The sequence below is a fragment of the Giraffa tippelskirchi genome, chromosome 4 (assembly GCF_054371585.1).
Source record: "Giraffa tippelskirchi isolate mGirTip1 chromosome 4, T2T-mGirTip1v1.2.pri, whole genome shotgun sequence".
NCBI classification, from domain to species: domain Eukaryota; kingdom Metazoa; phylum Chordata; class Mammalia; order Artiodactyla; family Giraffidae; genus Giraffa; species Giraffa tippelskirchi.
In genome coordinates, this window is record NC_137278.1 from 87729201 (window position 1) to 87784518 (window position 55318).

At 40.1% G+C, this 55318-nt stretch overlaps 1 long non-coding RNA gene across 1 annotated transcript; it reads right to left on the reverse strand.

The window, feature by feature from the left end:
* Positions 1-8813: 8813 nt before the first annotated feature.
* LOC145544622 (uncharacterized) lies at positions 8814-37312 on the reverse strand. Its single transcript, XR_014081489.1, has 4 exons — positions 37268-37312; positions 31728-31869; positions 10196-11109; positions 8814-9865 (listed from the first exon to the last, which is right to left on the reverse strand). It is a non-coding gene; the product is annotated as an uncharacterized LOC145544622 (long non-coding RNA).
* Positions 37313-55318: the final 18006 nt, after the last annotated feature.

A 55318-nucleotide genomic window follows, 5' to 3' on the forward strand; every position in this document is an offset into this window, starting at 1 on the left:
GCCTATCCCTTCTCCAAGGGATCTTCCAGCCCAGGAATCAAACTGGGCTCTCCTGCATTACAGGAGGATTCTTTACCAGCTGAGCTACCAGGTAAGCCCGAAGCTACAACTACCATCACCCAAAGAAAATACCTAAAAGTTGAGCCCTTGCTTCTCATATCACAATTTTCAAGAGTTCCAGTGGAAACAAACATTTCTCCCTAATACAGATAGATGAGCGATTTCTAGACTCTGAAAAATAATCAGAAAACCAAAGTTAGTAATAACTTATTCGGAGGTCCGTGCTTCAAGTAACAAGAGCAATTTCTGTGGCCCTATTTCCTCTCACCCTCCTTGCTGCCCTTGGTTGCCCCTTACCCTGCCTCCCTTTCCAGCCAACTTTTCCTGTTCTTTCCCTTTTTCTGCCCATCTCTCACTGTCCATTTCTCCTTTTCTTTACTGGCAGTAAAAGAAACTGAGCATTCAAATTATTTTTTAAATTTATTTTATTGAAGTATAGTTGATATATAATGTTGTGCTAATTTTTACTGTATAGAAAAGTGATTCAGTTATACATACTATATATAGTCTTTTTCATATTCTTTTCCATTATGGTTTATCACAGGATATTGAGTATAGTTCCCTCCACTATATAGCAGAACCTTGTTATTCATCCATTCTATATGTAATAGTTTGTATCTGCTAATTCTAAACTCCCATTCCATTCCTCTTCCACCTCGCACTTGGCAACCACAAGTCTGTTCTCTGTGCCTGAGTCTGTGTGTGTTTTGTAGATAAATTCACTTGTGTCGTATATTCAGTTCCACATGTAGGTGATATCATATGGGTATCAAGTGATTTTTTATTTAATTTTAATGAAAGAGAGTATGTTGATCTTTTATCTTTTCTAATTCGAAAAATCCAAGTTTAGTCGGCCTTTATTCAGTGATTCGCATGATTCACTTACTTCTTTTGCCCTTTTAGTCTGAATGTCATTCTAAATTAACAACAGCAACAAAAATCCTTTGCCTTCTATCATGGTCTGAAAGATACTGTCATTTTATTTCTTACCGTCTGGATCTCTGGATCTTACTCTCTGAAACTTTTTATTATTATTTTTTTCCTGTGAGGATTTGTATAAATGTTAGAGCTCATGTTTGCAAATATAGTAAGAAGTAGTTCATCACAGTCTGGTTCCTGCCCACAGCCCAGCCTTTTCTTGTGCCTGAAATGGCACCCCAGCTCTAAAAGCAGACATGCCTGCCCACGGTGTCTCTTGCCCAGTCCTTTACTTACGTATCACTACAGTTCTGGCTTGCCAGCTATCATGGGTCTCCAGATACCAGACAGGGATGTGCCAAGTGACCTGCTTCTCCAGTTGGGCGAGACCTTGGAATTCCCCCAGACAGGACCTCCGGGTGGAGCAGGTTCTATGATGCTGTGGTTGGATCACACTGAATAAGATAACCAGCCATTCCTTCTCATTGGTACCACTTACAAGGTGCTTCTGAATCATTATCTCATTTGATCTTTACATCAACCTTGTGTGATGAAGCTACCAATGAATCCCCATTTTACAGATGTATAAACTGAGACCAGAGAAATTAAGTAATTCGTATAGAGTCAGACACCCAAATTCTTGTTAGAGCAAGAATTTGAACTCTGGCTAGTGAACTTCAAATCCAGGGCCTGGCACAGAGTTGACTCAGTAAACATTCGCCCCTGTCATTATACCCACCACAAGCTAAACAAAGGTCATTGCTTCTCTCTGGCAGGGCCATCTCTCCAGGAAAGAGTGCAAGTCTGCAAATTTAGCAATAAATAGTTCATCATAATCTGGTTCCTGCCCACAGCCTAGCCTGTGCCTGAAATGGCTGGTTATCTTATTCAGTGTGGTCCAACCACAATATCATAAAACCTTACCACCACCAGGACCCTTGGCAAAGGGGCATTGAAGACACCGTCCTGCTATAAGAATAACTATTCAGATCTCAGAGCTCTTTTGGCCCCTTTGGAGTCTCCCTTCAGCTCAGCTGATGACACCACTGTTTTATGCACTAGTTGCATGAAAAAGAAAGGAATTCCCCCATTTCTCTCATAAAAAAAACCGTCAGTAGTCACTGTCATGATATAATAGAAATGTTAACAATCAGATTTACAGAAGGACTAAGAGATCCTGGTGAATCTCCTCTGCCTCTGTCTCACCCACATTCCACTCCGTCCTGTAGTTTGCTGGGTGTTGGTGTGGGTAAGCTACATAGCAGTTTCTGAAAATAACCAAGAAGGCTTTTTCTTTTTGAGTAACAGGAGAATTGGCATAATTGGAAATGAGAATAGAACTTGATCCAAGTCAAAGAAGATGGATTGTATGTCGAGAGCTGTTGAAAATATAAGAACTGGTTGCATTATTTGTGTATATTCAAGCTTGGGAAGGTTAAATTCCATTATTTTTCCATTTGTTCTGCATTTTGATTCTGAAAAGAAATCTGACTTTGCCCCTTTTTTATTTTTTAAAACTTGTGAAAAGAAGAGCGAAAGAATGGTTTTTAAAAATTGTTTGAGAACATTGCAGTCAAAGTAGCTATAAAGCCGCTAGATAGAGAACCCAGTGACTAAGGGGATGAGGAACGATGAGTATGCCTCCCTTTGGGAGGGGTTCTACCTGTGTAGATTTCCACATGCAGAAATCTTAGCACTAAGCGTGTTGTCACCTGTGTGGTGGTGCTGAGTGATTTGAAAGAAATCATAGTCAGAACAAAGGAGATTCTGGAACATGTTTCATGTGTAGATCATTCTACACAACCTAAAATTTGGGAAACATATGCAAATTCCCTGGGAAGTAAAAACCAATACCTGTTGCTCTGGGGTATCTGGGCTAGAGGAGAAGGTTGCTGATTCTGTGAGCCTGACCACATAACACCATCTTCTCTGGAGGGGCAAGACCTCCAGGAGACCATTGTTAAGGTGCTGTGGAATCCAGGCACTGAGTTTGCACACCTGAACCCTTGGTGGAAGCTCTCATTGGTCAAGCTTGGATAGAAAGAATGGATTCTCCAGAAGAATGCATCACTATTGCAGAGCAATGTCAGTCAAAGTGGGAGCCACTGAGACTGAGGAATGGGCCCTGTGCTATTTTCCTGCTTGTTATCAGTCCCACAGTAGCAGGGGTCATCAGGCTGAACTTCATCAACCTGGGCAATCTCTCCAGTAGGATTTAATTTTATTTAGAAGTAAAAGATCTCTTCCTTCATCTAAATTCTTAATAATAAATATTATGCCTATACCACAATTACAACACACAAAGACTTCCAAAATTGTTGGTTTTATGTCTGTCTTTCCCCAGTAGAAGTTTATGTACCTAATTCAGCCTTGAACATAGTTGATTATCAATAAATATTCATTTAATGAATGAGTGAATTAATCTTTGAAAATTTCTTAAGTCTTTCAATAATCCCCAAACCCCTTTTTGGAAAATTTTACCAAAATGAAATTGTAAAACTATCACCACACAATTTGTTTTTGAGATATTTATGTTAGCCCTGCAAGTTTGAAATCACAGTTTTTGAAAAACAAGTTTCTTTTTAAAGATAAGAATAAAAGTAAGAATGGGCTTCCCTGGTGGCTCAGTGATAAAGAACTCGCTTGCCAATGCAGGATGAGTGGGTTCGTAATCCCTGGGATGGGAAGATGCCCTGGATAAGGAAATGGCAACCCATTCTAGTATTCTTGCCTGGAAAATCCCATGGACAGAGGAGCCTGGTGGGCTACAGTTCATGAGGTCACAAAAGAGTCAGACACAACTTAACAACTAAACAGCAACAACAAAAGTAAGAATAACTTTCACCAGGAGTGAGCCTCAAGCTTCTGTGGATGAGGTACAAAACCTTAATTACGTCATCACCTTCTGCTTCTGGTGGGTCCTACCAGACCACCCTTCTCTCTTGCATTTCTCCAGCCTTAATTGCCTGATCAAATGTTTTGAAAGAATAAACCCAGGAAGGAGACTTGAGAAACAAGCAGCCAAGACTGGAGTTTTCACTTTGCAGAGAACTTATTGAGTGGACATTTCAACTGATAGGAAAGACGGTGGCCCAATGGTTAGGAAATGTGACTTGTTGAGAGGGAACCAGGAGAGGAGAGACGGGGAAGAGGGTCTCTTTGTGCTGAAATCAATGCAGTGACATCTAATGTGTGTGCAGAAAAACAGGTCCTGTGTAAACAGCTCACTACAGGCCACAAGATAGCACTTTCTGAGGCCTGGATTCTATTTCTTTACACCATTTATGTCCAACCCAAGCCAGACAGTCCTATTTCAAGGATTGCTGACCCCTCTCCTCTCTCCCTAGAGACAGATCTAGATACATAGCTAAAAAATAAGGTAACCACAAAGAAATAACTTCTGGCTTTAATGCCATTTGGCTAGAAGTGTATGAGCCAGCCTCTCCCAACTTTCCTTATGTTATTTATGAAAACAAAGAAAAAGACAAGAACTTAAAAGAACACTAGAAACTTCAACCCAGTCAATGGCTTGACCGGATTCTGGGAGGCATTTTCACTAATTATAAAGTGGGACACAGTCGAAAGAAAAGGGCGGTCTGATAGGACCCACCAGAGGCAGCAGGTGATGACAGAAAGTAGGACACAGACTTTATGTGTCCTACACAGACTTTACACACACGTAACGTATCCAGGTTACGGCTCATATAATTGAGCTCGATAGGAAGTCAGCTGCCCCTACGTTTTGTTTCAGACCCAGAGATCCAAGGTCTCAACCAACTACAACACAAACCCATATGCCATGGAAGTGCTGCTTTTTGAGGATGCTAACACTACTATCTATTTGCTGCTAGCACCTCCTAGTAAATAACTGGGCAGGAAGTGTATGTATATGTGGGGGAGGGCAGGAGGAAGGAGAACCAGCAATTTTGTACTGTATCCTGGGAGGTGCAATATTTACAAGGTAAACACTAGAGGCAAGGGTGGAGACAGGAAGATCTCTAATAGCAGTACACAGTATCAACTGGAGTGTTGCAGGTGAGCAGTGGGTCAGAAGAACAGAGAAACGGGTGGAGGAATGTGCCATCTCAGTAGAATGAAGCCATGGTAGGCGATGCCTGCTAGAAACAGAAAATTGCTCTGGACATTCTGCATGTCAAATTGTACTCCATGTCTGAAAAAAAGATGCCCATCATGCAATAGATTGGCAGTGTGGCCAAAGGTACCACAGTTACACTCACTGATAACCAACATCTAGTCTGGAAAGACTTCATCTTAGATGGAGGTGAGGAGAACAAAACCAAATCCTGCTGTTTATACCTCAAAACTAGGCTTGTGTGAAAAATCCTACAGAACAAAGAAAAGGGAATATAATTCAGAAGACTGTTCAAAATAATCTATTATAGAACCAGAAGAAAAACTCAGGAAGGTTACAACTTAATAATAAAATGTAAATAATACAATAAAATCATGTAAATAATAAAATGAAAGAAGAGGTAGTATTTCCTAGGGTGATCATTTAATTTAACCTATTCAGAGTGAAAGGAAGCACTATTAATAATTATCCCAGTTATGAGCCAACATTTCTCGTAAAAATAAAAAATTCTAAGTAAAATTTTAGCAAATAGAACCCAGAGAGTGTATTTTAAAAAATAATACATCTTGAACAAATGGGATTTAGTCCAAGGATGTAAGTTTGTTTTTAACATTGCAACGTTGACGTGTTTCATGTACTGTTAACAAAATAGAGACAAAATAAATTTCAATAAATGAAGGAAAATAATTTGATAAAATTGAACATAGATTCATGGTAAATCTCTCAGCAAATTAGAAATAGAAGGGAACTTCATTGATCTAATTAAAGTGTATTTCAGAAAACCTATAGCTTATGTTATAATAACTGATGAAATAATGAATGTTTTCCCTCTGACATTGAGAACAAGGCCATGATGGCCACTGTCACCATTTCTATTCAGCATAGCACTGAAAGTCTTGGGAGGAGGGGTGGCGTATAAAGCTTGGAGTAAAACTTTCGTTATTTGTAGATGACATGACTGTATGTATATAAAACTCAATAGAATATATAAACAACTAGAATTAATAAGTGACTTTAGCAAGGGAAATATAAAAATCAGTTAATTTCTATATACTGGCAATAAACAATTTTAAATGAAGTAAAAAGTGAATCAAAATCATCAAATACATAGACAGAGATAAATATAACAGAAGATATTCAAGATATTGTATTGAAAGCTATAAAATATTGGCCAAAAAATCTGAAGACCAAAATAAATGGAGAAATATACCATATTCATGGATCAAAACACATACTATTGTTTAGATATCAGTTCTCTCCAAATTGGGTGGTGTTCCCAATCCAAATCTCACATGCTCTTCTACAATGTGAGTTTGCCACTTCCCTATCAATACATGGGCTCTAATTTTCTTTTCTTTGAAACTAGATTGGCTGTATGACTTCCTAGGCAGGGGTAAATGACAATGCAACTTCAATATTTGCATTGCATTTCCAGTATTTACTGGAATAATGAATCTTTTAGCCTTTAGTTGCCACAGGAAGTCATGCTGTGAGGAAGCTCAAACTGGCCTATGTGGAGAGATCACATAAACAGAACCCAAAACTATATGAAGATACAACTATATGAATGCCAGGCTAGCCCCAGCTACCTTAATTCTCTGATGTTCCAGCTCCAGCCATCATCCAATTACAATTTCATGAGACCCCAGAAACACTGGGTTAAGCCCTCTCTGCATTTCTGACCCACAGGAACCAAGGGAGATAATGAAATTATTGTTGTTATTCTAAGTCACCACATTGTTTTTATTTTTTTTTTTTTTTTGCCAACAAGAAATAAGTTTGTTTATTCCTGTAGCTTAAAAATCCATGCTTTGGGATTCGATGAACTCTTGGAAAGCATTTTCTGCATCGTGTGGGTTGTGGAAGTGTGTTCCCTGCAAACAGTTGTCGAGGTGATTGAAGAAGTGGTAGTCATTTGGCGAGAGGCCAGGTGAATATGGGAGATGAGGCAAAACTTCGTAGCCAAACTTGTTTAACTTTTGAAGTGCTGATTGTGCGATGTGTGGTCAGGCGTTGTCATGGAGAAGAATAGGGCCCTTTCTGTTATCCAGTGCCAGATGCAGGCATTGCAGTTTTTGGTATATCCTATCGATTTGTTGAGTATACCTCTCAGATTTAATGGTTTTGCAAGATTCAGAAAGCTGTAGTGAATCAGATGGGCAACCAGACCACCAAAAAGTGACCATGAGCTTTTTTTGGTGCAAATTAGGCTTTGGGAAGTGCTTTGGAGCTTCTTCTTGGTCCAGCCACTCAGCTGGTCATCGCTTATTGTTGTATAAAATCCACTTTTCATTGAAGTATTATTGACTTATAGAATGCTATACATATTTAATGTACACAACTCAAGCTTGAGGATTAGTATACACCTGTGAAAGCACCATGCCATCAAGGCCATTGATATGTTCATCACCTCCTAAAGTTTCCTCCCACACCCTTTATTATTATCCTGTGTGTGTGCATGCGGTAAGAACACTTAACATAACATCTATTCTTTTAGCAAATTTTAAGTATACAATACAGTATTGTTAGTAATAGGCACAATGCTATGTAGTAAATCTCCAGAACTTATTTATCTGTTGACTGAAAGAAAATGCTCTTTGTAAAAGTTGAGATTTTTTATTTGTTTGATCGTGCCAATAGCTTATGGGGTTTTAGTTTCCTGATGAGGAATTGAATCCAGGCCCTCAGCAGTGAGAGTGTGGAGTCCTAACCACTGGAGTGTGGGGGAATTTCCAAGGATTATTTTTTGAGGCATTACTGAGGACTTTGGTTCGTGATATAGCCTCTCAAGTAGCTCTGAGGGACTGTTCCAAAGAGATATGGTAGGAGCCAGTATCCTAGAATTTTTGCAAAAAATCAATAAATAAATAATGAAGCAGGTAATCGAACATGAAAATATTGCTGCTAATTAAAGGGGGGAAAAAAAACCCCAGACATCTAAATTTAATAGATTTACTGCTTTTTGTTAGTGTATGGGAAGGTGCAAGATTCTGGGTTTGTTCAAATTATTCCTTTGATATGCACCTTAGCTATCTAGGGCCTAGTATCTAGTTTACCTCCACTCTGAGTTTCCCTCGGGGTACACCATTGTGAGTGGCTGCTGTGGCTGAAAGCTTGATGGCCACAACATCCTTTATTTACTGAAATACAGGTGATGTTCTTTGTCCCTTGTGTTTTCTGTGAGCCAGCTAATGTTGGCAATTTGACCTCTGGTTCCTCTGCCTTTTCTAAATCCAGCTTGTACATCTGGAAGTTCTTAGTTCACACACTATTGAAGCCTAGCTTGAAGGATTTTGAGCATGACCTTGCTAGCATGTGAAATGAGTGCAACTGTGTAGTAGTTTGAACATTCTTTGGCATTGCCCTTCTTTGCTATTGGAATAAAAACCAACCTTTTCCACCCCTGGGCCACTGCTGGGGTTTCCAAATTTGCTGGTATATTGAGTGCAGCACTTTAACAGCATCATCTTTTAGTACAAGTAAAGTTTTGTCCCCCTTGACCCTCACTTCCTCATTTCCTCCACCCCTAGCCTCTGGAAACCACCATCCTACTTTCTTCTTCTATGAGATTGTTCATGCCACATGTAAGTGAAATCATTCAGTATTTGTCTTTCTATGTCTGGTTTATTTCACTTAGCAAAATATCCTCCAGGGCCACTCTTGTTGTCACAAATGCAAGATTTCCTTTTTTTAAAAAAAAAAAAAAAAAGGCTGAATTATACTCCTCTGTATGTGTATTAGTCTGTGTTGGGCTGCTATGACAAAATATCAGAGAGTGGGTATCATTAAAAAACAGAGATTTATTTCTCAGATTATGGAGGCTGGGAAGTCCATGATCAAGATGCTGGCAGATCCAGTGTCTTGTTAAGATCCACTTTTTGTCATAGTTGGCGTATTTTCACTGGGTCCTCACATGGAGGAAGGGGAGAGGGAGATTTCTTGGGTCTCTTATATAAGGACACTAATCTCATCTATGAGGGCTCAAGCCTCATAACCTAATTACCTCCCGAAGACTGCATTTCCTAATACCATCACCTTGGGAGTTACAATTTCAACATATGAGTGGAGGTGGAGCACAAACATTCAATCTATAGCACTATGCATATATCACTTTTCTTTACTGTTCATCTGTCAGTGGACCTTTAGGTTGTTTCCATATCCTGATGATTGTAAATAATACTGCAATGAACATGAGAGTACAGATATCTCTGCAAGATTTTTATTCCAATTCCTTTGGATAAATACTCAGAACTGGGATTGCTGGATCATATGGTAGCTCTACTTTTAATTTTTTCAAGAATCTCCAAATGTTTTCCATAGTGTCTATACCAATTTGCAGTCCTACCCTCAGTGTATAAGGATTCCCTTTCTCCATATCCTGAACAACATTTAGCTTTAAAAAATAAATAATAATTAAAGTCATCATAGCAGAGTGAGGTGATATCTCATTATAGTCTTGATTTGCATTTCTCTGATGATTAGTTATGTTGAGCACCTTTGTATATACTTGTTGGTCATTTGTAGATCTTCTCTAGAAATGTCTATTGAGGTCCCTTGCCCATTTTAAAATCTGTTTTTTTGTTAAGGAGTTACAGAAGTTTGTTATATATTTTGAATGATATATGGTTGGCAAATATTTTCTTCCATTGTGTATGTTGCTTTTTCATTTTGTTGATGGTTTTCTTTGCTCTTCAGCAGCATTTTAGTTTCATGTAATCCCACCTGTTTACTTTTGCTTTTGTTTCTTGTGCTTCTGATGTCGTATCCAAAAAAAAAGTTGTTGCAAATTGTCAACTGAAAAAAAAAAAGTACAACCTAAAAGTTGAGAATTATGTTTTATTTGGGGCATTACTGAGGACTTAAGTCTGGGATATCATCTCTCAGATAGCTCTGAAGGGCTGTTCCAAAGAGGTAAGGGAGGAGCTAGGATATATAGGAGTTTTTGTTAAAAAAAAAAAAAAAAAAGAAGAAGAAGAAAAGAAAGAAATGAACAGGTAGTTGAACATCAAAAGATTATTGCTAATTATAGAAAGAACAGATGTCTCGAGTTAATGAACTTAGTACTGTTCTATGTATGGGAAGATGAAAGTCTGGGCTCATTGAAATCATTCTTTTCACATGTACCTTAACTATCTGGGTCCAGTATTCTGTTTTTCTCCATCTTGAATCCTCTCAGTGTGCATTGTTGGAGGTGGCTGCAGTGCCTGAAGACTTGTTGGTCCCAACATCATTTGTTTACTGATATGGTAGGCAATATTTTGTTGTCCACACAAGACATATGTCAAGGAACTTCTTCTTGAATGTTCCAGTCCAAGATGGTGACACAGGGGGCTTCTGAACTCACTTCCTCCCATGGACACACCAAATCTATATCTGTACATGGATCATTTCCTTCTGAAAAAATCTATAAACCAGCTGAATGATTTCTACATGTTGAGCAAATAAGAAAATACATCAAAACAGGTAGAAGATGCTGAGTCCTCTTGCCATAAACCTTATCTTCATCACAGCAACATACAATCAGGAGGGAAACCCTGAGGAGCAGAACGTTTTGACTCAGAATCTAGCGCCACAACTTTTAAGACTTCCACCTGAATGGTGGGCCCCCCAAACACCTATTTTAAAAGCCACTGGGGCTTGTGTCCACAAAACCCACTTGATGATAGCAAACAAGAAACAGTTCTTAACAGGCTCAAGAGAACTCACTGTGGCTCTCCCCTCTAGGGGTCATCACAGAGGTAGCAAACAGAAGTGCCCATCTCCCAGTCTTTCTCAAAAGAGGCATATTTGTGAAAGCTGATGCAGACATCCAGGATTCTAATTTAGCATACATTTGTGATTCTACGCAGAGACAAGGAGGCTGGCAGGTTTGGTTCCCACATTCTCCCTCTGGCCTGCTCCAGGTCATTGGCGTCTTACTGGAAGAAGAAAGTGCAAATATCTGCCACATTTGCTTTTGTAGCTGCTGCCCAGATGACACCCTTCTTGATTACCCAGTTCCAGTGGCCAATTTGGCTTCATTTGTGGATCCCACAGGACTGTAGCAAACAAAGAAACAGTTTTTAACCAGCTATCACCCCAAGGCTCAGCATAGAAGAACCAGATAATAAAGCCCACCTCCCAACCTTTTCCTGAAAGAGATCTACATGCATACTTTACAGGCTACTGCTTAAGAGTCAGACTTCTAGTTTAGCACACATCTAGAGGCTGATTGCAAACCTCCCTCAAGATCAGGGAAGCCAGCAAAAATCACTTCTGCATTCTCCCTCAATCACATTCCAAACCACTAGTATCTCCCTGGAAAGAGTTTGTGCATACAACTGATGTCCCTGCTTTGTGGCTGCCACCCAGGGAAAGCAACCCTTGATTGTTTAGCTCTGGTGCCATATTCGACCATGTTAGACCAGATGGACTTAACAGGTAGTTACAGAACATTCCATCCCAAAGCAGCTGAACACACATTCTTCTCAAGTGCACATAGAATACTCTCCAGGATAGACCATATGTTAGGCCACAAAATAAGTCTTAATAAACTTAAGAAGATTAGAATCATATCTAGCATCTTTTCCAACCATAATGGTATGAAACCAGAAATCAGTTATAAGAAGGAAAATGGAAAATTCACAAATGTGAGTAGATTAAACAATATGGTCCTGAAAAACAAGTGGATCAAAGAAGAAATAAAAAACAAAATAAAAATGTATCTTGAGACACATAAAAATGGAAATACAACATACCAAAACTTATGGTATCCAGCAAAAGAGGAAAGTTCTAAGTAGGACAGTTCTAACGAAAGGACAGTTCTAAGAGGAAAGTTCACAGTAATACATGCCCACATTAAGAAAAAAGAAAGATATTCAATAAACAACCTAATTTTATAGCAACTAAAAAAAAAGAGAGAGAAAAGAAAACCCCAAGTTAGTAAAAGGAAGGAGATAGTAGGGATCAGAGTAGAAATTAATGAATAGAGACTAGATAGGCAATAGAAAAAAACAATGAAACTGAGATGATTTTAAAAAACAACAACAACAAAATATATGAAGCTTTAGCTAGACTTGGAAAGAAAGAGAGAAGAATATTATTCAGCAATAAGAAAGAAGGAAATTCTGTCATTTGCAACAACATAAATGAACCTGGAGGGCTCATTCACTTTAAGTCAGACAAAGACAAATACTGCATGATGTCACTTAAATATGGAATAAAAAATAATGTCAATCTCGTAGAAACAGAGAGTAGAAAAGTGGTTGTCAGGGGCTAGGGAGTGAAATAGGAAGCTACTATTAGAAAGCTAAACTTTCAGTGATAAGATAAATAAGGTCTGAGGATCTCATGTAAAACATGGTGACTATAGTTGACAATACTGTATTGTATAGTAACTGAAATTTGCTAAGAGTAGAACTTAAATGTCCTTACTAAAGAAGAAGATGGAGAAGAGAAATAAGTGAGATGATGGTTATGTTAATTAATTCAATCTGGAGGGAATCATTTTACTCATACACACATGCACACACACGAAAAACAGGAAAAGACAAGGGTTTCCCAGTGCATTTCTCAAAGCTGGTATAACCCTGACACCAAACCTGACAAAGACTGTGCAAAAGCAAACGAACAAAAATAATATCTCAAATTTGTTCTATCTCTGAATACAGATTTGTTAAAAATCATGAATAAAATACTAACAAATTGAAACCTGCTGTAAGTTGACCAAGTAGATCTTGTTGAAGTAATAGAAGAATGATATAATTATGAAGGATAAAAGCTTGATTTATCATGTTCTTAGGTCAGAGAGAAAAAAGCAGTGATATTAATAGATATTAAAAATAATTTGATAAAAGTCATTTATGTATTCTTGATTAATCCTTTAGTTAATTGGGAATAAGAAATACTTTTTTAATATGATGCAATATGTTTAAATAAAACCAACTGCCAGTATTATTTTTAATGAAGAACACTAGAGGTATTCCATTAAAACCAGAAAAAGGACAACACTCACTCTATTACTTACTTTTACCATTTTTCTGGAAGCTCTAATGAATGAATTTGATTTTTCAAAAAATAAGAAATATGACTTAGAAAGGAAGAGAGAAGATGAGCATTTTTAATATAAAAGCAAGTTTTCTACCTGGAAAAGTATTAGATTGATGGGGTGAGAATTCCTCCCTGTGTGCAGGGAATAAGAGGTATATTGCCCATTTAGAATTTTAAAGCAATAACAAATTGACTTAAAGACTTTCTCTTTTTATTACCACTTTACACTGAAAACTCTAAACAATATCAGTGACAAAATAATCTTCTGTGAAGAAAATACTTTGCTAAGTTCTAGACAGTTGTGGCAGTTATTTTTGAGTGTGTATATATACATATATAATTATGTGTGTGTTTTATGTCATATATAATAAGTATACATATACACATACATATAAATATGCTCCAAACTAGCAGTTCATTACTTAATCTTTAATAAACTTTGTATCCTATGTGTAAATTAATTCAGAGAACTTCCAGTTAAACAGTCAGTCCTACGCACATGGATTTAGTTATAGATTGTTTGGAGAGGAAGTTTATAACCATTTAGAATCATTTGACCTTGCTTTAGGAGAATTATGAGTCTTCCATTCTGTGGTACTACTTAATTGAAAGAGTAGATTCACAACAAACAATAATGGCACAGTTGCTCTAAGAATACAGAAACAGGACTTGACTTCTTCCATTTGGCCATGTAACCATTGCCAGAAGAACTCAAAAGGGAAGATTTGACTGCCTGTATCATTTTCACCAAGACTGGAACATGATTCTAAAGCAATGGCTCAAATCATGGCAATGTTTGCTATCATTCACCTTTTTCTACAAATTTTTTACAGAAAAAGAAAAACTTTGGAAGTTTTTCTAAAATGTAAACAGAAATGTATGATGAATTTCCTGGTGATGATATTTTAGTTACAGTATTGCAGCTTCTGGAATTGTAATTTCTACCAAATCTACCCTTGTCATTTAGACTTCTGCTAGCTATTTGTGTATCTGGTGCTCTACGTGACAGAAACTTTTGAAATTAAAATTAATAAGTTTAATCAACTATAAATCTAGCCATATTGCCCAGTGAACATGAATATGCAAACAGATTAATTTTGATGAGGGCAGTGACAAACTTGTAGAAGTTAAAGCTCAAGAACATAAATTGTAATTAATATATGTTATTTCATCATTCATTCCTATGCCAGACTGATTTGTAGGTATATGTTTTCTTTCCAAAGAATACATTAATATAATTAAGACGTATTAATCTATTACTTTTCTGGTATAATAATATTTTATCTTAGGGCTTCCCAGGTGGCCCAGTGGTCAAGAATCCACCTGCCAACGCAGGAGACACAGGTTCAATCTCTGGATCAGGAAGATCCCCTGGAGAAGGACATGCGACCCACTCCAATAATCTTTTTTTTTTAATGTATTTATTTAATTGGAGGCTAATTACTTTATAATGTTGTAGTGGTTTTTGCCATACACTGACATGAATCGCCATGGGTGTACATGTGTCCCCCATCCTGAACCCCCCTCCTACCTACCTCCCCATCCCATCCCTCAGGGTCATCCCAGTGCACTGGACCTCAGCGCCCGGTCTCATGCATCGAACCTAGACTGGCAATCTGTTTCACATATGGTAATATACATGTTTCAATGCTATTCTCTCAAATCATTGGAAAATCTCATGGACAAAGGAGCCTGGTGGGCCACAGTCAGTCCATGGAGTTGCAAAGAGTCAGACATGACTAAACAAAAGTAATTTTTTTGCTGACATGATCATTTATAAAAGTTTCAAAAAGGAAAATTTTTATTGTGTCCTCTGTCATTATTATAATTTTTTTCATTTCATGATTATTATTCAAAATAACTTCATAGTATACAAGAAAGTGAAAGAAAGTGAAGTTGCTCAGTCGTGTCTGACTCTTTGCGACCACAGGTTCCTCCATCCATGGGATTTTCCAGGCAAGAATACTGGAGTGGATTGCCATTTCCTTCTCCAGGAGATCTTCCACACCCAGGGATTGAACCTGGGTCTCCCACATTGTAGGCAGATGCTTTATCATCTGAGCCACCAGGGAAGCTCAATACAAGGGAGGGAATAAAAATCCCAGCCTGCTCCAAGTATCAAATACTCTAGATACACCATTGCCAATATTTTGAGGGTATTAACACTAATAACTCTTCTCTCTCTGAGAGAGGATCAAACCCATTACATTGATTCTTTCACAGTCTTGATTATCTATACAGAGCTCTAATACTTTAAAGCTGGCATAGGTTTCACAGAATTCAGATCCTTGATTGTTCTTTTTGTATGTAGAAAATAGCTCTTGCTTCCAGGAAATCTTATAACCAACTTTATTGGGAGCAGTCATCATGGGTCTAACACAGCAGATGTTTAAGCCTTAATCCTTTGTGCATCCATCCTCTGCAAGGTGACATAATGTCCAGGTCATTTTCCCAAGTGATAAATGTCTCATATATCAGCCTCTGTCATCATAACTTGACTTTCAACATAGCATAGATGCATTTCTGAATGGATAAATACATGTTTGGAGAAAGAAATGGCAACCCACTCCAGTATTCTTGCCTGGAGAATTCCATGGAAAGAGGAGCCTGGCTACAGGCTCCAGGAGCCAGACTACAGTCCATGGGGTCGCAGAGTTGGACACAACTGAGCAACTAACACACACACAAATACGTGTTAAAGGCAACCTATATCCTTGAACATCCCCCATATGTTTTCTTTTTAGAAACTTTTTTTATTTTATATTGGAATATAGTTGAGTAAAAATGTTGTGTTAGTTTCAGGTTATAGCAAAATGATTCAGTTATACATATACATGTATCCTTTTTCAAATTCTTTTCCCATTTAGGTTATCACAGAATATGGAGTAGAGTTCCCTGGGCTATACAGTAGATCCTTCCTGGTTTTCTATTTTAAATATAGCAATGTGTACATGTCCATGCCAAACTCTCAGTTTATCCCTCCCCTGCCCCACCCCTTCCTTTAGAGAATGAATTTATGGTTACCAGAGGGGAAAGGGGGGATTTCTTAAATGTACGTGTTGCACAAATATAGAGTGACCAGTCGTCCAAATCTGCCTGCATCTGAGGGCACCAGGGATGCAGGGTTTCCAGTGCTGACACTGAGAGAGTCCAGGTACATCTGGATGGATTATCACACTAGGCATAGGATTAGTTCACCTGTCCCATATATATATTTATAAAATTTAGAAATGCTTTTGGTTGCTAGCTAATAGGAAACCCTCCCAAAATCATTTACTCAAAGCAGGTATGCATTTTCTCACATAACAGGTAGATAGAGGGGGACAGACCAGTTACTGTAGCTACCCCACGATGTCACTAATGCCCTAGGTCCCTCCTGCCTTTCTGGTTCACCGTGCTTCACATTTTTTTCTATTGATTTCATGACTGCTAGAATGTCTGCCATACCTCCAGACATCCTTTTCATTCCAATGTAGAAAGTGGGGGAGGAGAGAAGGATGTATGGACGTGGCAGACTTCTTCCCCTGTCTCATTGGCTAGACTGTCCCGTGGGCACCCCTGGCCACGCAAGCAGCTGGGGAACCTGGGATTCATGTTATAGCCTCTAGAGCAGGAGGTGGCAAGGGAGAAGGGTTGGAAATGGGTTCTGAGCAAGCCAACATACAGGTAAGGCTTGCTGCAATATCAAAGCCATAAACATTTGTCTATAGGATCTGATTCAATAGCCCCCAGAAACAAGAAGGATTATCATGATCTGGAAAATGTATAGGGTAGGTTTCTTAGCACAAGCCATGTCTAAGTATGACTCAGAAGAAATGTATTTACACATTTTCTTGCTCCCAGGCTGACGTACGTTATCATAAATAAAAAGTCCAGTCAGGGAAGAAACAGCAGAAGAGTGGGTCATAGTTCTTTCAATTTGTCAGTGATCCACAGTGAAGGGAAAATATACGCAGCAGTTCTGAGTTTATTCCTGAATGGAGAGACAGTAATCACATCCACTAGCACTCAGAACACTTTTTCCTGGGAAACACACTGAGTTTTGTGAGGTTAAAGCATGGGAACCTTTCGGCCATTTGTTGACTCCCAGAGTTAAATGTTCCTGTCCTCTGTGATTGTTAGAAAACATGTACTCAAAGGGAGCCAGAGCACTTGATTTGATGTAGTACTGTTGAGAAAATATCAAGTTCATTCATTCATTTGTCTGTTCGTCAACTTTGAGCACTTACGGACCAGACGCTGTTCTGATTGCTCTGCACACAGCAATGAACAAAACAGCAGACAAAATTTCTTGCCCTCATGTAGCTTACATTTCTAGTGATGAAATAGATGATAAATGAAATACATATATATGTTGGCAATAAGTACTATGGAGAAAAATAAAACAGAGAAGGGGAGAGGGGATGAGGGGTGAGTAGTTATTGTTAAAAGGGTGATTTTCACTAAACAATGATATTTGAGTGGGAAATGAGGGCATAGGCCATACAAATATGTGGGCAATAGGAACCCCTGCTAAAAGTATGTAAATGCAAAGATCCTGAAGCAAGAGCATGCCTTCCTCTATGGGAACAGCAGGTGAGCAAAGGGAAGCAGTGGCAGTAGTAGAGATGGGGGGTTGGGGAAGATTGTGCAAGACCCTAAGGATCATTGTAAGTACTTTGCCTTTTATCTGAGTGAGATAATTCGAGCCACTGAAGGTTTCAAGCAGAGGAGTGACGTGGTCTGATTTATATTTTGAAAGGACCATTGGTTGCAGTGATGAGAGCAGGGATGTAGGAGTACATTATACAAGAGCACACACAGGGACAGCGGACAGAAGACTCTTGCAAGAATGCAGGCGTGGGACTTTCCTGGTGGCACAGTGGATAGGAATCTGCCTGCCAATGCAGGGGACATGGGTTCGATCCCTGGTCCAGAAGATGCCACATGCCGTGGAGGAACTAAGCCTACAGACCACAACTATTGAGCCCGTGCAGCTGGAGTCTGTGCTCTGCAACACAAGAAGCCACTGCAAGAGAAGCCCACACAGCAACCAAGAGTAGCTGCCTCTCCCCGCCACTAGAGAAAGCCCATATGCAGCAACAAAGACCTAGCGCAACCAAATATATTTTTTTTAAAAAAGAAGGCAGGTGGAAGAAAGCGGGTGCTTGGACCAGGGTGATACCTGTGGAGTTGGTGTGAAATGGGGGAATTTGGGGTAAATTCATCCTGCTGGATTAGCTAACGGATGAGGGAGAGAAAGATTTTTGGCCTGAGCAAAAGGGAGACTAGAAATGCCACTTACTGACATAGGGAGGACAACGATAGTTTACAGGCATTGTTTTAGTTGCCCAGGAACTAGAACAAGTTTTCTGCAGGGAAGGTCAATTTTGAACAAGCTAAGTTTAAAAGTAGATGTCTAAGCAAAGATGTCAAGTAGACAGCTAAATATACCGGTCTAGGCTGGAGGTAGGAATTCTTGGAACTTCAGGAAGAGAGTCTGCTTCATTAGCTGGGATTTTGTCCTACTTGTCCTAAAAACAAGCAGGAAAAGACAAATTATCATCTCTGTAATTAAAGCTTTCAGGATTAAGTAGTTTGATTCCAATCACCCAGCTGTAAATAACAGATTGCATCCATCTGGGGCTCCACCTGCGCTTCAGACCACAATTGTGTTAACCTTAACATTCACAGGCCTTCTCAGGTGGCACTATTGGTAAAGAATCCACTTGGCAATGCAGGAGACATAAGAGATGTGGGTTCGACCCCTGGGTCAGGGAGATCCCCTGGAGAAGGGTATGGCAACTCACTCCAGTATTCTTGCCTGGAGAATCCCAGGGACAAAGGAGCCTGGCGGGCAACAGTCCATGGGGTCACGACTGAAGTGACTTAGCACACATGCAACAGTCACAGGAATTGCTCTACAGCACAGTGGAATGTGATCCAGAGACACATGTCCAGTTTTTAACTCACGTGGTATCAAGTGAGTTAAGTCAAAGTGATGCAGCTGAAGCTAAAAGATATCCTCAAGATCAATGAAAAGTCACCCATAAATGCTATAGGCCTTTATATAGGACCTGGGTTCATCAAATAAGCAAGTGAAAAAATTTGAATATTATCCATCTATTTTAAAATTATTTCTGTGCCTTTTTCAGACTTTTTCCTTTTAAAGGAAAAAAACCCATGAAGGTCAAAGTCAAGGTCAGAAGCTTTCCAGCAGTCTTCAGTGGTTCTGATGCTGAGACTGGTGTCTCCAGTCTCAGCCCAACTGTCTCTGCCTGCTAAAGCCTGGTTTGGGTACCAAGGGCAATACTAGGGTTTCCTGAACACAACTGGAGCTTGTAATTAAGACAATGACAATTTTGGCAGTCATGGAGGCTGTGCTGCCACCTGAAACCTATGAATAATCATTTTTCACATTCCTAGCAGCACTCTGCAAACTACTTTTTCACTATCTTTTTTCACCTTTGCCAACTTTTAATTTGCATTTCTTTGTGTACTGGTATAGTTGATAATTTTCTCAGTATACTCATTAGCTCTTCTTTTTACCTTTTTATATCCTGTCACTTTCAACCAAGGCACCCTGAAGCCATAGTTTAGGTAGTGCCATAAAAGAATTAATGGATACATGTAGCTTTCTCTATAAAGCTCTCTGGGATGTGTTGATAGCTTGCTGATGGCATGCAAGGAAGAAACTGAACAATAGAGAAATCCAGCTTGGGTCACCACCGCAGAAAGGGTGGAGTTTTAAATCTGCATTAAATTGTCAATCTGAGTATCTGGTGCTAAGAGAGAAAAAGAGTTGACTAACAATCTAAATTTATGAAGCTGTTTTTCAGCTTGAGAGCTGATGCTTAGAGATGTCCCGATAGGACATCAAGGCATCCAGGGAAACTCCCCAAGCCAGTGAGTCCCATGATGAAGTCTATCCCAATATTCCCTCATTCTGTTGCTTCCATGCATGCATGCTTGCTAAGATCACTTCAGTCGCGTCCGACTCTTTGCAACCCCATGGACTGTAACCTGCCAGGCTCCTCTGTCCAGGGGATTTCCCAGGTAAGAATACTGGAGTGGTTGCCATTTCCTTCTTCAGGGGATCTTCTTGACTCAGGAATTGAACCCAAGCGGATTCTCTACCACTGAGCCACCAGGGAAACCCCAAGTGTGTGTGTGTGTGTGTGTGTGTGTGTGTGTGTGTGTATGCTTACAGTATTATGCTTGCAAATATATATAAATATATACAAATTATATGTAAATACATAATATATAAAAATACATGAATGCGTGTATGCTCAGTTGCTTAGTCGTGTCTGACTCTGTGGCCTCAAGGACTGTAGCCCACCAGGTTTGTGCGTCCATGGGATTTGCCAGCCAAGAACACTGGAGTGGGTTGCCATATCCTTCTCTAGGGGATCTTCCCCACCGAGGGATTGAATCTGTGTCTCGTGTTTCTCCTGCATTGGCAGGTGGATTCTTTACCACTGAGCCCCCTGGGAAGCCCAGTATACATAAACATATAAATATAGAATGGGCTTCCCAGGTGGTGCTAGTGGTAAAGAACTCACCTGCCCATGCAGATAACATAAGAGATGTGAGTTTGCTATGGAGAACAGTGTGGAGATTCCTTAAAAAACTGGGAATAGAACTGCCATATGACCCAGCAATCCCACTGCTGGGCATATACACCGAGGAAACCAGAATTGAAAGAGACGCGTGTACCCCAATGTTCATCGCAGCACTGTTTACAATAGCCAGGACATGGAAGCAACCTAGATGTCCATCAGCAGACGAATGGATAAGGAAGCTGTGGTACATATACACAATGGAATATTACTCAGCCATTAAAAAAAAATACATTTGAATCGGTTCTACTGAGATGGATGAAACTGGAGCCCATTATACAGAGTGAAGTAAGCCAGAAAGAAAAACAACAATACAGTATACTAATGCATATATATGGAATTTGAAAGATGGTAACGATAACCCTATATGTGAGACAGAATAAGAGACACAGATGCATAGAACAATTTTATGGACTCTGAGGGAGAAGGTGAGGGTGGGACGTTCTGGGAGAATAGCATTGAAACATGTATATTATCATATGTGAAACTGAACACCATTCCATGTTCGATGCATGAGACAAGGGCTCAGGGCCGGGGCAATGGGATGACCCAGAGGGATGGGATGGGGAGGGAGGTGGGTGGGGGGTCCAGGAAGGGGAACACATGTAAACCCATGGCTGATTCATGTCAATGTATGGCAAAAACTATTACAATATTGTAAAGTAATTAGCCCCCAACTAAAATTAAAAAAAAAAAAAAAAAGAGAGATGTGAGTTTGATCCTTGGGTCGAGAAGATCCCCTTGGAGGAGGGTATGGCAACCCACTCCAGTATTCTTGCCTGGAGAATCCCCATGGACAGAGGAGCCTGGGGAGCTACAATCCATAGGGTCACACAGAGTTGGACATGTCTGAAGCGACTTAGCATGCACACATGCATAAATAGAGAATATGTTGATATATGCTAAATATTTATTTATTTATAAACATAAATTCCCCTTTAACCAGCTTATAGAATAATAAAAATATGTTTCCTGGTAAACTGTAAGCCATTGTTTAAAATCTGAGGATAGTTTTATCTCCAAACATCACCTGAGCATTGTAGTCAAATGGGAAGCATCAGTTCAGTTCAGTTCATTTCAATTGCTCAGTTGTGTCCAACTCTTTTCGACCCCATAAAACTCATAATTTCCACTTCCTGTGATCAAGGCTGACCCAGCAATGCTGGGTGTAGAGCTCTTGCTAAAGAGGAGAATCTGAAAACTTCACACCAGGAGACAGAGCTAGAGCTTCTTAAAAGCTTCCTAGGTTTGTGTGCATCTCTAGGTATCTTTGGTCACAAGCCTGACGTTGGAAACCCTAGGATGTCATAAGAGGGTTGATTTTTCAAAGTGGGCTGTGTTGTCATGGAGAGGATGTGGCAAGTCTATAAATTATAGTAAGGTGCCTCAAGCAGAAGGCCACCTTTCCTCTCTTCCTTCTTCCTCTTCACCGCTCATGTCTTCTGAACATTGAATTCCGAGGTTAACTGATTTCCCATCAGTTGACCCCCTCTCAGTAGCAGAACCTCACTCAGTGTGTCTTCTGCAAACCACAGAAGACCTACTTGTAGTCCTCAAAACTTTTTTTGTGCTTCACTCTTTTTACCTTCATTTACTCCTCCTTTGATGCTCTTCCTTTATGTAGATCTGAGTTTCTGACCTACAATATCTTCCTTCTCTCTAAAGAATTTCTTTTCACATTTATTACAAGGCAGGTCTTTGGGAAAGAGGGATGGCTCTGAAGGGTGTGCATGGGAGGGATTGGTGCAGAAGAGGGTGGGATACTGTTTACACTTGGTTTGGAAGTCAGTTTCATGTTTGGTGTCCCTCATTTCCTGAGAGTTTAGGATCCTTCGTTTCCTATTTTTCAAGTCTTTTAGAAGTCTCTTTATTTTATTTTTGTAAAAAAAAATTCCTCGAACAGCTGAGAGACAGGAAGGTAAGGTGGTTAGAGGCTGGTGAAACTTTCGATTCAGATGGAAACCCTAGAGGAATTTCAAACCTTTTCCTGAGCTTTAGTTTCATTTTCTGGAAGATTTCCTCAACACTTACCTCCACTACACCCCCAGAAATAGTCATTTCAAACTAGGGGAGGGATTGAAGCACTTTCTGAGAAATAAATTGGGTAATGGTAGTTTTTGGTAAATCTTTCAACAAGTAAGGAGGGTAAGAGACCTTACATGTCTTGATTTAGTTTAAATGTAATGGCTGCAGGCTTATTTATGGAAGAAGGATTAAAAGACATAACCAAAAGACATGTGTGGAGGTGGGCTGAAGTGGGTGGCTGATTAAAGGACTAGCTGGATGATATTAACATGGAAGTTGGCAGTGGAGTGGGAGAAATGATGGAATTAATTTAAAATGTATGACCAGTGCAGTGTACTACAGATGTATTTTCACAGTTTGAGACTTCTGGTCCGGGTTAGAGTTGACATGAAAATAATTCCTCAGGATGTAGTCATTCCTTCTGAAGCTCCATGTCTGTTGTGCATTCAGCACACAGGATACAAGTGTCATCCCTGAAAACTGTGGGGGAAAAGTGAACACTGGCCATGCCACACATCTCCATTTCAGGACCCACCCAAGTGGCTGCATCTTTACACAACTCTCTTGCTTCCACTGCATCCCCCCATGCCCTGGACATTGATTTGGGAAGGCTTTCACTGGCCTCCAATCACTGCAGAAAGGGCTTTTGCCTAAGATATCCAGCGTTCTTTTACAATTCAGTGCAATCTGGGGCTGACATTATTCTTGATCGTTCTCACTTATCACAGTGAGGTGAGCAAGAGGAGGGGCCTCTTTAAAAAGAAAATTAAGAAACAATCTATCTATAGCATTCAAAGGTGGATCATAGATTCCCTCCTCTCCTAGGCATGGATGATCCCTGGTAGACTGAACTTGCATGCGCGCACGCTAAGTCGCTTCAATCATATCCAACTCCTTGAGACCCTATGGACTATAGCCCGCCAGGCTCCTCTGTCCATGGGATTCTCCAGGCAAGAATACTGGAGTGGGTTTCATGCCCTTCTCCAGGGGATCTTCCCCATCCAGGGATCAAACTTGCATCTCTTATGTCTCTTGCAATGGGAGGTGGGCTCTTTATCACTAGCGCCACCTGGGAAGACCCTGATAGACTGAACTAAGTCACATCAAATGCTCATTCAAGAGCACATTGGCTAGCTTATTCAAAAGATGCTTGCAAAATATATGGAATCTAGAAAAATGGTACTGATGAACCTATTTGCAGGGCAAGAATAGAAACACAGAGGTAGAGAACGTACTTTTGAACACAGCCAGGGAAGGAGAGGGTGGGGAGAATTGAAAGAATTGAAAGCATTGACATGTAGACCAGCTTCCCTGGTGACTCAGCTGGTAAAGAATCTGACAATATAGGAGACCTGGGCTTGATCCCTGGGTTGGGAAGATCCCCTGGAGAAGGGAACAGCTATCCACTCCAGTATTCTGGCCTAGAGAATTCCACGGATTGTATAGTCCATGAAGTCGAAAAGAGTTGGACACGACTGAGCGACTTTCGTGTTTGTGACATGTATATGTGTATAAAATAGCTAACTAGGAAGCTGCTGTATAACACAGGGAACTCAGCTCTGTGCTCTGTGATGATCTAGAAGGGTGGGATGGGGGGCGGTGGGAGGGAGTCTCAAGAAGGAGGGGATATATGTGTACTTATGGCTGATTCACGTTGTGCAGCAGAAACTAACACAACACTGTAAAGCAATTATCTTCCAGTTACGAGTTTAAAAAAACATTTGATGAGAGAATCGGCAGCACAGAGACTCAAGATAGGTGCACAAAAAGAGGAAAGAAAGGAGAACAATGTCTAGACACAAAGACCATTTTAGTCTCTCTCTCTATATATATATGAACATATAAGTGGTATGGTTTATGATAAAATACATGACTAAAAAAAAAAAGACGCTTGCAAAGTGTGTTGGTGGAGACTGGCCAAGCACACAAGCACCCAGCCCAATGAAGGTGTGTTAATCTCTTTGACCTTCAGCCCTCTGCAGCCTCTACACCTGGGTTAGCCTGGATTCTTTAGAACTGGGCCCAAAGGAACAGAGAATAGTTTTTAAACATAAAAAAAAAAAAAGTATGGGGGCAATGGTAGCCTCAGAAATAGTCAAGAGACTCACCTTAGCTGTAGGCCCCTGTATAAAACAGATCCTGCCTTGATATCAGGAAAGGGATTTTGACCATTACAGAGGCCCCCAAAGTAAAAAGAATGCTCTATCTACAGGCACTCTCTGGTCCTAGCTTCAAGCACAGGGCTGAACCAGGGACTCTGCTGTGTGGCTGGTGATTATTTCCATCTCAGAAGTTCAGGGATTCCACTGTTGCGGTGGGGAGATCCCTTTTACCAGCTGAGGCTGATTGTTCATCCAGAAGCCAGATGGTCTTTGCGGCATTTCTAATTCACCCGGAAGGGGATGTTTGTGTGCTACCCTGAGATTTGCTGATGAAAGCGGCCAGAGGTCTCCCCGAAGACCTAGACTCAGGTAATAACAGGAACTCGGCAACCCACAGACTGCAATTGTGCCTCCACAATAATAGTAATTACTGCAAGATTGATAATTTCATTTTCAATTTCCTATTTCCACTTTTGTCTTGGGCAGCTCAGAAGCCCAACAGAAAGAACTTGAGCCACTTTTGGGGTGTGATTGTATAGTAGTATTTTTATGTTTGTCTGTTTTAGCATTTATTGTTTTCTCTAAATTACAAAAATACTATGTTGCCTGTAAGAAATTGAGAAAAGGCAGAAGGTAAATTAAATGAGAATCCAATAAGCCAGTGATCACCACTACTGACACATATCATTTTATCTATCATTTTACAAAAATAAAAATGTGGTATGTGTTTAGTAAACTGATTTCTAATTTAACAGTATTTTTTTCAGTCTTTCCAAGTCACTAAATAAAATAAATTTAATCAATTTAAAACCATTATTTTTAATAGTTGCATAGGATTGTATTATACAAATATAATATATTAAATATTATATTTAAATACAAATATATATTAATATATTTAATCCATTCTCTATTGTAGATTTAGATTGTTTCTAATTATTTTTGTTATTGACAAGGAACTTTTTAGGTCAAAGCCTGTTTTTGTGAGATCAAAGTGCTTATTTTTAATAAATTCTCTGGACGTGGACACTACCTGTAGAATTTCTGGTTCAAAAATAAGCAAACATAACAGGTTTTATTATATTTATTTTCAAATTATCCTTCAAAGAATTTGTGTCTGGTTATACTCGAACCTGGATTTCCCAGATAGTTCAGTGGTAAAGAATCCTCCTGCAAGGCAGGAGCCACAGGTTCGATCCCTGGGTGGGGAAGATCCGCTGGAGGAGGGCATGCAACCCACTCCAGTATTCTTGCCTAGAAAATCCCATGGACAGAGGAGCCTGGGGGGCTGCAGTCCATAGGGCTGCAAAGAGTCAGATGCAACTTGAGCACGCACACATACTCAAACCAGCAGAGTATAAGAATTCATTTCCCCATATATTCTTTAATTCTAAGTATTATTATCATTAGTAAATATTTGTCAAATAGGTAGTTATACAATGGTATTTCGTTCTTTAAAATTTGCATTTTTCTGGTCATTATTGACCGTGACCATCAACAACAACATTTGTTTGTATTTCTTCTTTTGTGAATTGCCTGTTTATTTCCTCTGTTCACTTTTCTGTCGGACCATTCATCTTTATCTTATTGATCTACAAAAGCATAATTTGTGCCATAACTATCAAGTCTTCACTTTCCTTACAAGTTGGAAATATTCCATCCCCCATTGTTGTTTGCCTGTTAATCTTATTAAAGATTTGTTTTGATATATAGATTTTTTAAATATTGTCAGTTCCTTGCTGATTTGTATCTTTGGTATCATTCTTAGAAAGCACTTCTCCATCAAAAAAAAAAATATATATATATGTATATACATAAGTCTTTTCCTTGAGGGTTTTTAATAATTTCTCTTTTTACACTCACATCTTTAATCTTTAATTTCTCTTTTTACACTCACATCTTTTAGATGGTGGTGATATTAATTTATTGTGTGAAGTAGAAACTTTATTTTTTCCCCAAATTGTTAGTCATTTGGCCAATTATTGAAGATTTTATCTTCTATTTAACTGGTTTGAAGTGTTGCCTTTATCATATGTTAAAATTTTATGTATATTTTTATCTGCTCCTGGACTTTGCAATTTTTTTTTTTATCAATCTATCAGTCTTAGCTGTTGTTGACCCCAACTGGTGTTATTTTTATCTCAACTGGTGTTATTTTTTGTAATATATATTTCTTGTACAGTGTATTAAGTGAAAGTGAAAGTCGTCATGTCCAACTCTTTGCGGCCCCGTGGACTGACTATAGAGTCCATGGAATTCTCCAGGCAAGAATACTGGAGAGGGTAGCCTTTCCCTTCTCCAGGGGATCTTCCCAACCCAGGAATTAAACCCAGGTCTCCCGCATTGCGGGCAGATTCTTTACCAGCTGAGCCACAAGGGAAGCCCAAGAATACTGAAGTGGGTAGCGTATCCCTTCTCCAGAGGATCTTCCCAACCCAGGAATTGAACCAGAGACTCCTGCATTGCAGGCGGATTCTTTACCAACTGAACTATCAGAGAAGTCCTGGATTGTGTAGTTGGGGAAATTGCTGCGTATTTCGTTTGAAGTTTATACTTGGATATTTTATAATTTCTGTAACTACAGTCATTGGGAACCTTCTTCCATGAGATGTTTTGAAGTAGTTATTGCTGATCTATGGTAAAACCCTTGATTTTTAATAAATGTTTTAGAACATCACAGCTAACTACTCTCTTATTAGTTCCAAACTCTTTCATGTTGTCGTAACTCAGTCTCTAAGTCATGTCCAACTCTTTGCAACCCCATGAACTGCAGCATGTCAGGCTTCCCTGTCCTTCACTATCTCCTGGAGTTTGCTCAAACTCATAGAAAGCAGAAAAGTAATTTATTCCAAAAGATGACAGATCAATCCTTAAGACAGAGTTTGGTGTGATTCCACCACATCAGGACAGATTTTCCCTCTGGACGTATTCTCTTTCTGATGGTTCCACTGGAGTCTGGAGTAAACCCTTATCTGAACACTGTGTGGTATATTTAAAAATATATATGGTTTGAAAATTTACTCATATTTTATTTAGAAAATTTCCCCTTGTGTTGATAAAAGAAGTCTGTAATTTTTATTGTCATTTTTGCCTACAGGGATATTTTAGATTTTTTTAATAAATTGAGTTTTATGGATAAATCAGAACTCTGTTTACTGTTTTGTATTTTCTGAGGCGATTTTTTTTAAAACTTCAAAAAAAATTTTTTCTGAAAGGCTTGAAATAACTCTGCAGTACATTGTTTGAATCTGTCCTTTCAGAATGTTACATCTCAAGTCACTGGCAAATGTCTCTCATCAATGTAACATCTCTATCCATCCTTATATTTTGCATCCCCAGGTCTAATATCTTCAGGGCTCACTCCCAAATGTGCTCCCTAGGAGTCAGATCCTGCAGTTCTTCTGGGAGCAGAAAGAAAATTCCTATTTTCAGGCTGGTCTGAGACAGGGATGAGGGTTGATATTACAAGGTACCTGCCTCAAGTCTTTGCAGGGTTTTCAGGCAAGAGGAGACTGCTCTCCCTGCTAATGGAGAGACAACCCTTCTCCTGCTATAGACAATTCAGTGGAAACTAGGGGTTCAAGATTTTTAGGGTCATACATACAAATGTCCCCATCCCAGGTCTCACAGATTTACTCTTTTTGTACCAGGGTCCTGACTCTAACATGGGGCATCTATTGTGGTTATAAGCTGTCTCTTTCTCTATTTTGCTACCTTTATAATTAGATCCTGGACCTGATTTTTGACATGGTCTGCCCTATAGCTGGTTTCCCTGGTAGCTCAGCTGGTAAAGAATCTGCCTACAATGCAGGAGACCCCGGGTTGATTCCTGGGTCAGGAAGATCCTCTGGAGAAAGGATAGCTACCCACTCCAGTATTCTTGGGCTTCCCTGTTGACTCAGTTGAAAAAGAATCCGCCTGCAATATGGGCTGGAAATGAGGTATCTCAATAACTGCTTCTTTAGAAACGACCTGCCTTACACTGCATGCTTTCTTTGTGTATTGAGAGTTGTCTCTCCTGATTCCATCATTTTCTTTTTTAAGACTTTTGATGTAATTAACGAAAGTTAGACAAAGAATTAACAACAACAACAAAAAGAACCAGCCTCCCCCAACAAAAACAACAAAAAACCCACCTCTCCTGGAACTAGCAAGCGATTATATCAAGGCTATGGAACACAAAGCATACAAAAGGCAATCACTTTCCTACATACCAGAAATAAATATGGGGAATTTGAGACAAAGAGCACAGTACCATTACATTAGGACCCCCAAGTGGAATATTTAGGTATAAATCTAAGAAAATAAGTACATAATCTATATGAGGAAAACTATAAAGCTTTAATGAATAAAATTGAAGAATTAAATAAATAGATATTGCATGTTCATGGATAGGAAGACTCAATATTGTCAAGATGTCAGTTCTTCCCAGCTTTGTCTAGAGATTCAATGCAGTCCCAATTAAAATCCCAGCAAGTTATTTTATACAGACTGATTCTAAAGTTTATGTGCAGAGTCAAAAGACCCAGAATAGCCAGTACAATATTAAAGAAGAACAAAATTGAGGACAAACACCATCTGACATTAAGAATTACTATAAAGCCATAGTAATCAAGACAGGTGTTATTGGCAAAAAAAAAGAAAAAAGGCAAATATATCAATCAAACAGAATAGAGAATCCAGAAATAAGCCCACTGATCTTTGACAAAGGAACAAAGGCAATACAAAGATAGTCTTTCAACAAACGGTGCTGGGAACAACTGGACACTCATGTAAGAAAAAACAATTCTGCACCCAGGACTTACATCTTTCACAAATATTAACTCAAAATGGACCACAGACCTAAATGCAAAATGCAAAGTTTGAAACTCCTAGAAGATAACATGGGAGAAAACCTGGATGACCTTGGGTTTGGTGATGAGTTTTTGGATACAACACTAAAGCTATAATCTGTGAAGTAAATTCTTAATAAGCTGGATTTCATTAAAATTAAGTTTCTACTCAGCAAAAGACAATGTCAAGAAACTGAGAAGATGAGCCACAGACTGAGAGAAAATATTTGCAAAGACCCACCTGAAAAGGGACTGCTATCTGAAGTATAAGAATTCTTAACACTCAACAATGAGGAAACAAACGACCCAATTAAAAAATGAGCTAAAGATCTTAACAAACACCTCACCAAATAAGAAATACAGATGGAAAATAAGCATATGAAAGATGCTCCACATCAATATGTTACCAGAGAAATGCAAATTAAAACAACAATGAGATATCACCACACAGGTTTAGAATGGCTACAAGGTGGAACACTGACACTGCTGAATGCTGCAAGGATGTGGAGCAGTAGGAGCTCTCATTCACTGCTGGTAGGAATGAAAAAATAAACAGCCACTTTGGAAGATGGTTTGGCAGTTTCTTACAAAAAATATATTCTTACCATATGATCCAGCAATTTCACTCCTTGGTATTTACCTAAAGAAGTTGAAAATTTATGTCCACAAAATAACCTGCACATAGATGTGTATGTCAACTACATTCATAATTGCCAAAACTTGGAAGCAACCAAGATGGCTTTCAGTCAGAGAATGGATAAACTGTGATACATCTAGATGATTAAATATTATTCAACTCTAAAAATAAATGAGCTACCAAGCCTTGAAAAGATGTGGAAGAAAGTTAAATGCATATTACTAATTGAAAGAAGCCAACTGGATACATTTGGAATCTCTATGATTCCAAATATATGACATTCTGGGAAAGGCAAAACTATGGAGACAGTAAAAAGATCAGTGGTTGTCAGGGCTGGGGGTTGAGGGGAAGGAAGAATAGGCAGAGCACAGAAATATTTTCAGTACAGAAAATTCTCTGTATGATGAATTCATTATAATGAATGCACTGAATGTACAATACCAAGATGAACCTAAGGTAAACTATGCTGCTGCTGCTTTGAGTGATTATGATGAGCCAATACAGGTTAAGCAATTATAACAAATGTTCCACTCTGGTGAGTGATGTTAACAATTGGGGAGGCTATGCATGTGCTGGGGTAGGGAGTATGTGGGGAATGCAGGTACCCTCCTCTCCATTTTGTTGTGAACATAAAACTGCTCTATAAAGAATAAAATCTTTAAATACATACACACCAAATCAGGTGGTACAAATATTAAGTTGATACAAATCCAAATATAATAGTATTCCACTGAATATAAATGAATTAAATACTCCAATGTAAAAACTGAGATTTTCAAATTGAAAATAAAATCAGAAGTCACCTAGGAGTAAAAAAGCAAAGCCTGAGACTAAGGCTTAGGTATAATTGTTAGGGAATGTATTAATAGCTCTAGGGCTTGGAATGGAAATGAGGAAAGAGTAGGGAAAAGAAATAGGCAAAGAAGAAGAGTCAAAACAAGGATGTGAAGGGTAGATATATGTAAATGTATAACTGATTAACTTTGCTGTACAGCAGAAACTAACACAACATTGTAATCCAACTATATTCCGATAAAAATTAATTAAAAAAAACAAGAATGTGTTATCAAGTTGACTAGCTGCTACGGAGTGTTCCATCACAATGGATGATCTAAGATGCTTTATGATAAGCAGCTAAGATCCTTGGGAAAGAAACGGGGGAGCATTTATCTGTTAACTCCCCCCACTTTTGGCTGAGGGTGTTCCAAATGGCATTAACTGCTTCTTACCCATGTTGAACAGGCAGGGTCCCACTGGTACCCTACACTGAGGAAAGAGCTGGGGCTGAGAGAATCTCAAGTAATTCCCAAGAGGTGTCCAATAGACCATCCAAACACTGGGACTGGAAGTTTTCTTCTACAACTTAAAATTTTTCTTTAAGGATTAGTCATCAGATTTATATCTCCCATTTAGTTCATTTTGATAACTTACATATTTCTTTGAGAATCATCCCATTTCATCAAGTTCCTCAAATAGGCACCATAGTTTTTCTGTTTGTTTGTTTGTTTTTGATTGTTTTTGGCCACACAACATATGGGATTTTATCCTCAACCAGGGATCGAACTGGTGCCCCCTGCAATAGAAGTACAGAGTCTTAACCACTGCACTGGCAGAGAAGTCCCCTAGGCTAGAATCGTTTTTTCGCTCTATTTTTAAGTATACTTTTAGGAGGGTGTATAATATGTTTTTTATGGTTTTATATTACAGAAACAAGCTTGGATTGAATTATTAATCATACTTTTCTGTTTTTCAGTAAATTAATTTCTGCTTTCATTATATTAGTACTTTTTAATAGGCTTACTTTACGTTTATTTTAGATTAAAAAATTTTCCTTCTTAGTCTAAAATATGTCACTTACAGAAACAGATAATATAATGAGGGCTGGATGGGGGGGAGGGAAATAGAGAGATGTTGGTCAAAGGGTAAAAGTGTTAGTTATGTAAGATGGTTAAGTTCTGGAGATCTAACATACAGCATGGTGACTATAGTTAATAATACTGTATTATATACTTGATATTTGCTAAAACGGTAGATCATAAATGTTCTCAACACACATACACACAAAAGGAAAAGAAAAAGAAAATGTGAACTATGTGAGGTGATAGACATGTTAACTAGCTTGATTATGGCAATCATTTCACAGTGTATTATCAAAATATCAAGTTGTACACCTTAAATATGTATAATTACCATTTGTTTATTATACTTCAATAAAGCTGGGGGAAAAAAAGAATATACAGACAATGAAGGCTGTTGGAATAGAGACCAGCAAATAAAGAGATGAACACCTTAATACAAGGTTAAAAAAAAACCAAACAGGAAAAACTTTTCTTCTTGAAATAAATGCTTAACTCACGTATTTTCATCATTCCTTTTAAAAATAATATGACAGCAACAGCATTTTAGAATATGGTTTCTTTTCTGAGTATAGCTTTGTCACATGCCAGAAGTTTTGAAACCTGGTATTATTATTACTGTTATTTTCAAAACTACTTAATTATATGTTTTATTTCCTTTGTTACCCAAGAGTTATTTACAAGAATATTGCTTAATTTCCTGGTGTTTGATATTTTCCTTACTAATTCTTTGTTTGGTTGGGTTATGGTCAAAGAGAGTTTAAATCTAAGAATTTATTGAAATTTCTTTTATGACTTAATGTATGACCCCATATCCAGTGGCTATTTTCAAGGTATATGAACCAGGTGTTTGTGGACTATAAATGCCAAAAAGCTTATTGATTATATTATTTGATTCCTTTATTTATGTGTCCACTTGATTCATCAAAGTGAATAAAGAAATGATAACCATTACAATTATAGTCCTAACAATTTCTTCTTGATTTCTAAGTTTTCATTTTTAATATTTAGACACTATTTTATGTAGAACATAAACATTCATGAGTTTTATATCATTTTGTGATTTACATCTTGTCTTGGTATAATAGTCTACATAACTTTTTTCTTTACTTCTTCTTTGACATTAATATTGCCATCTATATTTGTTTTCATTTATGTTGAGAATTAATGTTGTTGTGAATAAAGTAATTCACAACATTAATGTACTATGTCTTTGTCATCTTTTAAAAGAAGAACTTTATGGGTCACTTAATTTTAGACTTGCCTTTTTGTCAACAACAAGTATTACTCAGATTTCTGTGGAGAAAATAGAAACCACCTTATGTGTTTCAAGTGGAAAAGGACTTAATACAGGGAATTCTGTGCTTGTGGAGGCCTTTGGGGTGTCTGGAGGAGTGGAAACTGGGGGCCTCCACTGGACTACTGATCCCAAGTCACTGCAGGGAGATCAGGAAGCTATTGCTGCTGCTGTCGGGACAAGTGTCTCTCGCCCCTCCAAGTTAGTGACCAGATGCTGGAACATGGCTTCCACCGGCTTAAAGCTGTTTCCCATTACCTGGTAGCAGGAACACGGCCTCCACCTCACCTCCATCTACCAAAGCAGCACAGCTATTTCCAGGGCATCTTATTGGCCCAACTGACATGACCAGTGCCCTCATTTTGATGGTCTTCAAAAAAGGTAATTTTTAGATTTACAACCTCTCCAAATGGCAAGAGAATGGAATGGAAGTTAGGAGAGCCAGTCTAAGAATCTGCCACACTGTAACAGAGTGCTGGATTTATCCTTTAGAATTATGAGAGACCTTCTGTCTCAGATGAGGGGGTGTAGTAGCTCAGTCACATTTATTCTAACAGATACTACCGATCTGACTTGCATTTCTACTCTTCTTCTTTCCATACTTTTGGACATATGGATCAACTTTTATTTGCTTTTTTTACTAAATAGTAATTTTTAAGTCTTATATTCCACTTCATTCTACTACTGATTATCTTCAGATTAAAAATATTAATACATAAAGGAACACATTTCAATTACATACATATATTTAGGTTAAATATGTATTTATATATTCATACACACACACACACACACACACACACACATATATATATATATATATACAAGACTTTCCTGGTATTTCAGCTGGTAAAGAATCCGTCTGCAATGCAGGAGACCTCAGTTCAATTTCTGGGTTGGGAAGATCCCTTGGAGAAGGGATAGGCTACCCACTCCAGTATTCTTGGGCTTCCCGGGTGGCTCAGATGATAAAGAATCCACCTGCAATGTGGGAGACCTGGGTTTGATCCCTGAGTGGGGAAGATCCCCTGGAGGAGGGCATGGCAACTCACTTCAGTATTCTTGCCTGGAGAATCCCCATGGACAGAGGAGCCTGGAGGGCTGCAGCCCATGGGGTTGCAAAGAGTCAGACATGACTGAGTGACTAAGCACAGTATATAGATATAGATATAGATATAGATTGCAAGATTAATCATAAATTAGTATCTATTGATAAGTGTTCTAGTCAGGGACTTTGTTGGCAAATAAGAGAAACTTGCTACTAAGTTTTAAGATTTTAGTGGAAGGCTATTTGGTAGATTATAGAATTGGTGGGAGGCCTGGACAGTAAGGCTGGGCAAATGGGCGAGAGGCTAGGAACCTAGAGCCAGGCCATACCCAGTCTGTTTAGCATCCTGCTGCCATCCCCACAGCCCCAGGGTACAGGCCTCCTGACTCCTCCTCTAGGTTAAATCCTGGGCAGGGCTTCCTGTGAGCTGATTTTAGGCCACCTATCTGGGCTATCGAAGAAGAGTACTTGGCTTTTTTAACATCAATGGAGAAAGGCTGGCCTTTGAACCTAGGGAGGTGTGCGCCCCTTTGGAGGTGCACTGGTACTCCCCAAAATGACTGCACACACCCATGATTGTAAAATATGAGAGATGTAGTCTGTTTCCCTTCTCTTATCTCTTTTGTCTCTTTCATCTGATCAAGAAGCCCTTATTGACCGTCTTCTATGATCAGAAGCTATTGTAGGCACAACATACAGAAATCAAGAAACCAATTTCTGTCTTCAAGGAATTATCATCCAGCATGGGAGAGTTAGATGTTTAAAGGTATGTTTTAATGTCATGAGAGACAAGTAGGAACATGTATGTTCACAGAATGGGAATGCAATGGAGGAAAAGGATGTTTAGTCCAGTCTGAGTGGGAGAGGACTAACTGATTTCAAAAGAGGAGCATTTCCAGGTGTCCATGGGGCAGAAAGACATGGAATCCAGAAACATAGGACCCCATGGTGCACAGAAAATAGACACACTTTGCTGTGGCCACGTGTGAAATGCAGGGTGGGTCTAGGGTATCCAAGGCAGGAGAGGTGGATGGAGCACCTTGCACCAAGGGAGGGAGACCCAAGGGAACATGGATCCTTGCCACCTCCTCCACACTGGGGCCTGGTAACCTCTGTCTCCGAGATATGATAAGTTTCTGAACTGTATGTTCAAAGTATGACATAGCATGACAGTTCAAAAGTATGACAGAGCTTCTAACCCGGCTGGAGCCTGGAGAACGTGGTAGCCAAGGGATAGCAGAGCTGCTGGAAGGGCGCGCACAGGACACTGCACTTCTGAAAAATTGTGAGGGTTTCCCACAGTTCAGCAGACCCCAGAGCAGGTGGCTAGGTTTGGGCATCTTTCAGGCGAGGGGACTCCAGTAGTATTTTCTGAGAGGGGGACCACCTGATGCAGGGAAGTTGCATGGGGGAGACCTTATAGGCCCCAGAGAGGACAGCATTTGGATGTCTGAGCCACAGAGGCTACCAGAGGCCCATCAGTTGCTACTTTTCTAGTAGCAATATCCACAGAGGGGCCACAAGAGAGACCTCTCCTCTCCCTTCCCGCAGAGCTTGGGCTCAGAATGGTGGGGGATGGGAGGTACCTGAGAGGTGACCCTTATCCCCCATGGTATGGTCAGGCCACTCAAGATGGCTGTTCTCTTGCTCTCTTACATCCCCTACTCTACCAGTGCCTGCTTCACCTACACCCTACTCACATGAATGACCTTTCTGCACACTTGCCCCAGGCCAAGCTAGCGATAGTTCTTATCAAAGAGGTGGTGAAGAGCATGCCTCTCTTTCAGTTTCCCTGATAAGCCATGAGCCAACCTGACATCGCATAACTGACATCCTCATATAACTGGCAATCTTCCCTTCCCTGTGGGAGCAAAGACTGCCCCCATGTCCTGCCTCCTACACACAGAGGATGTCACTCCAGGACCTGACTTCAAACACGCAAGCTCCCCCATCCATTAAACCATTGGTGACTCTATTGCTGACTCTGGGCTCTTTCTTCTGTCTTAAAGCTGGGCAAGCACAGGACTTGTAGGCCTGTGGAGGGCAGTTCAACACCCAACCCCACCCAAGCCTACCCTCATCTCCAAGACGCTGTAGCCACAACTTTAGTCTGTCCTGGAGTTTTCAGTACTGGAGTGAGATGGTTTCAGTCATGAAAAGTGATAAAAAAAAGTTCTGGAGTCTTGACAAGTGGTCAGCAGGGGAGCTGCTAGCCAGTGGGGAAGTATGACAGAGTATACATTTGGAGAGCAGTTACTGAAAAAAAATAAAAACACTCCATGCCTGTACCCTGGTGAGCTGAGCCTTCTCAATAAACGTGTTTGGTCTACGTTTGCTGGTGGCTAATGAAGTGCTGATGAGAGAGCTGGTTACTCAGCATGGCCACTGTATGCACGCTCAGTCGCTCAGCAGTGTCTGACCCCTTGTGACCCCATGGACTGCAGCCCACCCGGCTCTTCTGTCCATGGGACTATCCAGACAAGAAACTGGAGTGGGTTGCCATTTCCTTTTCCACAGGATCTTCCCAACCCAGGGATCGAACGTTCATTTCCTGCAAATGGATTCTTTACCGTTGAACCACCTGGGACTGGCAGTGTTTTCCTAAAAGTCTCCCAAGAATCTCTTTCCCCTCGCAGCAGCTGCTCAAAACCACCCATCATCCTTCTCCACCCCCTAAATCTTTTTCCTCCCTGTGTTTTCTCATGCAAAGCAATCTACCTCTGCCATCGGCTCGTTCCCACCCACCAAACCTGTCTTGTGGGGACCTGACCTCCGCTGGCTGAGTCACACCTGCATCAGCGCTGGGCTGACGCCAGGTCCTCATCCCGCTTCCGGCCCCGCGGTGAGCTCCAGTCAGGTGCCCTGAGGGGAGCCGCTTTCTCTTCCGCCTTCTGAATTAGATTCCCTAACAGCAGGTAATCAGGCTTCCTGGGGGAAATTGGAGTTTGCTCGTGAACTTGACCATTAATTGTCGCTCGGTTATCTGAGCCCGCTGTTCCTGCCTTTGCAAACAGCGCTGGGCTGTGCCCTGGAATGAACTGCTGCAGGGGCCCTGAGGTCCTGACCGCAGACCCTGCTCCCGTCCCTCTTCCCTTTGACACACAGCGGTGAACTCTGAATTCCAGCACGTCTCCACTCTGCTGTAGAGCCTTTCTAGGGCGGCAGGCATTCAGCTAGAGCCGGTCTCTGTGGCTTTGTGCCCACAGGTAATTATTAGGGCATGGCCCCACACACCCTCTTAACCTCTTTGACTTCCAGTCACGGGGGTCCGCCACCCCTGCGGCGTTTGGAGGCTTGTCTAACCACGGCATGGTGGTGTGGGGTACAGTCGGGGGGCTGCTGGATGGCTGGTCCCTCCGTGACCTTCTGCTGTCCAGCAGCCGGACCTGGGTTCTGAACATGTCCAGTCATGTCTGCCACTGGCCTCTTCATCCATGAAAGAATCTAATATCTGTGCACTTATATACAATACTGAGCAAATGCTAATTCCTAACCAGTACTTTCTGACAGATTTTGACTCTCAGCCTTGCTGCCATAAAGTCACTTAAGTGTGGTTCTCCATTTCACAGATCTGGATCCTAAAAGTCCATGCCCCCATGGCCCTAATTCTGATGGTAAAATAGCCCCCATTTCCTTCTTTTTGAAGGAGACTTTCTGAGGACGGTGCCACTCCTATCAGACCAACCTCTGCTCCCTGTTACCATGAGCATAACAACTGGATGATCATCGTGAAAGCTCATTCTCGGCACAGTTCTAGGGAAGTAATTTACCTAAAAGTCCAAAACCCACACAAACCATCCAATATGACTGAAACGTTCCAGGCTTCCTTGCAGATCATTGCCATGGTATCATATCCAAGTAAATGTAGATCCCACCTTTAAAAAAATTGACAAGTAATACAGGTCTTTGCTGAAGTATTCTTCTAGACCCAGAGGATAGGGTTACACAGGACAAAAATATCTCCTAAAATCCCTAAACAATTCTTCTTATGCCCAGACTATGATTTCTCCTCATTTCTTATGGGAAGTGCTCTAAAATCTAGATGTCTCCTGTTTTTCCTCCTTTCTCTGCCTCTCCATCCCTTTCTTTCTCTCTGCTTTCCTCTTTCTCGCTCCCTCTGATCAGTATGATTACATCTCCTTAGCATTTCATCACATCAGCTGGTCTGGTCAACAAAGCCAAATCATCTTCCCTGAGACTCCTCACAAGGAGCAAAAGGGATACACTTTTTTCTGCAGTTATTTTTCAATTCAATTTTTTATTTTGAGATAAATGTAGATACACGTGCAGTTGTAAGAAATAATGCAGAAAGATACCCTGTACCTTTACCCAGTTTCTTCAGTGGTTGCTCTTTCCAAACCGTGTAGCACAATTTCACAATCATGATATTGTCACTGATAGAGTCAGGATACAGAACATTTCCATCACCACAAGGAGCCCTGGTGTTCCCCTTTCATAACCACATCTACTTCTTCCCCAGTCCTCTCATTAGCTCCTGGCAGCCACTAATCTGTTCATTTTTGTCACTGTGACATTTCAAGGCTGTTGTGTAAATGGAATCATATAGTTTGTAACTCTGGGGGATTGGTTTTTTTCACTTAGCAAAATTCTTCGGAGACTCATCCATGTTGGTGCATGTGTCTTTATTAATAACTCCCTTTTATTGTTGAATACTTATTTTCGCCCACTTGAGCTGTTATAACAAAATACCATGGACTGTAAAAAACTTATTTCTGTGGAAGTGGGAAGTCCAAGGTCAAGTTGCCAGCATGGTCATGTTCTCACAAGGGCCCACTTTCTGATCCCTAGCCAGCGCCTTCTTGCTGTGTCCTCACATGATGAAAGGGGCTCGGGGTCTCTCTGGAGCCTCCTCTACAAGGCACTAGTCTCACTCATAAGGGTTCTATCCTCATGACATACACGCCTCCCAAAGGCTCCACCTTTAGTAGTAACATCATCTTTAGGGGTTAAGATTTCAACACATGAAATTGTGGAGCAGGGCACAGACATTTAGATCACAGTACTAGTGTTCCATGGAAAGGATTTATCACAGTTTAACCATTCACCCCTTGAAAGACATCTGGGTTAATTCCAGTTTTTGCCTATTAGAATAAAACTGCTATAAATATTTGGGGCCAAGATTTTGTGTGAACCTAAATCATCATTTCTCTGGGATAAATACCCAGGGAGTGCAATTCCTGGAACATACGGTATTTGCAGGTTAATTTTTAAAGAAATTGCCAAACATTTTTCAAGAGCGGCTGGACCATTTTCTATTCCCATCAGCAATATATCCAGTTTCTCTACATACTTACCACATTTTATGGTGTCATTATTTTTTGTTTTAGCAATTCTGATAAGTATATACTGATATCTCGTGGTTTTAATTTGAATTTCCTGAGGGCTAATGACATTGAACAACTTTTCTTGTGCTTATTTATCATCTGTACATCTCCTTGAATGGAACATTTCTCCATGTCTTTTGTTCATTTCTAATTGGATTGTTTCATTTTTTTACTCTTGAGTTTTAAGAGTTCTTTATCTAGTCTAGATACAAGTCTTTTGTCATATAAGTGGTTTTAAAATATTTCCTCCTTCCCTGTAGCTTATTTTTCATCCATTTAATTTTGCTCTATGAAAATAAATTTGATGTCAAATTTATCAATTTTTCCTTTTATCAATTGTGCTTTTGGGGCCAAGTCTAAGAACTCTTTCCTTTGGTCTAGATCTCAAAGATTTTCTTCTGTGTTTTTCTTTCCTAAGTTTTACAGTTTTGCATTTTATGTGTAAGTCCATAATCCAGTTTTGAGTTAATTTTTGTATACCACGTGAGACTTAGGTATGGATTTTTTCTTTTTTTTGCTTTGCTTTTTATATCCGATTGTTCCAGCATTTGTTAAAATGGCTATCTTTCTTCTATTAAACTGCTCTTGCATCTTTGTCAAAAATGAGCTGGGCAAATTTGTAAGGGTCTGTTTCTGTGTTCTCTGTTCCATTCATCTATGTGTCTATCCCTTCATCAATTCTAATTCTATCTTGAACTTTGAGAACCTCTTAAACAAGAGTGAAGGAGACATTCTTAGGAATGTCCTGTTCCCAATCTTAGGAGAAAGATTAGGCCTTTCCCCATTAAGTAATGTTTGCTGGAGGTTTTTGTAGATGCTCTTTGTCACATTCCTATTCTTCTCCATTCCTCCTCTACTCCTATTTTTCTGAGAATTTTTATCAAGAATGGGTACTGAATTTTGTCAGAAGTGTTTCCTGCACCAGCTGATATAATCATGATTTTTCTTCTTTAGCTTTAGTAATTTGATGGATTTTATCGACTGATTTAAGATTTCAATGAGTCTTGCTTGCAACCCTGGAATAAATTCCACTTGGTCATAATTCTTTACAGGGATTACTGAATTTAATTGTGTTAAGAACTTTTGCACCTACGTTTTTGAGGGATACTGCTCTGTATTTTTCTTGTTTTATACTGTCTTTGGTTTTGGTATCAGAGTAATATTAGCTTCGTAAGATGAATTGGGAAATGTTTCCTTCTTTTTTGTTTTCTGGAAGACATTATGTAAAATAGTATTAAATCTTAAATGGTAGAATTCTCTAGTGAAATCATCTGGACTTGGAGACCTTTTTGAGGGGAGTTTAAAAAGTACAGATTCAATTTTCTTAATGGTTATAGGACTCTTCAAATCTATCTTTTTATTGGTAAGTTGTGATAGTTCATGTTTTTCAAGGAATGGTCCATTTTACCTAACTTTGTGCATGTACAGTTATTTGTAGTATATCCTTATTTTTTATGTCTGCAGAGTCTGTAGTGATATTTCTGTTTCACACCTGATATTGATAGTTTGTGTCTTCTCTCTCTTTTTTATTTGTCAGTCTTGCTAGAAGTTTGTCAATATTATTGATCTTTTCAAAGAACCAGCTCTTTGTTTCATTAATTTTATTGTTTTTCTGTTTTCAAGCTTCTTTCTTTCTTTCTCTTTGCTTGCCACGGGGGGAGTGTTGGCTCTGAAACAAAGTCCAGACACCTGGTCTTCTGAGTCTGGAGACATGGAAGTAAGGATGAGGGAAAAGTGAACACAGATGGGAAACAAGAAAGGAAATACACAGTTGGCAGGCACCACCCAGATTATCTTGATAGTGTGGGTGGTAGGTCTTCTGCTGGTGTATTAGCTAGGGGGTTAGTTGAATAGGGAGCTGGGAGACAGTGCTGAGGACTTGGAAAAAGAGGTGCTTGACCATGATGAGGTAAGGGGTCATGAGTTGGACGTCAGGACTCAGCTCATGCTGGATACATGAAACTGCCAATGGCAAACTACCATTAAGAACCAACGTGCTTTTCCAGCTGAACTAACAGGTCAGTCTCAGCCATATGAGACTGACCATATGGTAATTTGTGACATGTGGGCCATATGGTAATTTGTGACATGTGGGCCAAGGCAGATATAAACTCTTGGAAAAAGAAAGAAAGGAGACATTTTAGTGATGATCTTTCAACATAGAGAAAAATGTTAATGTGGAGTTTGATCTGTAAGATATTCATTTGCAAATGTGGCTGGCAGCAGGCTTGTATAGCTTGTGTTGTGTAATTATTGTGAAAGAAAGAAAAGAATTCCATGAATTGCCTGTATTTCAGTGTTTGGGCACAGAATCAACTGAGGTCAGGTAATAATAAGCAGTCTTGCTCCTAGCCTTATTCATCTAATCATCTCTCATGCTGCTGAGACAATGCTCCTCTTTATGCCACGTGGAGGCCTGGATGCTGTGATTGTAGGAACTCCCGCCAACTCAGCACTTGGCTTGGTGAACTGAGGGTTCTCAGGTCACATCATCAGAGACGGCTAGTGCCATGGACACATCCACTGTCTTGCTCCCCACGTGATGGCCATTGAAAATCCCAGGGTGGAGACTCACTGAGGAACCCCTATTCAGTTCACGCATAGCCCCAAGGAGGGCAGGACTGACGTCAGCCTGGGAGGTGAAGGGCCCAGACTCAGAGAAGGCAGGCTGTGTTCCAGAACATGACAGTTTCTATGGAGACAAGATGTATGGCTTCCCTCTGCTATAGCATGGCTGAGCTGCAGAAGCAGTGAAGATAAGTCTTCTGAGGAGTTCATGCATTGTTCAGGAGGTTGCCAAGGAAGGCTGTGATGGCAGAGGGAGAGGGGAAACAAATTATATATTTTCAAGCTGAAGGCTCCATTGTGCAGCCAAATTCCCTTTAGACAGAAACTTGAGCCTGTGCACCCGAATAAATCTAAGAGTAAGGGAAGTCTGGGGTGATCCGTTTGTCCCCATCCAGTGCAAAATCCTCTATTAGTCCCAAATTACCTCAGATCATCTCTTCTTTCTACTGTAGGAAGGAACAAAAATGGACATTTATTTAACACCTGCTGTGGACACGAGCTTCCCTGGTGGGTCAGTGGTAAAGAATCTGACTACAATGCAGGAGACGCGGGTTCAGTCCCTGGGCCAGGAAGATCCCCTGGAGGGGGGGATAGCAACCCACTCCAGTATTCTTGCCCGGAGAATCCCGTGAACAGAGGAGCCTGGCAGGCTACAGTCCATGGGGTCGCTAAGAGTCGGACACAGCTGAAGCAACTGAGCACGCATGTACGCACGTGGACACACCCTTGAATAGACCTTCCCTAATCTTCTCAACAACCTGTGAAGCAGATCTGAGCAACCCTTTCACAGAAGGGAATGTGCAGTCAAGCAGCTTGAGGAGCTTCCTATGACTACTCCAGTCTCAGTGGTGGGGCTGGGATTATTAGAACCTAAGCTTTGTGACCTGGAAACCTATACATACTCTTCCCACTATATCCAAAGAAATCCATCAAGTGATGTGCTTGGTGTTTCTTTCTGCTCAGAGTGCCTATTTAGACATCATAAAAATTTGCAGCTCTAGACTGAATGACCTCAGAGGGCAAGTGGGTATTTGCCCAGTGGCCTTGGGGGGTGGGAAGAATGGTTTTCACTTTTATAGCTTTTGAACCAGGCACAGCTTGTTGTCTTTGAACTTACAGTGCTCGCTGCCAATAGCACCCATTTATACACTTGTTCCTGCCCTGAATTATGGTGAGACCTGGCAGACTGGACCTCAGTCAACTACATTATTTATATAAACAGGGAGTTGATATATTGGTCTTTTTTCTGAGTCTAAAGTCAGGACACATGATCTGACTCAGACCTTTTTCTGTTTTATAAATATATATGAAGAAAAGGAATAACAAGTAAACCCACTTATTTGCACATGTAGTCAATGGCTTTGATGGAAAGGTTCACAATTATGAGACATCTTGGTTGAATCTACAGTGATAGCATCATGCTGAGAATGAGGGAGCAGTCAAGCTATCTGCATTGAGTAGAATTGATTTGAATTGAGCTGCACAACTGCCTGGCACTGGGAATGCTCTTGCCGGCTCTTCCAATCGACTTCCTGCTCCTGCTGCAGGTGAAAGACGGAGGTTGGAAAATGGTTTCTATGAAGAACAATAAGTGAATGACACGTTGGAATTTTTTAAGCAGAAATGTTGCCCTTTCTTTCATAAAGTGAACTTCTTTGAAGCTACTAACCCTCTTTCTCCAAACCCCAGGGTTGGTGCTAGTCCCATTGGTGCCTGGTCTCCAGCTATCTCTCTTTGGGCACTAATCTACCTATAACCCTGAGCAAAGAATTCGTGCCGCTGACCAGGCCCATGACCTGTGTGCCTCTTTGGGCCTCTTCTACTTGGGCCCCTCACAGCTGGGATGCTCCTGCACCAGCCTTCTCCCTGCCACAGTCTGTTCAGTTCCTTCTGCCAATGAAACCTTTCACATCTGCCCCACCCACACCATGCTGTGATTTCTTCTCTGATTCTTTCCTCCACAGATGCTGCCCTTCCCAGCCTTTTCCAATAATGGGATGGAAATTATCCCTTGGAATATTAATCCATTAGAAACTAGTGTCCCCAACCCCATGTCTTCAGGCTCTTGACATCTTCACATGACCTTCTTTCTATGTCCTGACTCAAAAAGCTTGCTCGCTCTTTCTCTTTCTGGGAAAGCTGGGGTCTAGCACCACCAGGGGTAGTGAAGTCACTCAGTCGTGTCCGACTCTTTGCAACCCCATGGACTGTAGCCCACCAGGCTCCTCCATCCATGGAATTTTCTAAGCAAGAGTACTGGAGTGGGTTGCCATTTCCTTCTCCAGGGGATCTTCCCGACCTGGGGATCGAACCCAGGTCTCCCACACTGTGGGCAGACACTTTACCATCTGAGCCACCACCAGGGGTAGCCGGGGAGGTTAAAAGATCTACCTCCAAAGTGGCACCTGGGATGTGCTGTATCCATGGCTGAGTGAGGCACCTTGGTGGGTGGACTTGAGGACAGCTTCCCAGAGGACTGTGTCCCCCATGCGGTGCAGCAGGATGGGCAAGAGGGTCAGCCAACCCAAAGAGGCCCTATCCTTGGGACAGGAGGAGAAAGGTAGTGTGAACCTGACAACAGGCAGCCTCACCTCAGTAGCAGGTACTGCTGGGGAGCAGGAGGATGTCAAGACCTCATGGCTAAACTGCTCCTCAACAGAAGCTAATGAGGCTAGAAGATGGCCAGGTACCATCCCAGCACCTGTCTTTCAAGGTAACAATCATGTCACCTGCAAATAGAGATAGTTTTAGTTCCTCCTTGCCAATCTGAATGCCTTTTATTTTTTTCCATCATCTAATGGCCCTTACTAGGGTTTCCAGGACAATGTTGAACAGAAATGGAGAGAGCTGACATCCTTGTCTTATTCCTAATCTAGCAGGAGAACTTTCAGTCTTTCCCCATTTAAGTATGTTGTAAACTGTGGAATTTTCACAGATGCCCTTTATCAGTCTGAGGAAGTTTCTTTCTATTCCTAATGTACTGAACATTTTCATAAAAGGTATTAGATTTTGTCAAATGCTTTGTCTGCATCTACTGATGTGATCATATGGATTTTTTCTGCTTTAGTCTGTTAACTTGGTATATTACATTGACTCATTTCCCTATATCAGAGAAGGCAATGGCATCCCACTCCAGTACTCTTGCCTGGAAAATCCCATGGACAGTGGAGCCTGGTGGGCTGCCGTCTATGGGGTTGCATAGAGTCGGACACGACTGAAGTGACTTAGCAGCAGCAGCAGCATTTCCCTATATTGAATGAAATCTCATTCCTGGAATAAATCCTTTTTATATGCTGCTGGATTTGGTTTGTTAGTATTTGGTTGAACATATTTGCTTCTATATTAATAAGAGATATTGGTCTGTAGTTTTCTTTCCTTAGGATATCTTTGTCTGATTTTGCTATCAAGGTAACACTGACCTCATAGAACGAGTTACGAGGTATTCTCTCCTCTTCTATTTTTTGGGAAGAGATTGTGATAAATTCATGTTAATTCATCTTTGAAAATCTGGTAGAATTCACTGGTGAAGCCATCTGGTCCTGGGATTGCCTTTGCAGGAATTTTTTTTGATTGCTGATTCAATCTTTTTCTTGTTATAGGTCTACACAGACTTTCTATTTATCATTGAGTAATTTTTGGTAGTTTGTATCTTTGTAGGAATTTACCCAGTTCATCTAGGCTTTCTATTTTGTTGGCATACAATTGTTTATAATAGTTTCCTATAATTATTTTTGTTTCTACAAGGTGAGAAATAACATCCCTTCTTTCTTTCCTGATTTTAGTAATTTGAATCATCTCTCTTTTAACTTGGTTAGTCTAGCTAATGGAGAAGGAAATGGCAACCAACTCCAGTATTCTTGCCTGGAGAATCCTGTGGACAGGGGAGCCTGGTGGGCTGCTGTCCATGGGGTCTCACAGAGTCGGACATGACTGAAGAGACTTAGCATGCATGCATGCATTGGAGAAGGAAATGGCAACCCACTCCAGTATTCTTGCCTGGAGAATCCCAGGGACAGAGGATCCTGGTGGGCTGCCATCTATGGGGTCTCACAGAATCGGACACAACTGAAGCAACTTAGCAGCAGCAGCAGCAGCAGCAGTCTAGCTAAAAGTCTGTTGATTTTGTTGATCTTTTCAAAGAATCAACTTTTGATTTCATTTATTTTCTGTATTGTTTTTCTATTCTCTACTTTGTTTATTTCTGTCCTAATTTTTATTTCCTTCCCTTTACTTACTCTGGGTTGGGTTTGGTCTTTTTTTTGATATCTTAAATACAATATTAGGATTTGTATTTGAGATCCTTCTTTTGTAGTGCAGGCATTTTCAGCTATAAGTAGCTTTCCAGGCACAGCTTAGCTTTCACAACATCCCATAATGTATATTGTATTTTCCTTTTCATTCATGTCAAGGTATTTTCTAATTTCTCTTATGATTTTTTCTTTGACCCACTAGTTATTACTTAATTTCCATACATTGTGAATGTCCCAAATTTCCTTCTGCTAGTAATTTCCAATTTAGTTCCATTCTGGACAGAGAACATACCTTGTTTGATTTCAATCCTTTTATGTTTATCGAGCTTTGTTTTATGGCCTGACTTATGGTCCACCCTGTTAGGGGAAGCACACTGATTGAAACCGCCCACCCTGGCCAGGCACCATAGTAACCATCTGCATGAGTTGTTTTACAGCAGGAGGTCCTGGTAAGGAACACGGAACTAATAAGCCACCACCAACTGGAAGAGTTCAGGAAAGGTCAAAAGGAGACACCACATGTCCGACCACCTCCCAGAATCCTTCTCTCTGGCATCCATCTTGGCTAAACAAGGTGTGCACCACCAGGAAGGACTCTGAGTCAGATGTTTGGCTAAAGACAACCCAGAAACTAATCCCATCACCATAAAAACCCAAGACTTTGAGTCACATGGCAGAGCTGTTCTCGTGGGTTCCTTTACCCTACTGCTCTCCACCCAGGTGCCCTTTCCCAATAAAATCTCTTGCTTTGTCAGCACATGTGTCTCCTCAGACAATTCATTTCTGAGTGCTAGACAAGAGCCCAGTTTCGGGCCCTGGAAGGGGTCCCCCTTCCTGCAACACACCCTAGGGAGTGTTCCATGTGCTCTGGGAAGAATGTGTGTTCTGCTGTTGTTGAGCGGTGTGTTCTACAGATGTCTGTTAGGCCTAGTTGGTTAGTAGTAGTATTCAAGTCTTCTGTTTTCTTGATGATCTCCTGTCTAGTTGTTCTATCCATTTGTGGAGTGTTTTACAATACCACCAAGCAATTCTTCAATTCTCAGTGGACCCTGACTAGGTGTCCCACAAATTTAACTCAATTCTGACACTATCAACCTGGAGATAGTGTCTGATTCCACAAGTTAAGGGCTCAGTCTTCACAAGACTGCTCCCACTTCAGGCACCAATCACAAGTCCAGGTTGTTAGCTCTGCCTCTGATTGACCAGTTTTAAGTCAGAGGTTCCCACAAACCTCTCCTTGAGTGTGATTAATTTGCTAGACTGGCTCACAGAATTCAGAGAAACATTTACTTACACTGACCAATTTATTATAAAGGATATAGAGGAACAGCCAGATGAAGAAGTACATGGGGCAGAGTTTGGAAGTTCTCCAAGTGCAGGAGCTTCATTCTCCATGGAACTGAGGTTGCCACTCTCCCACCATGTGGATTTACTCACCAATCCAGAAGCTCATCAAATCTTGTTGATCCAGAGTTTTTATAGAACTTTAATCTCTAGCACCACCCCCTTCCCTGGGATCAATGAGTCAGGCTGAAAGTCCCAACCGTAATCACTTGGTCTTTCTGGCAACCAACTCCATCCTGAGGCTGCAGGATCTAGGAACTGCACCCTAAGTTACCTTAATTAGCATAAATTGGGTGTTCTCAAATGAGGCTCCTTATGAATAACGAAAGACACTCCCATCAGAAAATTCCAAAGGTTTTACCAGCTTTGTACCAAGAACTGAGGAAAAGGATCAAATCTATTTCTTACTGTACCACACCATCATTGAAAATGGGGTGCTGAAGTCTCCAAGTACTTCAGAATTGTCTATTTCTCCCTTCAATCTGTCAATTTTTGCTTCATGTGTTTTGGGGCTCTGCTGTTAGGATCACATATAAACGTTTTATGGATTGTCCCTTTTATTACTATAAAATGTCCTTTGTCTTCAACAACAATTTTTGTCTTAAAGTCTATTTTGTCTGATATAGCCCCTCTGGCTCTCTTTCGGTTGCTATTTGAATGATATACCTTTTTCCACCCTTGTACTTTCAACCTATTTGTCTCTTTGAATCTAGGCAGCATATAGTTGCATTCCCATCTTTTAGCTGAAGAATTTAATCTATTAGCATTTAATGTAACTACTGATAAGGTACAATTTATGGCTCTCATTTTACATATGTCATTTTTGTCCTTCTATTGCTCTATTACTGCCTTCTTTTGTGTTAAACAATTAACATCTTAATTTATAACAGTCTAGTTCAGATTAATACCAATTTAATTTCAATAGCATCTAAAATCTTTTATATATATCCAATCCCACATCTCCTTTGTATTGTTATTGTTGTAAATTATATCTTTATACATATTGTGTCTATCAATATAGATTTATAAGTATTGTTTTGTGCAGTTGTCTTTTAAATAAGGGGAAAAAGAGTTACAAAGAAAAAAATACATTTACTGTCTTTTATATTTACTTATGTAGTTACTTTTACTAGTGATCTTTATTTCTTCTTGTTGATCTAAGTTACTACCTAGAGTTCTTTAGTGCCTGAAGAACTTCCTTTAGTATTTCCTTTAGGGCAAGAATGTTAGTGACAAATTCATAATTCTTGTTTATCTTGAAATGTCTTAATTTCTCCTTCTTTGTTTTTAAAAATTTTAAATTAAAAGTTAAATATTAGAAACATTGAATTTTTAAAATATTAAAAATTTAAATATAAAAGGTTTTAATGTAGTAAGGACACTGCTGCTGCTGCTGCTGCTCCGTCGCTTCAGTCATGTCCGACTCTGTGTGACCCCATAGACAGCAGCCCACCAGGCTCCTCCGTCCCTGGGATTCTCCAGGCAAGAATACTGGAGTGGGTTGCCATTTCCTTCTCCAGTGCATGAAAGGGAAAACTGAAAGTGAAGTCGCTCAGTCGTGTCTGACTCTTAGCGACCCCATGGACTGTAGCCTACCAGGCTCCTCCATCCATGGAATTTTCCAGGCAAGAGTACTGGAGTGGGGTGCCATTGCCTTCTCCAAGTAAGGACACTACATGAATTCTAATCTCAACAATTTTCTTTTTGTCTTTGGCTTTGACAGTTCAATTTTATGCCTAGATATAGATCTCTATGAATTTCCTATACTTGTATTCACTGAGCTTCTCAAATGTGTAGATCAATGTTTTTCATTAAATTTAGGAAGTTTTCACCCATTATCTCTTCAAATATTCTGCCATAGTCAGTTATCAGCCCATCTGTCTACTTGCATAAGAACAGTATTGACAGGGAACCCACTAATATGTTCATTGCAATTATCTTTAGCCTGAAGAGATATGACCAGTTTTTCTTTATTCTTTTTTTTTGAAACTGTGTCTTAATATTTATTTCATTCTTTTCAGATATTATATCAGACTCAGACAATACATTAATATCAAGTTACAATCACTATTTCATCGTAAATGCTTACAAAAAGTTTTTGACATCATTTCATAATGGGGATTGAGCATCTTTTCATATATTTGAGAGTACTTTGTGTTTCCTTCACTGTGAAATGTCTGGATAAATATATTTTAAAAATAAACAAAATCTGCGTACCATTATTGAAAGTGGAGTAAAGACCTTGAAAAATTCACCCCTTCACAAAAGGAACAATCAAAAGTGCAAAAAGTGTTAGAATAAATACTTTTGAAACTCTGAAGATTAACTAAGGGCTTTTGGGAGCTCTGGGTGAGTTTATGCAAGAAAAACTGGCTAAATCTCAGTAAGAACAGTAAGCTTTGTGACATCTAAACTTACCCTGATTAGCTCTCTTTTTGTGATGTTAGCAGTTATTTATAATTAATACCCAGATCCATTTATTCAATGGGGAGTATGAAATGGTGATATTCTAATTCCATCATGCCTCTTAGCTTATTAGCTGGATTATTAAGAATACTATAAAGAGAAACTTCTTTTTATCAACTATTGGTTAATAGTTAATCAACTTTGTAAAGGAAAATTAAAGAAGAATGCTTGATTTTTTTTCCCTTTCATTTACTGGATTTTAGAGTGATGAATTGATTTTCTAGTATCTTCCAAAAAGGAACAATGAAGTTTTGCTTTGTTTCATTTAAGTATCATCAAATGAACTCATGATTTACAGCTTTATTCAGCTTTTCTCCTTGTCCTCAATGGGAAGTTTGGTCTGAATTACACAAATTTGCTCTTTCTCAAGTTGGAAGTCCTGTTTGCTTTTTTAACTGAAAACATACCTGGGTTTAATAACTCTTGTTTTCCAGAAGCTCTCACCATTTGACATAAAAGTGGGCTTAAAGGTGATGTGGAATTGGAAGAAAGACCTAGAGTGGCAAAACAATGGAGAGTTCTTAGGGCTTCCCTGGTGGCTCAGACAGTAAAGAATCTGCCTGCCATGCAGAAAACCAGGATTTGATCCCTAGGTCAGGAAGATCCCCTGGAGAAGGGAGTGGCTACCCACTCCAGTATTCTTGCCTGGAGAATTACATGGACAGAGGAGCCTGGTGGGCTTCAGTCCATGGGGTCGCAAAAAGTCAGACACAACTAAGAGATGAACTTTTAAGTTCCAGCCCTGACAATTTTACTCCCCCCGCTTAATCCCACCTGAGAATCAGCACAGCTGCAGGCATGGCTGAAGACATGAACGCCACACTGTGTTCCCAGCAGTGTCTCAACACACCACACACCAGTGGACAGAGAGGTGGGGAGCACCTGACTCTGCAGGTGGGAAGACAGACCCAGATTAGAGAACCTGAGTGAGGCATCTAACCTCACCAGTCCTTGGTGACATCTGTAAAAACAGTGGTACCTGCCTAGTGGTAAGGAGATTATATAATTCCAGTGCCTGACACATATTTTTTTTTCAATTTCCATTATTTTTTCAATTATTATTAATACTTGTAATCATTCACATTGTTATAACTCTCCATGGTTCTTGAGGCTTTACCTCAAGGCAGTCTGCTTGATCCCATATTACTTTAGCCACTTTTGCCTTGTTTCCATATGCTTAACCTTTTCCAGCTTGGTGAGAGAAAGGGTATGGGCTTTGAAACAATCATGAGCTTTGAACAAATCATTGTTCCTGATTATACAAGTGACCTTGGGCAGGTTTAGAAGATTATTTTATGCTTCCATAAAAAGCAAACACCTTGTACATTTGTTTTTCAGGTTAAATTAAATGAGATGAGTTGACCAAAGGTTTTATAATCTGTGCATGAGATATATTCAATTCAGTTCAGTCACTCAGTCGTGTCCAACTCTTTGTGACCCCATGGACTGCAGAACACCAGGCTTCCCTGTCCATCACGAACTCTCAGAGTTTACTCAAACTCATGTCCATTGAGTCAGTGATGCCATCCAACCATCTCATCCTCTGTCATCCCCTTCTCCTCCCGCCTTCAATCTTTCCCAGCATCAGGGTCTTTTCCAATGAGTCAGTTCTTCGCATCAGGTGGCCAAAGTATTGGAGTTTCAGCTTCAGCATCAGTCCTTCCAATGAATATTCAGGACTGATTTCCTTTAGGATGGACTTGTTGGATCTCCTTGCAGTCCAAGGGACTCTCAAGAGTCTTCTCCAATATCACAATTCAAAAGCATCAATTCTTTGGTGCTCAGCTTTCTTTATAGTCCAACTCTCACATCCATACATGACTACTGGAAAAACCAAAGTTTTGACTAGATGGACTTTTGTAGGCAAAGTAATGTCTCTGCTTTTTAATAGGCTGTCTAGGTTGGTCATAACTTTTCTTCAAAGGAGCAAGAGTCTTTTAATTTCATGGCAGTCACCATCTGCAGTGATTTTGGAGCCCCCCAAAATAAAGTGTGTCACTGTTTCCATTGCTTCCCCATCTATTTGCCATGAAGTGATGCAACCAGATGCCATGATCTTAGTTTTCTGAATGTTGAGTTTTAAGCTGACTTTTTCACTCTCCTGCTTCACTTTCATCAAGAAGCTCTTTAGTTCTTCTTCACTTTCTGCCATAATGATGGTGTCATCTGCATATCTGAGATATATTAGGTAGTCTCTAAATGCTCGTTTATTTTCTTGAACCAGATTCTTTGTTTTCAACTCCAAAATCATAAATTCTTTTCAAACAAGCAAGACTAATTGCAGTGATGAATTCCATCGGCAAGTGTAACTAGAACTGTGCACACAGAAAGGGAAGAGAGTCTACTGGTAAGAAGTCCACTGGGCAGGGCAAGAGTAGAGTAGCATGGAGGGCTAGCAGATGGACTGACAGCTTAACTTTCAGGCAAGATGGATGGGAACCTCCTGATCAAAGCCTTGAAAGGACTGAGATTCCTGGAATCCTAGCAAACCTTAGACAACAGAACACAGAGGAAACAGATTCAAGTTATACCAGGTTGAACTTTGGAAGTCACAAAACATAATATGTTGTACACAGAACTGTTGAACGCAGCTAAAAAGAAGACCAAAAGAAGACAACAAAAACTTACCCTAAGGAAATAAAACAGAATGGTGGATTATTAGGGCTCCATGGGTAAGTGCTCACTTATTTTAATGCTACTCTGTAATATCTAATCCTGGTTCAAAGTCTCCAGCGTTCCCAGGGGTTTCTATTGGGCAATCATAGAAGAAGGGAAGGTCCTCCTGGCAGTGGGTACTGTGTGGTGCTTAGGAATGAAAGACAGGAAAGAGTGGAGGGTGTAGTCTTCATCATTTTCAAGACTGTAACACAGGATGATGGCACACAAACACATGCTGGGGAGAGAGGATATGATCTATCACAGAGAACAAAGGAATTTCAAAGTATTTTCTAATTAGGAAACATCAGAAGAAAAAAGGGAGATTGAAAAATATTGAAAAGTTCTTTCTTCTAGACCTTCTAGGCAATTTTGGTTTGTTTTTATTGCTATGAGCAGTTAAAATGGATCTGTGAACTCGATGTCGTAATCTGCTGAAAGGAACAACTGCCATTAATTTTCATTTCCCTTCATGGTGAATTTCAATTAGTTACTTGTCTGAGTGATAATCTACTATCTAGACAGCTTCCAGATATGAACAGCATTATCTTTAATGTTCCTTAGGTAACAGAAATTAGTAAATTTAAAATGTGCCTTTGTAAAATCAAGGTAATTAAGATCTAAATTATCATGCTAATTAAGATCTAAATCTAAACTCGCCCCCCTACCACCACCACCAAATTTTTGCTTTCTTTATTAGGATTTCCTGTCTCTGACAAACATACCAAAGACAACAGAAATAGAACCATTTTCTCTCGGATCCTGTCATTTACACAGCAAGCAAGTAGTGTGTGAATTACAAAATGCCTACCCTTCTCCCAAGAGACTCATTTGCAAAGCTCTGAGAGTAGGAGGAAAAAACCCTAAGGTTACGCTAGAGTAATTTCCTTTAATAGATTTGGAGAAATAAAACTTTAACTATAAATACTGTTAAAAATCAAAATACAGGTTAAAATGCTTTAAAATGCAGATACAGAAGAATACTTACTTAACATGGTAAAAATAATAGAAAGGTAAAACCAACAGTTTTTATGTAAACCAACAATTACCATATTAATTAACAGAAAAACTTATGAGATGCCCCTGTTAAAATCAGGACAAAACAAGGTGTTTTTGTGTTAAAGTTTTTTAGAGGCTTTAGCTACTTTCCAAAGCAGATCAAACTTACCAAAAATTAATTTGCATAGTGATTGAATATCGAATTTTGGAAGTTTTACTTGTTGCCTTGGCTTCTTCCAAGCTGCTCGCTGTTGGGTGGCCATGGTACTGCCCCTCCCTGCACGCATCAGAGCCGTTACGATTCCCCAACACCTTTTCTCTATGAAAGACAAGTTTATAATGATTCATGCTGCATGAAACTGTCTAAATAGCTTGTGAAGATTTCACCGTAAGTTTTAGTTTTTCCTCTAGCTTTGCATCCCCATCTCCCCGTCTCCTTTGAGGTCTGGTGGGATGAAGGAGACACTCAGGATGGACATCCATAACCACCTCTAAAGGCTGAAAGATGCTCCCAGATCACTGCCCAGAGCCCTCTATGGCCACGCTCCTAAGGGACAGCCCGGGAAGTCCAACAAGAAGAACTCGGCTTAGGCTCCTCTCCCCAGCGTTTGCACAGAGGGCAATTACCATTCTCAGCGGCTGCAAACCATCGAACAGGTAGAGGGATCAGTTTGTTGATTCTTCATTATTTAATCTGGAGCTGCCTCCTTTTCCCTCATGAAACTGAGGGAGGGAAAGTCGGCCCATATCTACCAGAACAGGACAAAACAGAGGAGGGGTGGGGTGAGGTGGGAGGCGCCGAGATCTGGCTTGCTCCTAGTGCCTGGCGCACCCAAAGCTAGGGAGCCCACGCCTTGGTGACAGCTCAGGACTGACTGTGAGAGAAGCAGGGAGAGGATGTGTGGGGGGGGGGGCGGCGCTCCAGAAGCTCCAGCCCCTTGCCCCGAGTGCCTGCGGAGGAAGAGAGGATGAGGAGGGACCACAGCGTCCAGAAGCAGGTGCTGACTCTGCTCTGATCCTGCCTCATGGGAGGAAAGTGAAATCCTGCAGGCCTGAACCAAAATGAGAAGAATTAAGTGTGTGGTTCTGGTGGAAATGGATAGAATTTGGCCAGAAGATCCGGGGGAAGCCTGTATCCCATCTCACCAACCCCTTCTCCTGCTGTGAGCCTCCTGAGAGTGCATCCAAATGCTG